Consider the following 60,948-nt stretch of genomic DNA (forward strand, 5'->3'; position numbering starts at 1 on the left):
GTAATTTTCCTCCTTTTTTACCTCCGTTATCTCAGGCAGTGTAACAGGATGAAAAGGCAGGGAGATATTCAGTATTTTTTTGCAAAGAAAAAGCCATGCCAGCCAGTGAGGGAGAGTCAGTCTGATGGTTTACACACAGTGAGTTCAGAGCCTGGCTGCTCAACAGGAGACCTCTTGGTTCAGACAGATGCAAGCATAGGTCAGAACAGCCCTGCACACCCTCGACCAGGTTAGTAGACAAACTAGAAAGTGGACAGTGATATGACTTTGGTATGGTATAATCAGGGCTGCACATTTGCTTAAATCACATAAGTCCCTATATTTATATATTGGTACTTTAGTATATTGGTAATTTCAGTATCATACAGAAAAAGTGCACTCCTGAGAGTTATTCTATGAATGCATAAAGTTATGTGGTTAAAATCCTTGTATTTTACTAATATGCCTTTGTGTTATAGCTGTCTCTAGGGATGAAACAGATGAGAGTGAAAGTGATGTGGAAGAGCTGGATACTTCCCCACCTTCAGAAACGGAATCTGAGCTTCCACTCACTTCTGATACTGCTCCTACTGGACCTGCTGGTATGTCTTTTTTATTTTACATGTGAAATAGCCAATACTTAATTGCATTAAGGAACTTTTGCTAATTGTGTGTCTCATTATGACGTGGGGCCTTTGAAACAGGAAATGCCTCTGAGAACTGATTTCCATTTTCATATGCTTCTTCCCAGACATTTCTCAATCCAGATCTGAGGGACCTATGCAGCCTCATATCAGGTCTTTCCCCAAAACACAAATGGGCAACCGGAAGAGAGCTTTTAAAGATTCCTGGTACAAGGACAATATATGGCTTGAGTACTCATTAAGCAAAGACTCTGCTTTTTGTTATGCTTGCAGACATTTCTCCCTTCCAAATGCACCATCATCTGTTTTCACATCCACAACTGGCTTTTCCAACTGGAAAAAAGCCTTGTGTAAGGAGAGGGGCTTTAAAGCTCACTCTAAATCAGACCACCATCAAAATGCAATGTATGCATGGAAGCAACACCAGCATGTTGTTAAAACTAAATCTTGCCTATTAGATTCCATCAACAAGGAGAGAGAAAAGAAAATCAAAGAAAATCAGTTGTATATCAAAACAATTGCTGATGTTCTTCTACTGACAGCCACACAGAATATTTCTCAGAGAGGCCATAGAGAGTCTGAGAATTCAAACAACAAAGGGAACTTCATTGCCATTTTGGAAGAGGTAGCCAAACATGATCCTCTTATAAAGAAGCAAATGAGTGCTTATGGGAACTCTAAATACACTAGCAGTGGAATTCAAAATGAAATATTGGAATGCTTGGCAGAGATGGTACAGACTGAAATCATCAAAGAAGTTAAAGACAGTGAAGTGTTCAGCATCATCGCTGATGAAACAAAAGATCTAGGGAAAAAGGAGCAGGTGTCTCTGGTTTTAAGGTATTACTACAATGGCACTGTACATGAAAGTTTTTTAAAATTTCAGCAGGCTGAGAGCCTGGATGCAGCAGGGTTAAGCAGCATGATAATCAAGTGCCTTGAAAAGTATGGCCTTGAATATCGGACCAACCTAGTGGGGCAGGGTTATGATGGTGCTGCCGTTATGAGTGGGAGACACTCAGGTGTTTCCAAAAGGATCTAAGATGTGGCAAAATATGCCTTTTACATACACTGCACTGCCCACTGTTTAAATCTAGTACTTGTAGACAGTGTAAAGTCTGTACCTGAAGCAGATACATTCTTTGCAGTTCTTCAGAGGCTTTACACTTTCATATCTGGCTCATATGTACATAAAAGGTGGCTTGAAATTCAGCAGGACATGTACAGTGGCCAACCTCGTGAACTTCAAAAACTGAGCGACACAAGGTGGGCGTGTAGGTATTCAGCCTGTCGCAATTTGAAAGATCGGCTCCCTGCAGTATTTTGTCTTCTTCAGGAGATTGTTTGTGACAATAGTGGGGATCGCTCAGTGGAAGCACGAGGCTTACTAGCACAACTTGATCTAACATTTATTGGGCTTTTGGCAACCTTCAACACAATTCTTGGTCAGTCAAAATTTTTGTCCGATATGCTCCAGTCACCTTCAGTAGACCTGGCAACAGCTGTTAATCTTGTTGAGGCATTGCTTGACACACTGCAGCGGTACAGGGATGAGAACTTTTTTGAGGACATGTGGAAAGAGGTGGAGGAAATGGCTGTAAAGTGCCAAGTCAGTTTAGAAAAACAAGAAAAGAGACCGCAGATCCTGAGCAGCAGGTTGTGTGGATCTGTAGTCACTTCCTCAACTGGTGCGCGTAGAGAGAACTTGGGTAACAAAGAAACCTTTAAAAGCCATATACTCTATCCAGTAATTGATTCATTCATGAGTGAGCTGCAGAGAAGATTCTCTAAGACAAATTGTGAAATTATGCACGGAATCCAAGCACTCCACCCTAAAAGCAGCACTTTCTTGCATGAAGAACCACTTTTTTCATTTGCTGAAATTTTTGAGTCAAATATTGAAGATTTGAAACATGAGCTCTATCAGACCAAAAGGGTTTTGGAAAGGAAAGACAAAAAACAAATGACTTCTCTCATTGAATTTGTGATATTTCTGGAACCCTTTAAGGATGTGTTTCATGAACTTTTCAGGCTGTGTAAGATAGCCATTGTAACACCTGTAAGTAGTGCTGCATGTGAACGTAGCTTTTCGGCACTTAAGTTGATCAAAAACCATCTCAGAACAACAATGGGGGATGAGAGACTGAGCCATCTAGGGGTTTTGAGCATTGAATCAAGACGAGCTAAATCGATAAATATGGATGAATTTTTCAAACGTTTTAGCAGCAACCATAAAAATCGCAGAATTGTACTTTTTTGAAATGAACCAGATACATAAACCCATTATAAGCCACATTTTACATAGAAAACGAACTACTACATCCACTGTATTTAGTCTGCAGGACAGTGGTTTTGTTGTTGTTGTTTATTTGTTTGGTCAGTATTAACAGTTGTTTGGCTAAAATGAATTGTATATAATTTCTATAACTTGATGTTTATTTGCTATACAATATATTGTAGTTTTCTTGAATTTTGTGTCAATCAAAGTAAATAAAATGAGTCTCAAATTCGGCGTGTACTGTGTTTTCACAGAAGTTATTTACAAAACATCATTTGATGACACCCAGAAACATTCTCAAATAAAAAAATCATACATAGATATTTAATGCATTGATTAAATATCAAAATAAATTACAATTAAGCTATTCTAAACTGTTCCTATAGGATCCACATATTTTACATGTTAAACTAAAGCTACCTTTTTGAACAAGTAGCTATCTAACAAAGTATGGATATATGATATTTTTAAATCAATATGCTCAAGATTAATTAGCCTTGACATAAGTAGATTTTGTTTATTCATCCATGCAAATTTACTGCAACTGCTGCTGTGCAAATTGAATGGGATGTGGATAATAAACAAAAACAATTTATTATATTAAATTTATATTAGTTATATTAATTCATTAATTGTGTATTTATTTCTATGAATTATTAATGTTATTCTGCATTTATATAAATAAGGCTATTATATATATATATATATATTTATATATATATATATATATATATATATATATATATATATATATATATATATATATATATAAGGCTATTATAAATAAATTCTATTATTATTATTTTTGAGTTGTACACTATTCATACATTGGATTATTTTATTTATTACAGTTTTTCTTTCACTTTTGTAAAGTGAAAAGTTAATACAAATTGTATTTGATTGTTTTGATTTAGAGCAGTGAATAACTGCTATTAAAATATAATAGGGTATCACTGTTTATTACTGATTTTAAAGGTTACTGAACTCTTGAAATGATTTGGATATACAGTTCAAACAAGACAAGATTGGCCCCTCTGTATAAATCGTGGCCCCTCTTGTGCCCCCCAGTTGAAAAAATCCTAGAATCGCCCCTGTTTAAAAGGTCTTAAATAAGAATGAATTCGCTCGTTGTGAGCTCCGTGGAGACAGCAGCAGTGATTCTTCTCTCATCTTTCTGACTGCTCTCTGCCCAGAAATCAATTATTAATGAGCCCTGACCCCTGTAATAATCAGATATGTTGGTTTAGCTTGTCAGTTTGAGGGAAATTGTATTATTTACTTGGTATTTTTAACCGGTTTAAAAGTGAAACGAAACCCGGCCGACTCCTGCCTTTAATCTCGGTTATTGCAACTAGGGGCGCATTTTTTCTCAGATAATGTAAGTCTATGGGTAATGTATTTTGACATTTAAAAATTAATAAAAAAAAAACTTTAAGTCTGATCAGTCTGAAAAGATATAGCAACCAGCACCGCTCTATCCCGCAGGTGTCTGCCGAGTTTGGGGCTTGTGGCTTTAAAGCCCTAGGAGGAGTAGCGTTTAGAATTTCTGTCAGAAAAATAATAATAAGAAAAAGAGGAAAAAGAAGAAGTTTAAATAGCATAACAGTATGTTGGCTTGATAATTATACAAAAAAGTGTGAAACAACTGAAAATATGTCATATTCTAGGTTCTTCAAAGTAGCCACCTTTTGCTTTGATTACTGCTTTGCACACTCTTGGCATTCTCTTGATGAGCTTCAAGAGGTTGTCACCTGAAATGGTCTTTCAACAGTCTTGAAGGAGTTCCCCGAAAGATGCTTAGCACTTGTTGGCCCGTTTGCCCTCTGTCTGCAGTCCAGTTCACCCCTAAACCATCTGGATTGGGTTCAGGTCCGGTGACTGTGGAGGCCAGGTCATCTGGCGCAGCACCCCATCACTCTCCTTCTTGGTCAAATAGCCCTTGATGCCTTCAGTGTGACTCATGATAATAAAGAAAACTCTTTGAATGAGAAGTTGTGTCCAAACTTTTGCTCTGTACTGTATATATATAAAAAATATATTATAATACAATTTCAAGAAAGATTACATTACATAAGTAATGCTGTCTAAGTATTATTTCAGCTTTAACCAAAAGCAGGCTTATGTTTTGTCATTGAATTCTAGAGGGGATAATGATTTTTAAACCACATATCCATCAAGCAGTTCAGGGGATTATAGATTTATAGTGAACATCACTTCTTATGTGAAGACATAACAAAACTCTTTGTATGTTTTAAATGTAGGCCAAACCACACCAGCCATAATAATATTGTCATGTCAACAGCAATTAATGTTTTAGTTCAATCAAAGTCTACTAGTATGTCACTGAAAGTACATACTCAAATTAAATCCAACTTCTAAGGTGAAATGAAAATTCCTCTCTCATATTTCGTCCTTTTCCCGGCAATCGTTTTTTATCTTACACATTTATCATTACCTTGACATCTATCCAAGTTCAATTTCACATTTTCAGGATTTCTTTTACATGTAACACTTTTTTTTTTTTTTTGCACAAAAAACAGTTTGTTGTCAGTTTGTCTCCTAGATACTTTGAAACAATAACAAGAGTCTTGACTGGGTCCAAGAAACTCTTTCAAGGATGGCCAAAAATCCTCAGAGGAGGGAAGGAAACGTTGTCAATTGCCCCGCTCTCCAGATTGTCAGATAGTCTTCATGCCACTGCGACCCGTTCACACCATATATTACATCATAGCACTCATTATTTACTATCATGCGCTCTTCCTGCTATAGAAATTGAACACGACTTATGACCTTTTTAAGGGGCGAGGCAGGAGCCACTGAGAATCCCATTAAATGCGTTAGTTTGTGTTTCAGGAGATGGGTGTGTGCTGGATTAGACATACAACAATAAAAAAGGGGAGAGTTTCTAATAAAGCAAGTCTGTGAATTAAAAGTCCTCTCACAGCATTAGAGTCAAATTGTGTGGAGCTTACATCATATTATCTTTGTGTATGGTTTGGGTTTTGAAGGCAGAACCTACAGTACTATAATCAGCCCAAAGCTTAGGCATTATGAGATTTTAAATAAATCAGTTCAGTGACTGATTCGATGACTCATACATAAAATCACTTGTTCCTGAATGAATCAACATTTATGAACAAAATGTTTGAATACTTTTAAGTGAAATTTTAAGTCTAAACAATACTTTACTATCCCCTAAGGACATGAGAGAGTATGAAATGATGGAACTGACACAGGTGGATCACTTTCATACTACACACGTTCAAATTATACACTTAATACAAAATAATTGCAGTACACTTATTTACTACTTATGGTTGAAAAAGTGCCTACTCATTTTGGACGCAGCCAGTTTCTTCTTTCATCGCTGAATGAAACATGAATTGTAAGCAAATCAGTTACATGAATGATTCAGTGACTAACTTGATGTTAATGGTTGAATCAGGATTTTTGAACAAATCAGTTATGCAAATTAACTCACTCATGAAACCACTCATAGACCTATTGGATGACTTTTAGTATTTTATTAATAGACGGAATGACTGTAACGGAAAATGACTCGACTGAGAAAGCTGCTCAATGTATCAAACTCAAGGTGACTTCTGAGTGTGCGTGTTTGTGCATATTTAGATATTTACACATACATATTTTCATTCATTTCTCCATAAAAAGGCCAGGTTCAATCTGACACTGCAGCAACATGAGTTTTAACATTACCATGTATGAAGCTAAAGGTTTGAGTTGAGCAAATATCATCACTTTCCTGAGACGCTGTTGAAGTACAATACCTGCACTTCATACGTAAGGTCTTCTAAAGTTTGTTGGCGTCTTAGCAAGGAAAACAGACACCTTTGAACTCCAGTGATTCAGATAGCCCTGCTCCTCAAATCTGTTTTCCTGAAGATCTTTTGCACTCTGTACTCTCCCCTCAAGACAAACACGTGCATACACTGAGCAACTCGACACTGAATTTGACAAGGGCTGGAAAGGAAATATCAAGTGATTGTTGCTGAGACTGGCCATTTTTGGTTTAAAGAGTCGAAAGACGAACGGCCAAAACGTTGCGCAGAGAAAACAAACACAGTATTATCCGAAACACTGACACATACTGTACAACAGTGGGATCTCCAGCAAGAACACACAATAATCTATTCCAAGAAAGGAATTTTGTTGTTTAATTTACAATGGCTTTACCTGCATCCTTGTGTTAAATTGTTAAATGAATCATACAAGTGGAATGTGTTGCACAGAGGCTAAAAATGAGTCGTTTAAACTAACCACAACAGCACATCACACAGAGGACTGAATCTCTATTCTGTCTATCTAGGAAATGGCACGAAGCAGAATTCCTTAAATGCCACAGATGGACATCACCCCAAAATAATGGCAGACATAACAATGAAACGCACTGGGAATTAGAGGAAGAGCGTATGGAGACAAGGCCCGATTCACACAAATAGCATCTGTGGCATTCTGTTTGAAGGACTTCAACACAATGTGCCCCTGCTTACTCAAGTCCCTGTGCTCCGGTGGTGCAGCCTGCCACCTGACTCCAGAACAGCAATGAACTGCCATGGAATCTCTATTAATTCCTGTTTACACAGTCCACTTCCATAAATACATGAATTGTGTTTTTTTTTCTGTCCAAGATGGAAAGAATACGTGTGGTATTATGGGACTGGGGGACCAAGCAAATGCTGAAATGATTAGTGTGTTGAACAAAGTATTTGTTTTCATTTAAGGAAGAGCTCATCAAAAAAGAAAATCAGCTGAAAAATTGCTCAGTCTCAGAGAAATTTAGCATTACATCACTAGCTCACCAATGGATCTTCTGCGGTGAATGGGTGCCAGTAGAATGAGAGCACAAACCGCCGATAAAAACATTACAATAATCCACAACTAAATCCCGTATACCTATTAACATTTTGTGAAACAAACAAACCCATCTACTCCTAAATGGCCTGAGGAAATTTCTCAGCAGTTTTATTTTTGAATGATCTATTCCTTTACTGCCCCAAATGTTTTAGCTGTCATTTAATGAGTGTGGTCTTTAAAAGGCATCATTTTAGCCTATAACTTAAAATAAATAAATAATAAAAATAAAAATAATAAATAACTTATAAATGTTACTGTAGGACATGAAGTTGTCAAAAATAGTCAATGTATATGAAATATGCAAAGCTTAACCCCACTTTTTGATATGCTAAGGCAAATCAACATAAATGTACATCTTAAAGGAAAAGTTATTTAAATTCTATCATCATCAAAAAGGTTAAGGCTGATAATCAAAGTGACTTTCATGCTTCACAATGAAAAAAAAAAGCATCAAAGAATCAGTTCAAACCACTTCTGTGCAATATTTCATGCAATATTTCATGTCTTCTGAAGCCGTTTGATAGTTTTGTGGTAAACAGAGAATCAGATTTTTCAATCTAAAAGAACTGTGATCTTATTTTACTTTAGCTCCTCTCTCTGATCTATCAGTAAAATGCTTTTTTTTTTTTCAAGAGAAAGGGGGAAGTTCCAGCAATGTGGTCATTTGGTTTTATTTTAGAATAAAATCCCTCTTATTCACTACACTCATCTCATTTTAGTATCTTATTTTGTGAAGATGTCCAGAGAGCTCTATTTTGGGCCAAATGGCTCACACAAATGACGGTAAATTTCCTCTTATTATTCACTCCATATGCACAAGCAAAACACCTTGAACTGCTAAAATTACTTATATTATGTATGCTGAGAAATTGAATTATAGGTACACATATTTGGCCTATTTCCTTTTAAACTGCTCTCACTGAATAAGAAACCTTGATCTTTTGTTCTTTTGTGTAATACAATGTTGCCCTCACAGGACTGAGATGGGCAATTGCACAGCGGGTTATTTCCCTCTCTTTTTCTCTTTCTCTTTCTTTCCTATTTGCATATTGAAAGGAGAATATATGGACAGTTTCTGGAGAAAGGATGGCCCTGGTTGTGACTGATACATTTTAGACAATTAAGAAAGCAGAGAATAGCATTTTGGTTCATTTGGGCTGATGAGAGATGTTTTTCCACATTAGCTTTAGTGAGTTCACAAATGAAAATATTATGACGTTTATGCAGTTATGCATAACGTTTTACACCACACCTGCAATTTGTGTGACAACAAGAAGGATATTAACACAGTTCCAAAGAAACTGTATATGTTTCTGGCACATTATCACAATAAATGTATGCTTTGGTGTATTGATTCAGTCATAGTGTGCTTCCAGTTAAAATACTGTAAGGGACATAGTGAAGCGTTCAAGTGCTGCCATCTGGTGACTGAATCTGGAACTGTTTATTAAAAAAAAACTCCCCACAACCACAGTAGTATTATTATTACTCTATGTAATAGTGTAATAATAAATACAATTAAAATTTTACTCTGGCTTTTAACAGCAGATAATCAGGTAAAAAAAAATAAAAAATTTTAAAGTGAACTGTTGGCCTACTGGAAAGTATGTTAATTTACTGAACTCAATACACTGTAAAAAATAATTCAGTGGCTTAGTAAATTTCACAAAAATAAAGAGCTATATTAACTTAATAAAATCTTTTGAAATCATTTAAGTGATATTTTGAGTGGGTCAGATTAAAAATAATAATTAAAAATCCAACAAATAATTTCTCTAAAATTTACATATATTATTTAAGTTTATGTAATGAAAATAAATAAGTATTTAACTAACTAATTATATTTTTAATATACCTTCAATATTTCTGGTGAATTCTAATAGAAATATTTGATAATTATTTACTTGTACTGATCTGTTTTAGAAACTAAAATTATTAAGTATTTCCAACCAATTTTCCTAAATAAAGTTCCAGCTTAATAAATGAAAGTTTAAATAAATTGAGTAAATTTCGCGGCTAAAGTGATCACGTGTGCAGCTCCGCAGGAAAAAAAAAATCTGCTTTCCTCAGCAGCGACGTCGACTAGCCATACACCTCACAACTCCTGGTAAGTAACGTTAGTCAGCTAATCCTACTTACGTTTGTAACACTTTATTAAAAAGTTAATAATTATTAAGCATTTTCTAACAATTGTCTTTGTATTTTACGTCATATTCAACAAGTTTCGTAGCTTAATCGAAGTCACCTGAAGGACGGCTTTCCTCAGCAACGGCAAGGCCCGCACTCCTCTCATATTGTGGTACGTTATGTAATTTATCCAGCTAGTTAATACTAATTATGTTTGTAATGTTTAATTCAGAAGTTAATTATTAAGGATTTCCTAATAATTGTGTTTGTATTTTGCGTCATCTTAAGAAGTTTAACAAGTTTCACCTGTCACTGAAGGACTGCTTTTCTCAGCTACGACGTGAACAGCATCACTCGAATTTCCTGTAAGTAACGTAGTCATTTTATAACTATGTATATTTGCAATAATGTATTCAAAAGTTGATTAAACATTGACCGTGTGTACGTGTACATAACAGTGTAGTTTTCTAAGTTAGTTAGTGGGGCAGCCATATGTATGTTAGTTTTTTTTTTTTTTTTTTGGAGTGGGTTAACGTTCGTACTATTTGGATCACCGTTTATTTCAACCGCCATTTGAAAGTCTAACGATAAGTGTAACCGTGGTCCAGCAACTATACATGCCCAATGGAAAACGATTTTGTACAGGTTCCCCTTTGGGGTCAGTGGCTTGTCAAAAGGGAACACATCATTTATGAACTTTCAAATGACAACATTCTGTCTTGTAAAAAGCTGTCACGTTTTTGTAAAACATCATAATTACTACATGAACTCAGGTATGAGCTCTTAAATCACCACTACAAATACGCCATGCAAAAGTATTTAAAATGGCGTGGACATAACATAGACTGGTGTGTTTTAATCAGCTCCCACTATATGCTCCGTTGTAAAATCATTCTAGGTCACTGAAACTTATGACATACAATATCGGTCAAAAGTTTGAAAACATTAAGCTTTTTAATGTAACAAATCCAGACCTGGTGGGTATTGAAGGACAGCCGAGGCTGGGTGAGGGGTACGTTGTTTTAATTGAGTGAACTTACTAAATTTCTTAAGAGTGTGTTTAAATATATTCATTTTGATTTGAATTAAGTAATATTTTTGTTCCCTGAAACAGATCAGTTTAATTTTCCATCCGTAAATAGTTTGATAGAAATTTCACAAATATATTATGTGTATTATAAATGAACAATTTGTTAGTCAAATACTAAATTGTTTTAGTGGAAAAAATAAAATATAACTGTACATTTTAGATAAAATAAACTGTTGTATTTTTAGTCAGTTAATATGTTTACATTTATGCATTTGGCAGACGCTTTTTTCCAAAGCAACTTACATTATTTCCTCAATAAAAGCCTATAGCATTGATTTACAGCATAGAAGCTCGCAGTTGGTCTCTTTTCATTTTTCTTTTAGGGTTATTGTTAAAAAATAAATGTCCCTATGTAGAAAATTAACCTGTCTTGTTGTTAAGAAGAATGCTGTTAATTTTTGCAACTCCTCCCCCTAGTAAACTTTGTTTGAGATTTTACCTATCATATGGTCCAACAGAATGTTTGCTTCTTCAGGTGCTATTTGTTTTGTGTATTTGTCACTTTCTTGTAACATTCAGGTTTGAGTGTTAGCTCTAACCAGTTATCTTTAAAATTTGCCTGTAGGGTTCAGCTGATCTACCCATCTTCGTACAAGCAGAGTTGGCAGAGGAGGTCATAAAAATCTACATCCTTCGGGACAATGATGGGGCAGTCAGCGATGTAATCTTGGGAATCACAGCAGAGCCTGCTGCCATCTTTCAGGAGTCACATTGGATTTGAGATATCCCAAGACCCACAAATACAGGTCCTTCTCCAAAAATTAGCATATTGTGATAAAGTTCATTATTTTCCTTAATGTAATGATAAAAATTAAACTTTCATATATTTTAGATTCATTACACACCAACTGAAATATTTCAGGTCTTTTATTGTTTAAATACTGATGCTTTTGGCATACAGCTCATGAAAACCCCAAACTCCTATCTCAAAAAAATAGCTTATTTCATCTGACCAATAAAAGAAAAGTGTTTTTAATACAAAAAAAAGTCAACCTTCAAATAATTATGTTCAGTTATGCACTCAATACTTGGTCGGGAATCCTGCAGAAATGACTGCTTCAGTGTGGCGTGGCATGGAGGCAATTAGCCTGTGGCACTGCTGAGGTGTTATGGAGGCCCAGGATGCCTTGATAGCGGCCTTAAGCTCATCCAGAGTGTTGGATCTTGCGTCTCTCAACTTTCTCTTCACAATATCCCACAGATTCACTATGGGGTTCAGGTCAGGAGAGTTGGCAGGCCAATTGAGCACAGTAATACCATGGTCAGTAAACCATTTACCAGTGGTTTTGGCACTGTGAGCAGGTGCCAGGTCGTGCTGAAAAACGAAATCTTCATCTCCATAAAGCTTTTCAGCAGATGGAAGCATGAAGTGGTCCAAAATCTCCTGATAGCTAGCTGCATTGACCCTGCCCTTGATTAAACACAGTGGACCAACACCAGCAGCTGACATGGCACCCCAGACCATCACTGACTGTGGGTACTTGACACTGGATTTCAGGCATTTTGGAATTTCCTTCTCCCCAGTCTTCCTCCAGACTCTGACACCTTGATTTCCTAATGACATGCAAAATTGGCTTTCATCCAAAAAAAGTACTTAGGACCACTGAGCAACAGTCCAGTGCTGCTTCTCTGTAGCCCATTTCCTGCACACGCCTGTGCACGGTGGCTCTGGATGTTTCTACTCCAGACTCAGTCCACTGCTTCTGCAGGTCCCCCAAGGTCTGGAATCGGTCCTTCTCCACAATCTTCCTCAGGGTCCGGTCACTTCTTCTCGTTGTGCAGCGTTTTCTTGCCACACTTTTTCCTTCCCACAGACTTCCCACTGAGGTGCCTTGATACAGCACTCTGAGAACAGCCTATTCGTTCAGAAATTTCTTTCTGTGTCCTCTCGCTTGAGGGTATCAATGATGGCCTTCTGGACAGCAGTCAGGTCGGCAGTCTTACCCATGATTGCCGTTTTGAGTAATGAACCAGGCTGGGAGTTTTTAAAAGCCTCAGGAATCTTTTGCAGGTGTTTAGAGTTAATTAGCTGATTCAGATGATTAGGTTAATAGCTTGTTTAGAGAACCTTTTCATGATATGCTCATTTTTTGAGATAGGAATTTTGGGTTTTCATGAGCTGTATGCCAAAATCATCAGTTTTCAAACAATAATAGACCTGAAATATTTCAGTTGGTGTGCAATGAATCTAAAATATATGAAAGTTTAATTTTTATCTTTACATTACGGAAAATAATGAACTTCATCACAATATGCTAATTTTTTGAGAAGGACCTGTACTCACTTAAGTTGTTCCAAAAACTGTTTCTTGAGCTGGATCCTCCAAAACTCTGTTAATGTTCAGAGGTTAAAAAATTATCTTCTTGCATAGTAGTGGTTCATGATCATCCCACAGAATGGGTATTCCTGATGGAAGTGTTTCTGTTATCGGATTAATTCTGTTGAAGGGATAGTTCACCCAAAAAGATGATTTTGTCATAATTTACTCTCCCTCAATTTGTCCCAAACCTGTACGAGTTTCTTTCTTCTGTTGAACACAAAAGATATTTTAAGTGAAGTGACGTGACATTCAGCCAAGTATTAAAGAGTGTTGGTTAACGCAGTTAAAGGTTGCCATTGACTTTGCATAGTATACTTTTTTTTTTTCCTACCATGGAAGTCAATGGCAACTTTCATCTGTTAACCAACATTCATTAAAATATATTTTGTGTTTAACACAAGAAAGAAATTCGTACAGATTTGGGACAACCCGGGGGGGGGGGGGGGGGGGGCGAGTACATTATGACAACATCATCTTTTTGGGTGAACTATCCCTTTAATATTGATGTAAGTGTTGCTTTTATTTTTTTTATGGTTTAATGCTGAGTGTGACTGCAAATGGCTGGTATGCACCAGGAACAAAGTAAGATGTCATTTCTCTTATGGCTATCGTATTTTACATGTAATCTACTTGAATACTAAGATGGATGAAATGTTTCATAAGTTTTAATCATTTCCCTTATGGCTACTTTACAGTTTTAATTTTTGCAATTTACTGGAATATTAAAATGGATAAGATGTTTCAAAGGTTGATTTTAGACTTTGTCTTATGTTTAATTGACAAATAAATTTTCAATAAAAAAATGTGTTTCTTTCTTTATTTGGTTTTATTATATTAATTATAAAGGGTAAATAGTGTAAAAAAAAAAAGTGAATGCAACATTTTGATAATTTATAGTCCAATATTAAGTTAAATTCACTTTTACATGTAGTAAACGTAGCACATTTTTTTGGTTAAATTTCATCCAATATTTCAATTATATCTACTCAATATTTTTTGTTTATTTTACATAGAATTACAGTTGTGGTGTTTTATAATTTTGATTATATCTAATTAATTTTATTTTTCATATAAAGTAATTCAGTTATTCAGATTTACTTATTTTTTTTACTGATAATTACTCAATTTAAACAGTATATTTCATTGATTTCACAGCTTTAAAATTTACTCAATTTTTTTGAGTGTAAAAATGTTTCACCAAAAAAATTGAGTAAATAATAGTTAAACTTTTTACAGTGTACTTGGTAGGGGCTTCTTTTGCTTTAATTACTGCTTCAATTCAGCGTGGCATGGAGGTGATCAGTTTGTGGCACTGCTGAGGTGGTATGGAAGCCCAGGTTGCTTTGACAGTGGCCTTCAGCTCATCTGCATTTTTTGGTCTCTTGTTTCTCATTTTCCTCTTGACAATAGCCCATAGATTCTCTGTGGGGTTCAGGTCTGGTGAGTTTGCTGGCCAGTCAAGCACACCAACATCATGGTCATTTATCCAGCTTTTGGTGCTTTTGGCAGTGTGGGCAGGTGCCAAAATCCTGCTGGAAAATGAAATCAGCATCTCCAAAAAGCTGGTCAGCAGAAGGAAGCATGAAGTGCTCCAAGATTTCTTGGTAAACGGGTACAGTGACTTTGGTTTTCAAAAAACACAATGGACCAACACCAGCAGATGACATTGATGATGACAAATGTTCAAGCTACTCCACCCTTCCTCCAGACTCTAGGACCTTGGTTTCCAAATGAAATCCAAAACTTGCTCTCTTCTGAAAAGTAGACTTTGGACCACTAGGCAACGGATTTCTTCCACAAATAGGCTATATATCATTACCATTGTAAAAAATATAAACGGTAACAGATTCTTTTCTCCGATTATGGCATCCTCCATTCACCGTTTGTTGACATGTGTTAATGCCACGTATAAAGACTTTGCTGTTGGCCACTTCAAAGTTCCTGCTGCCGTTGTGTGAATGCAACCAAGAAAACATCCACAGGGAGAAACTGGTTCTCTAGGAACCACACTGCTGGCTAGTTCCTAGAACTAGCTGGTGCGAAAGCCCCTAATAACAGGGTCTTCAGTAATGAAGGGAGTACAATCACACTCATATAGACACTCTTATAGAGTGAAGATGAAAAAAAAAATGACGTATTCTCTCTGTGCCCTTTTATACTAAAGTCGTGCTGATTGTGATGTCCAATGTTGTTGTCGTGTTTACACATGTGCTTCAGACACAGCTGAAGGTGTTCCCCATAGTGACCGCTCGAGGATGCATTTTAAAATCCCTCAGAAGGGAGGTGATTTCATCAACATAAATGCAGGTTCAGAAAAGCACAGAAACACATATTCACTCAGCAGGAATCACACACTAACCTTACTGTCTATATGAGGATTTATTACACACTTTAATTCTGTGTTAAAATGTTTTTTCACTGACAGAAGTTCAGCTGCAGTATTAATGTTTAGAAGAGACCTAACAACATCTCACTGTAACTGACTTATCAAGCAGCTCAATGGATTATGGGTAGAATCTCGTCCATCTATTCTGATTCATCAACACAGTTTCACTGACGATCCAGGACAAACATAAATCCCAGGATAGAGCGGCTGAGTGAATGTGGTCTGGACTGTGTGGATGAGGCTCATTGTGTCCGAGATGCTGTAGTATGACAGTATTCCTGCACTGTGATCCACATAAACTCCTATTCTACTGCTGATGGGTCTCACAGGGAGACCAGTTTCTATCTTATTGTGACAGAATGAGTATTTAGAGGGAAAACATGACAAACTCCACGACTGATCATTACGTCCAAACAAACACTCATCACCCGATCGCTCCCTTTCGATGCTCTTATATGACACTGATATAAATACACTAAATCCACTCCACTGCAGCTCCCAGTAACTGCGTCCACACATACTCTCTCTGCACAACACCTGGCACAAAATCTCAAATCTGTCTGGATGCTCAGGATACAGCTGGACTGTGCAAGTATGAGTAATCACTCTGTTGCTCTCAGACAGACGAAGGTTTTTATTCACGGTGTTCAGATCCAGAGTGAGATGATGGGAATCTGAAGGAGATAAAACACATCAGAATCAGGAATTATGAATCTGTTTGATCTTTTCATGTGGTAGACCTCAGTTCAGTATATCATCAATGTCTCAGTACAGATAAACAGATATATCATTTACATCATCAATTACAAAAAGTCTTCTTTATCTTTCTACAGGAAGAGCATGGACATGCAGTGAGATTTTCTGCTTGTGGTTCTTACATTGTAGGAAGTCGTTCCTGGTCCTGGGAACAATGCTGATGAATGTGACTGTGTAAATGAACAGACATTATGAGTGTGATTCTCATATCAAGAGAAAATAATCCTGCATCAATTCCTAAGACATTTCTAGTTTAATGATCTCCATTATGTGAGAATGTACTGGTTTCTGAGAGCAGATTAATCTTCAGGACTTTACCTCTGTCTGAGATCTTTTTGAGCTGCTCCATGCAGAAATTTGCCAAGACAAAATTCAAAGGCATATATTTTGAAAAATGTCTGCTTTTTACAGAGCCCAAATCATTATAACACAAGAATACTTTAATTTAGTTATCAGTGTGATCTGGAGTCTGTATGCATAGGCTGATCAATGGTTGCTCTGTTCATCATACATTGATATCACTTCAGTAGACTGGATTACTTTGCGTAAACAATTGTATTATATGTCAGTCTAATTATGTTTTTTAAACCACTTCTTATATAATGTCAAAATTACCTCCTATATAATTTTATAATGTCCTATATGTGGCCCTGGACCACAAAACCAGTCATAAGTAGGGAATGAGGATATATTTGTAGCACTAGACAAAAATACCTTGTATAGGTATATATATATATTGATTAGTAATATGCACTGCTAAGGACTTACTTTGGACAACTTTATAAGTGGTTTTCTCATTACTTAGAGTCTTTTGCACCCTCATATTCCCGATTTTCTAATCAAATATTGTCCTATCCTAACAAACCACATATCAGTGGAAAGCTTATTTATTTTCCAAATTTAAAATAAAAATGTACCCTTTGACTGGTTTTGTGTTTTGTCCTGCAATTGTTGCTTGCATTTTTACTTTCTCTGCAAAATACCCAAGGAGTCCATATGACTACAATAAGAAGAAAACCAGACAGAGATCAGTATTTACCTTTGATCGGTTTTAATTTGGCTCCAACAGGGGCAGGATCCTCAATACTGATATCAGCCTGAGCTGTGAGAGAGAGAACCATTTCAGAATTAAAGTATAGTGACATTAAACCACACAAGCACATCAAAAGCTTCAGCTCATAGCCAACATTACATTTATTCTCGAAACGTTCATTCTGTCAAACACCAATTATAGAAAGGATTATATTTGATAAATTAAAAGGACCTTGTTATAATTTGAAAAATCTATTCTTTAGTTTAAATTTATTTGTATTTTCATGGCACAGTTAAATTTCAGTTTCACTGTAACATGTTACCTTGCTTGAGATTCTTCTCTAACTCTTCAGCCACATGGTTCTGGTTCATCTTCCTCAGGATGTCCACCGAGATCTTCACAGCTTCTTCTGGTCCAAAACGCTTTGTCATCAGATCCACTGTGTCAGGTGCATCTGCCTTCTCCAGATCAGTGGCTGAAAAACTGTAATGATTCTTTAAGCGCCATTTAAACCTCTTCAGTTGATCTGTGCCTAGATCATCCACCGCAGCCAGAAGCTGCTCTGAAATAGATGCCATCACCCTTTGGCTCTGATTCACAGATGCCATCACTTTTCATTGATTCATCCCTACAGGACAAACTGCTGAAAAAAAGAAGAAAAAAAAATCCTTCAGGAGGGTTCGTTCAACCAAACATGAAAATTCTGTCAATAATTACTTACCTGGATGTCATTCCAGATGCCAGATGCCATTCCAAGGCCCAGAAAGGACATCAATGAAATAGTCCATCCATGTGATATCAGTGGTTCAACCATAACTTTATGACTCTACAAGGATACTTTTTGAACGCAAAGAAAACCATTTATTTTTTATTTTTAATGTGGCACTAATATGCCATTGTATAAAACCACTGATTGTATTTCACAGGCTCGCCTGCCCATCCAGTTCTGATGGTTAATGGTAAACGAACTTGACTTGCTCTCTTTAATGGAGGCTCAAACACGAGGCTCGACTTGAGCAACAAGTTCAACCCCCCATTACGGTACTACACAGAGGGAGAAAAACTGAAATACAGGAGGAAATGGGAAGGTGGAAGGATGCCTGAACAACTGACCCTGGAACGGTGCTATGAGAGCTGCTTATGTTGGCTCGTAATGATGACAGACAGGAATGATTGATCAGGCTCCTCCCAAACTTACGTTTGGAACTTAATATTCTGTCTAGATAAGAAGTCACTAGCATCCCTTTTAAACAGCTTGTCAAAATGTGGTGGGTGTGGTTTTACTATGGTGGGCATAACTCCATTCAGACTTTTGTCACCACTGAGTGAGGACCCTGCTTATTGCAGGCACTGCTTAATATACTCAGCTCTTTTACTTCTCTTACCAAACAAAACTTGTTTCAGCAACAAACTTTATTTTTTTATTGAAATGTTACAAGATGTTAACAACTGCCTTATGCTATTGTTTAGATATTTCACCCATTACTCTCTCACACGCATGCATCGTGGTACTGTCGAGAATGCCTATAGAAGACGGACACAGAAGAAATTAAATTTTTGAAGAAAGTCATTCTTTTTGTTTTCTTTGCACACAAAAGGTATTCTTATATTTTAATAAAATTAAGGTTCAACCACTGATGTCACATGGATTATTTTTTACTAATGTTCTTACAACCTTCCTGGGCCTTGAACGTGGTATAGTTGCTATCTATGCAAGGTCAGAAAGCTCTCAAAGTTCATCAAAAATATCTAGTGTTCCAAAGATGAACAAAGCTCTTTCGGGTTTAGAATGTCACAAGGGTGAGAAATTAACAACAGAATTATAATTTTTTTTAGGTGAACTATCCCTTTAATGAGCACGGACACTATTTTGATGCACAACGTCTCAAAACTGACTGATAATGAAACTCTAAAAACAATTTGTTAGTAATAGGTCAGTATTTTACAACTTACCATGAAAAATGAGAACATTTGTTGCCGTCTTGTTCCACCTCTGAACTGGCACGGTGAGAAAAACTCAAACTCATCTCTTTATCAATCAGTGAAACTGGTTTTTCAAGAGACACAAGAGAAGATCCGGGCCAAAATGAAGTCTATTGTCAAACTCACGTACATTATTATCTGACGTATGCAGTTGTCTGGTTGAAATAGATTGAGCGATTATGGCAGTAAAAAGACACACTACTAACCTAGAAATTAACAGTTGTCAAAAAGTGACTTACTCATAAAAAAAAAAAAAAAGTAGTAGTTTCTCATGACTCTAATCCATTAAAAAATTTAAATATGTCGTCCTTTTCGGTGTAAAAAGTGCCAGCCCCCCCCCCCCAAAATATTATTTAATTTTACAAGAAAATAGTACTAATTTAACAATTATGAAAAAATAAAGGTCTAATTGCACCTACAGGTTTCATTTAATATCAATCCATTGGGTATACAATATCGTAACGTATATAATAATAATAATAATGCATTTTAATTAATAGCACCTTTTTAATTGTACTGCATCGGGAGAAGTGCCCATACAAGGAATTCTGCACTGAGAATAAGAATAACTACTCATTTTCTGAGAAACTACATATATAAGTAACTATACTGTGTTTGTATATTTTACAAACAATTTTATAATAATTGTATATTGTTACTGTAAAAATAAAATGTAATTTACCGTGAAACAGAATTTTGGTCATACCGCCCACCCCTAGTTGTAATTATTTTCATAACCCCCTTAAACAAGTCACTCCTTAAAACAATTTGTCAACTTTTATTAAAACCCATACAGAGCACAACATTTACAAATATGGTTTGGGATGGACTGGAAGAGTTCAGTAGCTCTTTGTGGTTTCATATGTTTCAGGGAAGGTGAGACTCTTGTGTCCTGATCCCATGACCAATGGCAGGATTCCAGCATTTGGTACCACATTCCATGAGAGAGTAAGAGTGATGTTCTTATTCGCCCTGTATTAGGGAAAAATCAATAAAGGACAGATAGGTTTAAGTCTATTCTTTTAAAGGGTAGAATGGCAGTAGGTGGGTGTTTTATCAACGGTCCAAAAATAGTCAAATAAAGCGCATCCATCCATAATAATCCATCGGGGGCTTATATATATATATATATATATATATATATATATATATATATATATATAATTTAATATAACTCTTCCGCCAGCTAACAATCGCAGGCGGAAGCTGTTTCGGTGGATGACGCAGGATCCATGTTCCGGTGCGAAGGACAGACAGCAAAACAAAACTCAAGAAACTATACTAAGGAAAGTTTGCTTCTTTTGCTCCTGTAAACAAACTCATGAAACTAGCATATCTCACTGGCGCCTGCACGATACGTCCTACATCCTCCGCCAGAACAGCTTGCATGTATGACAATCAGCGAAAAAAAAAAAAGTAAAATAATAAATAATAAAGTTTATAAATGTTTTAAATATGGATATTTTTCTTACAAAAACACATGGATTCGCTACAGGAAGTCTTTATTCACCCCCCAGAGGCACGTTTTATTATGGATGGATGCGCTTTATTTGACTTTTTTTTTTTTTACTTTTGGGCTGTTGAAAAAAACACCCACCTACAGCCATTATAGAGCTTGGAAGAGCAAGGATCATTTTTTATATAACTCTAATTGGATTTGTCTAAAAGAAGAAAATCTTATACATCTAGGATGCTTTGAGGGCAGAGTAAATCATGTAAATCATCATCAAGGTTGACACATTTTCAATATTCATTCAGCTCAAATCAGTTGTGGATTTTTGTCAGGAGTATTACAAATGGAAATATACATATTTAAACATATATGATTCATTTATATAATTACAAATTAAATGCACATCAATTTTTTACTGCTCAGTCTAGTAAGAACACATGGCTGTCAAAAAGTTTTAACAATTGTTTTTTAAACAAGTTTATATTAAAAAAAAATATGAAAGAAAAAGGTACTAACCTTAGACCATTCCCATCATCAAAGAAGAAGTATTTGGATTTAACATCCTTCATGTTTAGTTTGGTGTTGTCACCTCTCAAGACAATCTTGTCCCATAGCACCACCTGGTTCAGTGCCTAATATGGGATAAAGACTCTTTACTGATTTGAAAAATCACAAACAGGTCTGAAATATTACAATCTAGATAACAAATACTGAGTTCTCAACAGATTTTCATAAACAAAACTGTTCATTATATTTGCCAGGCCCTCTCATTTATGGACAGACTGACGTGGTCAAGACTTACATTGCTTTTGGTTGAATATTCAGCAGTAAGGTAAAGAAAGAGCTCCTTTACATTCCAGTCAAATATTGGCTGCAGATGTTAAAAAGTGGTTAAGGAAAATAATGTAAATCTAGTTCTAGGTGTAAAGTGCACTGCAAAACTGACATCTGAAGTGGCACATACCACAATTTACAAAAACTGATGAATGGTGCACTGATGTGGCATAAATACACGTACACAGGAATTACATTTGCAGAAACAATGCTAAACATAAAGCAGTGAACAGAGAAACATGAAATAAATGACATTTGTACATTATAATTACAAATCTGAAACTTTTTTCACCATGAGATACAAAATAAAAAAAAGGTAATTCCTTACATGTCTGAGATATAAACTCAGAATTACAAAACACAAAGACACAATTTTATATTTCATGGATGGATTTAAAGGGTTAGTTCGCCCAAAAAGGAAAATTATGTCATTAATAACTCACCCTTATGCTGTTCCAAACATTTAAGGCCTCCTTTTATCTTCGGAAAACAGTTTAAGATATTTTAGATTTAGTCCGAGAGATTAATATGCATTAATCCAGTCAGTGTACTGTTTGAGTACATGAATTACTCCGGGATATTGGTTTGTTTGAACTCAGAGGGAGTGTCAGCAACATTAAAAAAGTTAACAGCTTAAGTCATTTGTGGATTAATGCGTATTAGAGATGCGAACCGTTTAAAACGATTCAGTTCGATTTGGTGAACTGAAATGATTCGTTCGCGAACCGGAAATCCAGCTGCTTTGATTTGTCTCACACAGACACGGAAGAGAAGACAATGCTGAATAAAGTCGTCGTTTTTGCTATTTTTAGACCAAAATGTATTTTCGATGCTTCAAAAAATTCCAACGGACCCTCTGATGTCACATGGACTACTTTGATGATGATTTCTTACCTTTCTGGACATGGACAGTATACCGTACACACAGCTTCAATGGAGGGACTGAGAGCTCTCGGACTAAATCTAAAATATCTTAAACTCTGTTCCGAAGATAAAAGGAGGTCTTACATGTTTGGAACAGCAAAAGGGTGAGTTATTAATGACATCATTTTCATTTTTGGACGAACTAACCCTTTAAATTCTGAATTTTCTGGATTGCAACATATATATACATTTGCATTTACATGATGGTAATGTGTGGCACAGCAGCACTCTTTTCTATCAAAAGGATATTAGCAGAAATGTCAAATGTCACAAAGCCCAAGTCACTCCTCTCTCGTGGTCCTGTGAAGTCGTCTACATTTTTACTGGAGAAAGAAGAAAACAAAAGGATGAGAAAAACGATGAGTAAAGTGCCTCATTGCTTAGATGTGTGTGATACATTGAACCTACACGCACATTTAAAATGTACAAAAGCAAATAAAGCAATAGTATGAATAAATTAAAGACAAAAAGGGAATCTCAAACAATATTAGTTCGGCCTAGTTTTCACTCTCTTTTACGGTTTCAGATACAGACAGCGTTTCACAATATTGTTGAATAAACCCATAAAACGCTTAACGTTATATATTAGTTTAATTTGCATAGCTGATGTGCTGCACTGCTATTGGTCAGCAGCATCTACAAGTGCCATATGCTGCAAAAACAAAGGAGTCTGAATGTACTTTGGTGCCTCGTGTGTATCAAATATATATTTTAATGAGATTACCACTCATTTCATATGAATCCTGTGGTCGCAGACTCAGAAACGGTGCAGGTAACTTACATCATGACTTTGGACACTTGTATATCCACCGGTACGCTTCTGTCTTTGAAGGCTGTGGTAATAAAGCATCCGAAAGTGAGAGCTGCCATCACACTGAGCGAGAAGGCGAAGAGCGAGTTCGCCCTCGACAGTACCGTATTCATGATTCAATCTAGTTCTGATCAAACGAAAACAATGTTAATGCAAAACAACGATATATTGAAACGCTCTGAGCGGAGGTTCAGAGCAGGAAGTGAGGCAGTTAAAGATGATTCGGAAGCAAGGCCGACTTCCTGTTTCATTTTGGAAAGTACATACTGACATCCAGTGGTCAGGAAGTGGAATTGCACGAACTGTGCAACAGCTTTTTCATCAGAATCAGAATCAGAATGAGCTTTATTGCCAGGTATGTTTACACATACGAGGAATTTGTTTTCGTGACAGAAGCTCCGCAGTACAACAGAATGACAGCGACAGAACATAAAACACATAATAAAATAATAAAAAATACAAATAAGTAGATAGTGAATGACAATATACAAATGACAATTGTACGCAGGTATATTACAAATGCAGTTATGTATGTACATATATATTATGTGCAAAATTTAAGTGTATACTAAGTATGTGTGTTAGATAAATAAAGTGTATGTGTATATAAATATAAAGTGTAGTGTGCTCGCAGTTATTATCAGCTGTTCATAAGATGGATTGCCTGAGGGAAGAAACTGGTCCTGTGTCTGGTTGTTCTAGTGCTCAGTGCTCTGTAGCGTCGACCAGATGGCAACAGTTCAAAGAAGGAGTGTGCTGGATGTGAGGGGTCCAAAGTGATTTTGACAGCCCTTTTTCTTACTCTGGATAAGTACAGTTCTTGAATAGAAGGGAGGGTTGTACCGATGATTCGCTCAGCAGTCCGGACTACCCTCTGTAGTCTTCTGAGGTCAGATTTAGAAGCTGAGCTGAACCAGACAGTTACTGAAGTGCAGAGGATGGATTCAATGATGGTGGAGTAGAACTGATTCAGCAGCTCCTGTGGCAGGTTAAACTTCCTCAGCTGGCGGAGGAAGTACAACCTCTGCTGGGCCTTTTTCACAATGGAGTCAATGTGAATGTCCCACTTCAGGTCCTGAGAGATGGTGGTTCCCAGGAACCTGAATGACTCCACTGCAGTCACAGTGCTGTTCATGATGGTGAGTGGGGGGAGTGCAGGGGGGTTTCTCCTGAAGTTCACCATCATCTCCACTGTTTTGAGCGTGTTAAGCTCCAGGTTGTTGAGAGTGCACCAGACAGCCAGCTCTTTTACCTCCTGTCTGTAAGCAGACTCGTCACCGTCCTGAATGAGGCCGATGAGTGTGGTGTTGTCTGCAAACTTCAGGAGCTTGACAGAGGGGTCCTTAGATGTGCAATCATTAGTGTACAGGGAGAAGAGCAGTGGGGAGAGAACACAGCCCTGGGGAGCTCCGGTGCTGATTGTACGGGTGCTGGATGTGTATTTTCCCAGCCTCACTAGCTGCTGCCTGTCTGTGAGGAAGCTGTTGATCCACTGACAGACGGAGGTGGGCACGGAGAGCTGATTTAGTTTGGGCAGGAGGAGGTTTGGGATGACCGTGTTGAAGGCCGAGCTGAAGTCCACAAACAGGATCCTCACATAAGTCCCCGGTCTGTCTAGGTGTTGCAGAACATAATGCAGTCCAATGTTTACTGGATCGTCCATAGACCTGTTTGCTCTGTAGGCAAACTGAAGAGGCTCCATGTGGGTACAGTTTACAACGGTTGTTGTTTTATCTTACACACCCAGTTACTCCAAAGTTAGGGAGACATATTACAGAATGATGTTTTTTTTTTTTTTACCCTTTATGGATTTACCCTGTTAGCGATATTATACTGAAAAGTGGTTTTTGTTCTTCTTTTCCTGAAACACTTGATCACCTATATTTTACTGTGAGGTTACTTCTAAATTCTGGTTTGATATTCATAGTTGGTTATCGGTAAAATGGAAACAATACCTTCATTTGTTTTGCAAGATATCTTCTTTTTTATGTGTGATGGAAATTCTCTTTTACCGGATGTTGTCAACTTTGTTTTATTGTTGGGTAAATCTCATATTCACGCATGCAAATGGAAAAATGTAAGCCATCCTTTAATATATTTCTTTGTGAGTTTGTAACACTGTTTCAGAGCTTTAGCCTGAGCAAATCTAAATAGAAAGTCTGAAATTCTTTTTATCTATCTCAAACTTTTTGTACTTCTATTGATACACCCCCCCATACCCCCCCCCCATTAAAATGTGAACTATTTTAATTATTTATATTGGATGTGCCTTATGTTGTTGGATGTTTTCAAGAAATAACCCAGACTATTTGTGTATGTGGAATTTTTCCAAAATAACAAACTATTGTACAATAAATGTTCATATCTCCTATGAACATTTCACAGAACCACTTTCATAAAAGAAGTTCATAAAAAATATAAAAGGCAAAAATGTAATGCTTGTAAAATCCTTTATTCAGAAATCTCTGTATTAATACTCATCAAAATATGATAAAGCTCAGATGATCAACCAAATGCATCATCCTGCTGACTCTTCTGTTATTGAATTAATCATGGCTGACTGTGAAGAGGCATTTGTTACATAAACAAACTTACTTTAAAAATACAGTAATCTGAAGACATTGCTCTATAGCAACAATGTGTTACAGTACAAATAGTGTAATGAAAACAAAGCTGTCACTATGTATCATGAGACAAACATCCCATCAAATGACAACACCTATTGTCATGCCTCAGTCAAGTGGCCCATTTTTCCACTAGATAAAAGTACAGCTGCTTTATCTCATCTCTACTCTGTGCCCAGCTGCCTTGGGGAATAAATGGGCTGGCCTGGTATATGATCCCCATAAACACATCCCCAGATCCCATTCCAAAACATTCACTGTCACTGAGCAGCAGCAATGACTGAGATTTTGGAGGAGCGGCCTTTTGGCTCGCAGTACACCAACGTCTATCTCTCGATTTTTGTCCTTTTCTGCTTCAAATTATTTGTCAAGATCAGTTTAAACATACTGACCCACTTCTATGTGGTTAAAGGAAACCGTAAGGAGGCGGCCCGGATCGCAGCTGAGTTCTATGATTTTGGCCAAGGGCACAGTAAGTACGCAATAATGGTACTTATTGAGGCTATATATTCTTGAGCATGTTCTGAGACACTATGGGGTCTTCATGTCTCTTTGTAAGGTACATAAAACGTTAACTTTTTGCACAGGGTGTGAAAGAGAAAGCTTCTGCAGCATGGCCCATCTTTGTAACACTGAGAAAATGGGGTCAGCGTGTTCTTATCTAACAGTTAAGGAAAATTATTTTTAAATGACTGTGTTGACTGGATACAATGTTGAAAAAGCAATAGCCATTTAATCATTCTGGAATGACATTGTTTGGTGCAATGCACTATACAGTAATGCATCTATCATATTTATTAATGAATCTGTGTAATTTTACTGTCTAAAGTCTAAAGAAAAATGTAGAGATTTTGTATGTGGAAATTATTCTCTCTGTATGATTTTAATCCTTTTTTTTTCTTCTCTATTTTGCCCTATGTTATTCCTTACCATGTCCTAATAACATGCACATTTACCTGATGTGAAATGCTAAACAAGTTACTGCGATGAATGCTTGAATTATCAGTTATAAACCGCAACCTGCTTGGCTTCTGACAACAACAGACAAAGCAACAGACAAACTGAAATGTTTGACTATATGACGCAAAAGGACGTGCGACGTAACATTAAAATAATTAAAAACTGTCACAAATTCTACAACAGGCCTACAACGATTTCTGAGAAATGTTAAGGTTGTACAATTGGAAAAGCCATTTGGAATCTGATTCTAGCCTGTTACTAGCTACAGAATAATAGTGACAGCGTTCTAATCTTAACCTGAGATATAAATAGTTTTACTAACACGGATTTGGTATTATGGTGAAGATTTATCTCATGAATATAAAGTACGTTGCGTCACGGGCGCCCAGTTGGCGTAATCGCGGTAAGTGGGCGTTTATTTTCCCCCTAAGCTCTGCTTATGAATATTAATTACGTTACGTGACCAGAAGCTACGTCAATGTAACCTTATTAATATTCATAAGTTAGCCAACACGACTCTACTGAGATCTGAAACAACAACAAGCCGAGCAGCCAATCAAAAAGAGGCGCTAGTCACAGTTGCTCTACCCCATGCAAAAGGAGGACAGAGCTGATGCAAACATGCCTGAAGTTCCCTGCAGAGAAGCCGAGTACTCAGATAATACTCCCAAGAAAAGAAAGCGAGAGGACGTCGACGATTTTTCTGAGAAAAAGAAATCGCGCTGGGGTATTTTGATTAGTCAAGGTGAGTTATCGACACGTGCAAATGAATGTGCCTTCATATTGCGCCCTGCTGTCACCTTGCAGTAATGCATTTGTATAAGGGCGGACCTTTTATGTAAAATGACAAATAACATTTTAAGTAATGTTAGATAAATAATATAAAAATCATTATGATTTATATGACACTCTCAATATTAGGCTATCATAAATATTGTTTAATGTTTAGCCTGTAAATATAAAATATGTTTTAATGATTAAAAAATAAGAAAACGAAATGGAATAATAATAATAAAGAATGGAATAAGGTTGGATATTAACTACATAATTTCCAGTGTCAGTCAGAAGCACACCTGCAAATCATCATTATCAGTAGAGCAGAACGATGAATGAAGTGAATATGATACAGTACTGTGGATAGTCATGCAACGCAAATCTAATCTGCCCTTAAATTTGTTGTAATATTATTGGTCATAGTTTGCCGTGGTGGATGAAAAAAAAGAACATTTTGTTCCAAATCCTTGGTAGTGTTCCCTATATTCCCCACAGCCCAAATACAAAACTGTCTAGCTATTTGCTGACTATGCAACAAGTATAGGAACATAAAAATAGTAGCATACACTATGTAATGTGTTTACCATGTTGTGTGTAAGGCCTAGTAGTTATAAGTTAAGGTAAAAATCAGTCTGAGTGTGAATTTTATTCAGAAAATATTATTTATTTTTTTATTTTTTTGCTGCACACAGCTAAATTTTGTTATTTCTAGTTGGCAGCATTTGAACCCTCTTAGCAAGACCATGAGAGTTCAAGTAAACAGTACAATTGGAGACTATTATGTGTTTGGACTCCTTCTGCATTATGCTTTAGACTTGGTCTTTTACTCTATAATGCGGAGGGGGAGGGTTTGCTTTATATCATTGCAGTGTGCCATAGAATATTTATAGTACTGTCTTTTACTTGTAACTTCCCTGCTTAGTCTCCATGGATCCCAGCTGTAATCACATGAACAGAACAGGATCTGAAATATTCATGAAAGCTTTCACAGAGTCTCAATAAAGACTATTTTCTGTTAAACAGCCTGCATTCATACTGAGCAGTGTAATTTTTTCTGACCTAAGTTGTCACTATTTAAGTAATTTTCACTAATTAATTTTTATATGGCATTATACCTTAGAAAACACAAAACTGCATCATTAAATGATATTAGCATCTAAACTAGTATCATTGTAACTGACTGAAGCACAGCTGTGACCTAATGTTCCACATGTCAGTGTGGAAGCTCGTTGGCAGTAACTCATCTCCTTCGCTCAACTAAGCTAAAAAGAGAAGGCGGCTGCCTTTTTGCGCCTCAAGATGACAGCCGTACTTTCATTTACAGGCTATGGCGTATTCGTATCAATGGATAGATGTGCCGTGGGGAGACGGAGACCTGGGTACGTAACAGAACCTATTGCTCCTAGGCCTCGTTCTGTGCCAGCAATGGCAGTGGCAGAAAGCAGTTGTCGTATGTTGTTTTGGCTAGATTGAGCTCTTGCTAAATATAGATCTCCTCAGTCCACTGTGAATAGATAAATACCTACAGTGCTAGTACTGTGAATTACGGTATATTCTGTTACACATACGATTCTGGTTCTGACTAAATATAAAATGTCTGAAGACATTGACATTGTTGTTGGTAGCTGTTTTGTTGCTTATGTGGTCAGTTGGTTGATGCAGTTGTTTAATTGAGGAAACTTCCAAATACAGACTGCGGGGACCCAAGGAGGTTGCAGGGAAGTGTTTGGGGATCTATGGAACATTTGAGGAATTTCGGAATATTGATGGTAACTTGTAATCACTATGTGATTAGTTTATGCATCTAACATTAAACATTTAGCATTAATGATTGGTTAAAAATGTAGAACCATAATAAAAATTGTCAATCAATTTCCTGGGTAGATTTATTTTTGATCTTTAAACTTTTTTTTAATTCAAAATATTTAACGATTTTCTAGCACACAATTATTGCTCGCTATATATATATATATATATATATATATATATATATATATATATATATATATATATATATATATATATATATATATATATATATATTAAAAAAAGCTTTTTGAAGAGTAAAGCTGGTAATGAAAACTTTGACACTGAAATGGCTTCAGCTCAAACACATAATACAAAAGACATGCTGTCCAAAATGCCCTGTTGCCAGTAATGGAGAGCCCTGGCATTTTCTGCCCAGGAGTAATGAATGCCAAGGATCGTCCACTGAGTTTTTGTAAATGGGCATTTGTTATGTGTGGTGTTTTGTAAATGTGTCCTATATACATGAAATAGCATAGCTGCCTTTATAGGAGAATCATATTGCTTTTATTAATAAATACGGATAACATTACAGCCTGGTTTTTATTGCGCATTTTATGAAGTGACATCATTTCATTTACATTTTGTATCAAAGCAACACAGGGGAATCTGTTCAAATGGCTCAACAGTTTAAATGAGTCGACCTTTATTGTATCTAGAGAGCTGAACTACTCTCATGTTAGTTGATAATGCTGTGCCATTTTCAGCAATTCCTCTCACAAGCTCTCTGCTCAACAGCTGTCAATGGGCAGTGTCAAAATCACCAGTGCCTACACCACTCTCACTTTACAATGTACTGTACTAGAAATGTTATGAAGTCTGGCTGTGGCTGAGTGGATGTGTTTAAAGCTCTTGAATTACATGGTGCTTTTGCTCTGCTTTTAAATACAGCAAATAATGGTTGCTGTAAATTATGTTAATGTAACTTTTTTGAGGTTTGTTTTTCTGAGATGAAAGGGCATTTATTAGTCACGGGAAACAGTTGGGTGTCAGTACATTTATTCAGTATTAAGAATAATCTGATGTGTGTTCACAGGTTCATGGGCGGATCGTTCTCCACTACATGAAGCTGCATGTCAGGGTCGACTTCTGGCGCTCAAGACTCTTCTCTCACAGGTTCACAAACAGAAATACAGAAATGGAGCAGAAATTGCTGAAAAGAGGTCAAAATAATATGTTAGCATTTAAACAAGAAAATACATTGTGTTTGTTTTTCTTTTTTCTTTTTTTTTCTCTCTCTCTCTCTCTTTCTCTCTCTCTCTATCTCTCCATATTACCAGGGTTACAGTGCAAATATCATCACTATTGATCATGTGACTCCACTGCATGAAGCTTGTCTCGGAGATCACGTAGCATGTGCCAGGGCTCTCATAGAAGCTGGTGCCAATGTGAGTTACAGTTATTAAACAACACAACAAAGGTTTTTCAGCAACATATACATATTTCATATGTGGCCCAATAAAAAACACTGCTTACCCTGACTTAACATTTCTGAAATATACTCTTGTCATGAGTATACAGTTCAGTCGTTTGCTTACTCTTTTATATATTTATAGATGAATATTTGCCTGTGTTTTTATTTTTTATTTGCCTATTTATTTTTGCTGGTTTGGAGCTATAGCAAAAATTAAACAGAACTTCTGCCACCCACTGAACTTCTAAAGAACTGAATAAATTACTGTATGTCACATGGATAAATGATAGAATTTTATCTCAAAACCACAGTTACTGAAGTAGCCCCTTCTAATTACCTTTGTGACAGCTAACTCCGCTTTCCTTTAATTGTTTCAGTGAAGACTTGCTCTTTGCATAGTAGAAGACTGAAAAGGCAGCTTGATCTGTTTGTGTGGATTGGGCTGTTAAAATGTTGATGTACATGGCAGGTGAATGCAACTACCATTGATGGCGTGACCCCGCTGTTTAACGCCTGCTCAACAGGAAGTGTCACTTGCACAGAGGTGCTTTTGGAACATGGAGCAAAACCACAGGCAGAAGAGTGCCAGCCTTCACCGATTCATGAGGCCTCCAGCAAAGGTAAGTAATTCTGCCTGCCAAGTAACTGCTCTAATCCAACCACAAAAAAATCAATTTATTTGAATGCATTTGTAGTGAACAGCACATTCCAGAGCCCAGTTTATGGCCGATTTATAGTGGTCAAAGGTTTTCTATTTTGATTGGATATTGGTGGTCTACTGGTGGAAATTATCCAACACCATCAGATAAAGATACTAGGAGAACAGCCAGGCAGCTCTTAGAGGGGAAGAAGAAGATCTCTGGTACCAAGCACAGGAACAAAAGGACTTTCTGCCCTTCAGCCTAGAGACTGATTCTTGACTTTTTGGCCTGTGACCGCCATAAAAAAAGACCTTAGGAACTCCAGAAGCGCAACAGTATGTGAAACAAAGAGAAAGATCACAAAGATCCATCCAAATAAATTCATATCTATGTTTCCAAACATTAAAATTGATTAAACTACAACACATCCATCTTATAGTTATTCAGAGAAATAAGTTTTCGCAGTGACAGCTTTGTGTAGTGCAACATCTAACACAAACTCAGCTGTTAATGGAGAAATGAATGCATGCAAGACAAGTTAAATCTTTTTCCATCATGTTTGCACTTAATGCATTCGTAACATTGCCAGAAGCATGGTTGTGGTTTGGAAAGTAAGAAATGCTTAGGTAAAACTTTAGTGACATTTTTCATTCTTCTAAATTTGTGTTTGAAAGTGGAAAAAGGGAAAGTCGTGGCATTTGCCAAGCATGTAACCCATACTCAGAATTGGTGCTCTGCATTTAACCCATCCAAGTGCACACACACAGCAGTGGGAAGTGAACACACTGTGAACACAGTGGGCAGCTATATCCAGCACCCAAGAGCAACTGGGGGTTCAGTGCCTTGCTCAAGGGCACTTCAGTCATGGGTATTGAGGGTGGAAGAGAGCGCTGTTCATTAACTCCCTCCTCCACCTACAACTCCTGCCAGCACCGAGACTCGAACCTGCAACCTCCTGGTTACAAGTCCAGTTCTCTAACCATTAGGTCACAGCTGCCCCTATGGACTATGCAAATAAGTTCCACAGGAGGAAAGAAGGGTGAGCCACACTATGTTCCCCCACTCTGGTGGAAACAGCCAATCACTGTATGGAAATGGAGAAGTGATAAATTGCAATCTCTTCCTCATCTGAAAGGGATAAAGAGGTACACTTCCAAAAGACACTCCTTATTCTGACTCTGGCACGTCCAGTGAGACACTATCATATACACTTGTTCTGAATCTCTGGCCCATGAGGGAAGAGACAATAACAGCCATAACAACAACTCTACGGGTTGTGAGCCTGCAGTCCACTACAGGGAAGGCAGCAACAGACCCATTTGTCTAGAGTCTCCAGCTTTCGAGGCAGCAACATAGGACCATGTTCTGAGCCTGCAGCATGCAAGGAAAGATATACTGTACATTCAGAGTCTTTGTCCAGCAAGCAACAACAGATGCAGCACGTCCCGAGTCTCCATCCAAGAGAGACAAAGCAGATTTACCAAGTTCTGACTCTAGCCCAGAGAGGCTGAAGACATACAGAAATTTGCAACAAGGCGAAGCTCCAGTGAGCAAACCTATTCTCCTCTGCGTATTCCAGGCAAATTACCTTCTGCACCTACTCCAGGGCCACATTTGCATTCCGGATTTGGTTATTTGGTTCTCCAGGAAATCAGCGTCCTACAGGACTTCATGTTCGAGGTTGTTGAAATAGTTTTCCGCTTCTTTTGCCCACTGCATTGTTACCAGCACAACCAGTGGAAGAAGTCACCACAACTGGACTGTTCACTTGACTGAGAGAACATAAATATCAATTATCCAAACCTTTTCCAGAGACCGTGGAATTATTTTATATTATACTATTATGATTTTCTAATTTACATTAGATATTATAAAGCTGATGTCAGCTGATAAAAAATGATTAACTTATTTGTTTGATACATAATAAAGAGTTCTTCACTTTATTGCCCTGTTGAAAAAAAAAAAAAAAACCTATGCTGGTTAGGTACGATTTTAAGCATGACAACTGGTTTGAGCTGGTTCAAGCTGGTCCTGAGCAGAAGCTAGTTGCTTAGGACCAGCACATGACCAGCTTTAATGAGCTCATAACCAGCTCAAGACCAGCTAAATTCCAGCTCATGACCAACTAAGAACTAGCTTAAACTAGCTTCCATGCTTCAAAACATACCCAACCAGCATTTGCTGCTTTTTATTTTTCAACACTGTAGAAGTCTCAGCATTTCTGCCAATGCAACATCCAAATTAATCACTTGCACTTTTTTCCTTTTTCATTTATGGTATTCATTTAGTAAGTCTTGTCTATCCATTGTTAATAAAATTTATTTTATTACACTTGTGTCTTCCTTGTGTTGATAATACAGAAAGAGGTTCTACAAGTTAGATATCCCACCAATCTTTCTTATCAGATGTACTCATAACTGCACCTTAAGTGACACGTGATCCAAAAATCATAACGTCATTGGTGACGTGAGTATCCATCACTACACTATTTCGCATCCCTGGTTGGCGAAACCAAAATCACTAAACATTTATAGCTGAGGTTACAAAAAAGTAATCATACATGTGTTTGTTTGTCTCAGGCCGAGCAGCATGTATAGAGTCTCTCATCTCGTGGGGAGCAGATGTAGATTATGACATCCCTCATCTAGGAACACCTCTCTACATTGCCTGTGTCTCCCAGCAGCTCCAGTGTACACGGAAACTTCTGGATGGAGGTGAGTTTGATGTGGCTCTGTGTACACTTTTACTGTTCAAACTACCTAAAAGAGAAATTCAGTTACTTGGTGTATTTTGGTGTGTGGTCAGGTCATCTCACCTTAGTTCTTTAAAACATAAATGTGTTTTTCTTAGGAGCAAATGTGCAGAAGGGCCGTTTCCTGGACACACCACTGCATGCTGCCACACAGAAGGACTGTCCAGAAATCATCAGTGTGCTACTAGACTTTGGCGCTAACATCAACGCTCGCAACCTGGAACTACAAAGGCCGATAGAAACAGCGCCACCCAGCAGTGCAGCAGAGGCAGTGCTTCTTCTTTACGAGGGTAATGTTGCTCAGCTGATTTGGACAGGAAAGAGTGGGAATGGGTTCAGGAAATAAGCCAGGGTCTTCTGAGAATTAATTGTCTTTTATGAACTGATGAAGACAATAGATTGTAGAAATCACCCATTCAATGCAAAGTCAGTCTTCACAAAGTTGCACCTTCTGTATATTATAGCCATAATAATGAAAAGAAAAAGAAAAAAAATCAGTGTAGGCTAGGATTTGAACAAGGGTCACTTTGTCTATATACTTACTAAGTTGTAAAAAAAAAAAATATATATATATACCCTATATTTGTATTTTTTAAAAAAGGGGGATATTGCTAACTTCTACTGTTTCTTCCTTGATAGCCATGCCACGGTCTCTCTGTCAGCTGTGTAGACTGAGTATCCGAAACTACATGGGCCGACCCAGACTGCATCTGATTCCACACCTCAAACTGCCTACTCTGCTCAAGGGTTTCCTCCAGTATAGATAGGTTCTGTACCTCAAACTATAAAGCCCCTTCTGCTTTTATTTTCTTATATTAAGTGCATTAATACACAAAAAGGGCACTCAGTCTTGTATGTGACCACAACGCACAAAAAGCATTACTTCTTCTGTTAAAACTTTTTTTTGAATTGATATATTTTTTGTGCAACCAGTATCAGTTATATTTTTTTATAGAATATCTTAACAAGAGTCATGTAAATTAGTCATTTTTAACCTGCACATTCTCAGCTTAGCAGTATAAGCTGCATGCCTAATATTATACACATTTATCACGTCAGGATAAAATTATTGAAGTGCATGTCAGTATAGTGAATTTTATATTTTTATCAAAGTAATCTAAAAACAAACAAAAAGAAGTGTCAAAAGCTCAACTCAACTTTTCACTAAATCCTTAATTTCACAGTTTCCCGAGTTAATTGCATCATGAACTGTTTTGAAAATTAAATGGAAAACCACTGGAAAGATTCAATCTAATACTGTACTTTGGCAAAAAAATTTGTTGCTAAAACAAAGCATGATACACACAGTAACTTGCATAGAAATAAATAATAGGATGTGAAATTTGATGATCTAATTGGTCTCCTTTTTCTGTCATTGCAGTTGGTACTGTAAATGTATAATTATTTCCGTGCTAATCAATGAACTAATTATTTCAGTCGTGTTCAGTGTAGTGCACTACTCATAAGTAAAAATAAAGTCATGAGATTTTTTGTACACTTCATATTTTTAATAGTAATTATCAAATCATAGTCACAAAAAGATGGTACTTTATCATTGACACAGTCTTGCCTGTTCTTCTATCTTGCCCTGCATGTTTAGGATCAGTCATAATAAACAGATGAGACACTTGAAGCATGCAGAATTTGGACCGGTCCTGGCTTAATCCAATGTCTGACTCTACTTCAGGATCAATATATGACATGTAACTGTCCTCTTTGCGTATTAACAATTATCATGTGAATATGCTATGTACACCCATTAGAGCTTAAGAGTTCAGACATTCTAAATTCTATATTAACTATATACAGATAAATACATTTCACAGTGTGATTTGATGAAAATAGTCTTTGTATCTGTATTTTCTAACATAAAACCAAAATTTCAGAAAACAATTCCTCCAAACTTATATATATTATATTATACTCAGCTATGTATGACAACCATTGCAACTGATTTTACCAATACAAATGGCACTGTCTTTTATTTCCTAACTTCAAAAATGCACTCCAAACAAATGTCTTGCTTTCCTCACTTTATATGTGCAGTTGAATTTCTCAAACGTATTGCCTAAGTTCATCTAGACATATTTTGAATATAACAGCAATACGTAATGTCCTATTAGCTCTTTGTAAATAGTGTTGCCATACATTATGATTATAAATATTACACATCTGGCAACATACCTACTCTGTATACCCATTGATAATAGTTCCTGAATGAAATGAAGTAACATTAAATAGTGATTGTTACAATATGAGCTTGAATTTTTTTATTATTTGGTTCTACTAAAATAAGGTGTATATTCACTAGTCAGTACATATTTTCAGTTCATATAAAACAGACAACAGACATAGCAAACTATTTCAAATGTCAAAGCAGCAAAACTAACGTCTCTCATATGAAATGCACAAACAAAAATGTACAGATTAATACCCTTTAAGTCTTGAATTAAAAGATGTCTAGATATTCTAAACATTCAGGCTGCTTGATGGAAATGCTCGTACTCCATAATATCAGTGACAGTACCACCTAGAATTACAATCTTTGGGCTACAGATCTCAACCCTAAGACCTGAACGTGACATCTAAACCCGAATCCCTGAACCCGCTTATGTTTTAAGGTAAGGAAGAAAGGCATTAAATCTCCTGCTTCATATGTAACATTCATTACTGTATCCAACATAAATCTCTCTTTACAAAACAGCAAGTTGTGGTGCTCTAATTTGGTTGGCCTGTATCAAATTAACATGTTCTTGTGTGTGAAGAGAAGATATTTACTGTTCATATCCTTCTTGCCTATGTTAGTGCATCAGTCTCTTGTTGCTTGTCAAAATGCATTGACCTTCTTTTGAAACAAAAGAACTTGCATTACTTTATATTGATTTCTTATTTACTGAACTGTTGTATAAAAGAAATATCATCGCATTTGTGCTGTTCTAATGTACTGCATGTTCCCTACAGCACCACTCTTGCTTTTGCTGATTGTTTGCATATAAGCTGCAATCTTGAATGAAATAAGCACAGCATGGAACGGCAAAGCTTCAAATAATGTTGATTTGAACACAATTTGACTTTTGTTTTATGACATACATCAAGTTTTCTGGAAAAAAAAACTAATAAATTGGATGCCTTGTTGCCTTTCCAGAGCCAGACCAGCAAGAATACCGCTCACATTTGTTGTATTTGTGCTCAGAAGGGGTTGAGGCGTATACCTGTCCCCAACGGAGAGAAAGGGTTAACTTTCGCCCACATCAGGGCATCATTTAGTGAAATGGCTGATTTGCCATCTTCCAGGAAGAATGCTGGACCCTGCCAGGGAAGAAAAAGCATATTTAAGTTCAGTGATATTTGTATAGTGCTAATACAAAACTTTCCACAAGAAACCCACCTGTATCCTGAGGCCAGTGAAGCAGGAAATCTGGACATCAGAGTGGCTGGGCAGGTTGGAGCCAGTGACATAGTCTGGACCCTCTAGGCCCTTGATAGGCTCCTCACTCATCCGACTCAAAAGCTGACTGTACTCCCTTTTCTGGGCCTCCGATGGTGGATTGTACAATGCATTATCTGCAACTCTGTGTATGTGTAGAGAGACAAAATACTCAATCCAGTATATCATGATAAAATAGGATAAGAAATTTACAAGCAATTTAAGATGGCCATATTTGAGATCACCAAATTAGGCAAAGGATCTTCAACATGGAAGAAGTGTTACGGGCAGTGCATACTTGGAAATTATCTAAAATAAGGTAACTGTTAAAAGGTTAGTTCACCCAAAAATGAAAATTTGCCCAAAAATTACCCTCAGTTATATTAAAAATAGTCTTTGATCTTTCAAGCGGTTTAATGGCACTCCGCAGGTGTTGCAGTGCATCAGTCCAAAAGAGTTTAAATAAAAAGCGCCCATCCATAATACAAAGTGTCCCACATGGCTCTGGGGGGTGAACCAAGGCCTCCTGTAGCAAATCAGTGTGTCTTTGTAAGAAAACTATCCATATTCAAAATGTAATAATCACTTGTAATTAGCTTGCGCCGACAATTGTACATGGAAGCAGCTCCGGGATGATGACATATGAGTCTCATAAAAACCAATGTTTTGTACTTCTTTTCAGGACCATTGTTTTGTTTTTGATCTCGCCGCTGCACTTCCACGTTCGTCACTTCTGAGTGTTATATGCACAAAGCCGACCTCAAACGTCATGTGTACAACAGTGAGCAAAAGCTAGATTAAATTGATTATAACATTTTATATATAGTTATTTTTCTTACAAAAACAGAACAAATCGCTTAAGGAGGACTTTGTTCTACACCAGAAGCTACACCAGAATTGACTAAGTAATTTATGGGCTAATTTTCATTTTTGGGTGAACTAACCTTTTAATGCAGCATGATTTTGCATACTGTTCGGAATAGCATACAACGCTTTAAAATACTGACTTTGAAACAAAGCCGTTATGAATTATGAATTGCAGTAATGTATTTTGGTACAGACTTGAGGGAATATGTGCAGGCTCTCCATGCCTCCAACTCTACAGACAGCTGCTCTATCTGCAATGGCACAGCCACCTCTCTCCTCTTCAGCAGCTGACTGAGGGAGAAAGATAGATAGAACGACATTAATAGTGTATTTACACCATTAATTGAGAAACGTAATAAACATCCAACAGTTAACGTACCTTGTGTATTCATACAGTGCTGGCACTATACTTGAATACTGTCTCCCAATGGCTAATAGTGCACCAATATACCCACGGAGAATAAGCAACTCATTGCGTTCTCTAGCCAAAGATAAGATAGAGAGAGAGATAGTGAGATGACCATAGAAACAAAGCTGCTATGAATGACATCATCAACAGGTGTTTTTGAGGGAGGGTCACTGACTTACTCACTACACTTTGGAAGAATAAGACGGTCTGTTCTGATGTAGCTCAGCAGGTCTAGGATGTGGTACACAGAGTCCACTGTCCAGTCAGGAGAGCTCAGCTGCTCTATTGAGGGGAAAGAGTCAATAATCTACTGTTGGCTGGATTAAGACCTTTTCATCAAGGCATCAGTTGTGCCTTCGGATAACACAATCTTGTGTTGTCATAATGAATTGTTTATAGTTGTATGTACTGTAGAAGGTCTACACTGTAAAAAGGCAACCTGCCAACCTTGAGGCAACCAACTTTAGGTCTTTTTAACTATATTCAACTTGTGGAAAAATGTTGCATCAACTTAATTAAACTTTAAATAAGTTTTCTATTTTTTTTTTTTTTTACTTATGAGTCTAAGATTAAAGGGGGGGTGAAATGCTATTTCATGCATACTGAGTTTTTTACACTGTTAAAGAGGTGGATTCCCATGCTAAACATGGAAAAAGTTTCAAAAATTAAGTTGTACGTTTGAAGGAGTATTTTTGTTCCCAAAATACTCCTTCCGGTTTGTCACAAGTTTCGGAAAGTTTTTTTCGAGTATGGTTCTGTGTGACGTTAGATGGAGCGGAATTTCCTTATATGGGTCCTAGGGCACTTCTGCCGGAAGAGCGCGCGCTCCTGTATAGCGAGGCTGAGCAGCACAGACATTTACTGATCAGAGCGAGAGCGTCGCGAAAAGTCACAAAAGGAGTGTGTTTTTGGTTGCCAGGGCAAGACAACCCTGCACAGATTACCAAAAAAAAAAAAAAAAAAAAAACAGCATTAAAGGACCAGTGGATTGAGTTTATTTTTACAGAGCATCAACGGAGTTGTGTTTGTGTTTGTTCCCTGCATTTCGAAGATGCTTGTTCACAAGGCCCAGTTTGAAGACGAATTTGCGTATGGTTTATTTCTTAAGGATGATGCAATCCCAAGGAAAAAGGGTCACGATTGTGTGCTGGAACCACAGGCGGTGAGTAAAACTGCTTCAAATATCTCTGCCTCCTTGTTAGTGTGTCCCCTCCCATCGGCGACCCGGGTTCGAGCCCCGCTCGGAGCGAGTCGTTGCTGCTGCTTTCGTTCAGTTTCAGCCTCTGGATCTGATTCTGGATCATAAATAAACGGTTGAATCTGACTGTAAGTCATGGTTTGTTTTGGATGATGGGTTTTCCCTCACGGTAATGTCACAGCTTCCACATGCTCTCAACACAAAAGCCTATTCGCGCTTGTGATTCTTTAGCTCCGCCCACACGTCACGCCTCCAGCCGGTCGTGTTTTTCCGGGAAAAATCGGTACAGACTATCTTTCTCTTATGAATATAATAAAACTAAAGACTTTTTGGATTTATGAAGGATGCAGTACTACTCTATAGTTACTCAAGATTAACAGGATATTGAGTGAAAACGAGCATTTCACCCCCCCCTTTAAGTTAGGATGACTAACATGACATAATAGTTAAGAGAACTTCCTTAGTCTAATTGTGTTTATGTTTGTGTAACTGAAAAGTAGTATATTTACTTATATAGACCAAAACAAGTTGTATATACTCACACGTCAAATGGAAGAAACTTCACTGAAGAGAAAACTAATCACTCTGATGGTTACATGAGCCTCAACACTAAACTATATCCTGCTTCATATGTTACACTAAACTAAATATAATCAAACATTTCGCTTAAATAGTAACATTGTCATTTTTTGCTGTTTATTTTTTTTTTTTCATACTAAATTGCCTTTATTGCATTGCTTTTTTAAGTAATGTCTAATTTTTCTACATTTGATATTTCACTCAACCTTTAAAATAGAGTTTAACAAAATATAAATATGCAGTATTCTACACTCAGTATGCATAGTCTGTAAAATTAACATGTTCTGGAAATGCACATAGCACTGTGATGAAATATGAAGTTGAATAAGTTAGACACAGATACTTTTTCTCTGACGCTAAGACATTCACCTTTGATATATGTGATCCCAATGGGAAGAGCTTTTTCTGGTTCTGGGCTCAGGAGGTAATACTTTACTGCTGGGAAGATTTCGGCCTCAGCATGTGCACTTTCAGCAAGTTCTTTACATTCCTCTAAACTCGGTAAACCACACTGAAAAAAATAATAATTTTAAAATAATATAGTTAAATAAATGTCTACCTTTGCAGAATATTTAACATTTTCACTTCAAATGATCAACACTATGGATTCTTGTTTGATTTTTCACAATCATTGAGGAGTATGAATGAAGTAGCTACCTTTTCGTGTAGGTCATTGATTTCAGCTGAGCTGCCAGGGTAGAAGGCACACAGTTTGGCTAACAAGATCTCGTTATCAGGGATCATCTGGAGCAATCTGGCTGCAAGATCCCTAGAGAGTAGAAGACCCAATGCAACATGATTTAAGCACAGGGAAAAAGTGGCATCCCATTCATTCTGTGGAATACAAAGTTTTTGAATATTTTAATGTACTATGTTACAAACTAACTGAATATAATAAACTAAATGAGGGCTTTCAAGAAGCATCATATAAATGAATACATACACTAGAATATACTGTATACACTACACATATGCTGAAGTGAATATAATCACTACCTATTGTTAAGGGGCAGAAAGTTTATATTTATTTATTTATTGTCAAGGATGTTAATGTACCAATCAGAAGATGTTACAAAAAATGTTACTTGATAAGAAATGTTGGATGAATGATCTTGGAAGGATTATATGACAATGTAGACTTCTGAAAATTCAGCTTTGCCATGACAAAAAAATAAATAAACAAATAAACAAATAAATAAATACAATAATATATAAATATATACATATTCGTTATTTAAATCATAATAGTATTTTGTTTTTGATTATTTTTTTATTTATTTAATGTTTTAATCAAATAAATACAAACTTGGCCAGCATAGAGACGTAATAAATAAATTCCATCAACCCTAAACTTTAAAATGGTAGTGTATGATAACTGTGAAGAGCTATTTAAGATTTTATTCACTGCTTATCATCAAATACATTATATATTTCATTATGCCTCTCTTATGAAGCCCAAAAGTCCCTGTCCTCTCACACTTTTATTTTAAATTGAAAAATGTAAACAAAATACGCTCATATGCTTTTTGCGTTCCATAAAAGAAAAAAGTCAGAGCGGTTAGGAACAGCATGCTTGTTAATAAATGATGACAGAGAGCTATTTTGTTTTAAAGTGCTACCTATATATGAAGTATGTCAACAATTAGTTGTATTAAAAATGTGTAGTTTCAAGTTGAGTGAAAACCTTATGGGGCATTGCAACTTATTATTAATAAGCCTTTAAGCAGACCTAATGTACATGTAAAAAAATCTAAACTGAGTGACACAAGGGGGCAGAGAAAATACCTGTATGCCACAGATGGGAAGCTAGAGAGAAATGGAAATGAAAAAATGTAACAGGTCTGCAGTAGGGATGACTATCAGAATCATGTCAACACTTCTGTACATGACTGATGATAAGACATGGGTTGCATTTAGAGGAAAGTGTGCAAACTATTTCGGTGAGGGAATATGATTTACTGTGACATTTTTGGTCTTTTAATGTTTTAAAAACCTGGTTGCCTTTTTCAGACTTGACTTTAAGAAAAAGTGCACTAATCTCATGGATCAGTATTATTCTTACCAGGTGGCAGTGGTCATGTACTTCCTCGCCAAGAGCTCCAGAACGTAGTGGGTGGCTTTACTGGCCGATTCTCCCAGGACTGTGCCCACACACACTGCCAGCTCCAGCTCATTACCTCTGATCAGAGATGCCATAGCCAGCTAACACAAGGAGATAAAAACATTATTTTATCCTAACCTAAACACTAATATAACATAGTCAGTCAAAAAAGGTTCCTGTTTCATAACAACAGAAACAGATATATGTCAGTTTAAGGGTAAATTTCAAAAAATCTGTCATCTACCTGAAACATTTCTTTAATTTACTGTTCAAAAGTTTGGGGTAAGTTCTATTTTTATTTCAGTTTATTTAGCCAGTAGGCTTTAAAGTGATCAAAGGTAACAACAATTTTTACTTTCATAATACGAAATTAGGGCTGTCAAAAAAAATAATAATTTGAATTTCGAATATTCGTCGAATTAAAAATAAAAATCCACATTCAAATTTTAGGTGTGCGTTACGGAGGCTGCTTTAATTCCACATACTCCGTTCCGTCTCACACGCAGCCTCGTCTGCACAGCTTTCAAAAGGCTGGCGAGCTTGACGAGCAGTACCACTTCTGTCATCATTCCCCTCATGAATGCACTTTTGAGATGGCACGGACGAATGCGCGGCTTTTCGCGAGCCCTCTTGATGAGGAAAATTACATAATGCGGACGGTCAAATTATACTTTGCCATTTATTAGTGGCGCACGAGATGCGATGAAAATATAAGTGTCATTGCATTATAGATTTTTTAGTTAGCCTATCCAGTTGAAGCAACTAGATGCAGCGCTGCTGCGATGTTCATTCAAAATATTGCGGAAAAAGAGAACATCAATGTGGAGAAGATCTATCACCATTGCACTCGCGTCTCTCAGAACAGAGCCGCATTTTTAGAAAGTCATGTAAAATTAAGGTGACTTTTTAAAAACATATCTTGAGGCAGACTTTATGTTGGGTTTTCCCCATCCCACTGCCTCTCATGTTTAAATGAAAAATGTACTCTGTGATTGGCTTTCCGCCCTTTGCATTAAACTTTGCATGCATACATGATGCTGTTTTGTTTATAGTTCTTTAAGCAACTTAATAATAATTGGTTTATGAAAATTATTTTTTAATCTTATGCACTTTTTTCACAGTCATGTATTCCAGTGCATTAGTAAAATTTTTCTCGATGCGCCCTCTTGTGGCCCCAGAAGAGAAGCCAAAAGCTTTTCTTCACCCTAACTGAAATTATGCATTTTAAAATTTGAATATAATTCGAATTTTGATAATATTTAATTGCAAAATTCAAAATGAGTTTTTCAGCCATTTTGACAGCCCTATTTCAAATAAATGCAGTTATTCTGAACAACAACACAACTGCTTTCAACACTGATAATAATAAGGAATGTTTCTTGAGCAGCAAATCAGCAATTAGAATGATTGCTGAAGGGTCATGTGACACTGGAGACTGGAGCAATGGCTGCATTTCCATTGCAGGAACATTAAAATAGAGAACATTTAGTAAATTTATTTTACATCATTATGGACCCTAACCTTTGTAATGCAATGGAAGTGTCTTTAAAATCATCTAAATTGTCTGAGTAGGCTTTTTAATATTTTTTTTGTTGTTTAATTGTCTTTAATTGTCTTTGATATAATTATAGGTTGTATGATTTTTAATTATTGTAAGATTTCTACAGGTGGTCAAAAGTATCTTTCAGTATTATGAGCTTACTTCTGCGTTGTCTACAGCTAGATGACAGCAAGCTGCCAACACAGCACGGCCATCTTGGAAATACCACTCCGCCAGCTCTTTACACACTCTGTGCAACATCCTGGAAAAAAGGGAGAGAGTGGGTAAGAAAATAAGAGGTGAAATACTTGATTGTGGCTTCAATTAAGTCTAACGTACCCGCAGTATTTTTCTATGTTGTCATTGTCTGAGTTTGCAGCATGGTTTATTGATGTGATCTGAGGACCATGGATATTACCTTCACAAGCACCCTGATGAAACAAAGCATGTTCTGATAAATAGCATAGCCTCAATTGTCATGAAACTCAACACGGGACACTCAATACAGTCTTAAACTGTAAAATGGGTAAAAAGAGAACCGTGCCCTGTACCTGGGCCACCAGCACAGCTTCTTTCAGCTGACCTCTAGAGGTGAAGAAATTCACCAACTTTTTCACCTCACCAGTGGCGATGCAGTACGGGATGACATCATCATTGCCTTCTTGCATAAGCTGGTCTGCTCTCCTGCAATAAGGAATAAATGAATGGTATCTCACTCACAAAAACTGATTTAACTATACAAATGAGTATATGAGATACCTTTGCATGAGCTTTTTCCAGTATTTCATGGAGACACCAGGGGCCACAGAAAGAGCCTTCTCCCACTAAACACATAAAACATCATTCATATCCCAAATCATAAAAAAGGCCATGTATGTTGAACCATTCATTCTCATATATGAGAAAATGGGGCCAGGAAAAAGTTTTTTTTTTTTTTTTTTTTTTTTTTTTAAGAAATGACAATGCTTTTATTTGCACTAAATTGCATAAAATGACAGTAAAGACATTTTCATCTAGCCAGTATAGTAAAAATTAAGCTGAAATAACACATTCAACATAATTAATCCATAATTAAATCCTGACTCATCAACAAATATTGATATGTTATTAAATAGATGACTTAGCAGCATATAGATGTAATGAATAACAATAATAATAATAATAATAATAATAAAAACATGTAACGGCTTTTAAATCTTTACCTCTCCCAGTTCCACCATAAGCTCACAGTATCTCTGGATTTGACCCAGTCTGATATGGATTTCTGCTGCATTCTTGAGCCTTTCTTCTTTACTAGGTGCTCCAATACCACCCCCAAACTTGGACATCTTTACTATAGTCAGCTCTTGTGCTTCAGACTACAGAAAAGACACATACAGTTAAACTGACAAAAACTTAATTTAAAATACCGTCCACCTTATTCTTCACGTAAAACTGTCCGTGGCCCATTATGGTCTCATCCAGCTATTTTCAGCTGTACAAACCCGCTCATTTTGCTGCTTGATACTGCAAATTGGTGTCTTACCATATTCTTTTAGTGTATTGTCTTAATTATGAACACAGTGGTTTGTAATGCCAACTGGTTTACCGTTTTCACCCATACGTATGCTTACTTCCACATTTAGGAATAAGGTGGATAGAAGTATTGGCAACATAATATTCATCAGAAGCTTGCAGGACTTAATTTTACATTTCAGTTGTGACACTATTAGAACATTACATCACTATTCATCCACTCACAGTTTTGAAGCGGACCAGATGTTTCATGTGCATGATGCCTTCTCCATAGTTCTGTGGAAGAAGACTATCATCCTGTCCATTAATTACAGCAACCAGATCCCAAAGGTTATGACTCCCACCTGGCGGCTAAAAAGACAGAACAAATAAATATTTAGACTCCTAACAAAGGTCCATAATAGTTCTGTGTTGAAATTCACTTACTGAGAAACACTCAGAGAACCATCGGAGCTTCTTCATGTGCATGTCACTAGAGAGTTTATCCAGCTCCTGTTTGATATCTTTGGAAATTTTTCCACAGAGGAGAGGAGGAGCTCCAGGGACCATAGCACGATCTACACTCAAGAAATGAATGTGTTTTAATGTCTTTACAAAACTAACCCATACAGACGGCATATAATATGTGCATGTTTTTAACCTGTGTTGCCAATGATGTCATCCCAGCTGTGGTCAGTAAGGATGTTGACCACTAAAGGAGCAATTAGAGGAGTAAGTGACCAAAGTCTGACCGTAGAGTCTCTGGAGCAGGAAGCCATGGTGAACGGACGGCTGGGGTGACATGTCAGACCTGGGGAATTCATACGGTTGACAAGGCTGTATAAATAATATGTTATAACCTTGGAATGACACAAAATAATGTATGAGTGTTCATAAACAGACAGTCCTTGGACAAAAGTTAGTGTTCCTGTCACATATTTAGGTCTGCTAACTATTCACTGGTCTGCTTTTCCTGCCTCCATTAAAATAACTTAAAGCAGTCAGCTGTGTCTAGCTATCACAATGTTGTGTGTGGGTCAATTTCAACCCAGACTTGATTTTCAAACTGCTGGAAATCATGGCTAAACTATTGATACATTTTTTTTTTTACATTTTGGGACATTTTCTCAGTTAGGGTCAAGAATGTGCATGTAAAATTTCGACACATGTATAATATATTCGGAAAGTATAAAAATTGCTACAAGTGCCTCCACCCCCCATTAACCCCTAACTGACCCCCCAATTTTCCAAAAATCCACACTTTGAAATAGTCTATGTGCAAAATTCATCCACATTGCATGAAATAATAATTGTGTCTGCAGCATATACATTTAATACCCTACCATAGACATCAGCTCCATGGTCATATACAGTGTCTAGACAGGTGCCGTCTCTGGTGTCCCAGACACGGATGGTGTAGTCCCAGCTCCCTGAGGTCAAAAGGTACGGCACCTCTGTGTTCCACATGAGACCCCGCACTGGAGCGGTATGGCCACTCAGCACGTTAATGCAGGCATCTTGGGTATAATCCCAGATACGAACAGTCCTAGTCGACATGCACAAATAAGTTTAAGTTGCTCTCAGGAGTTTTTGGTTTATGTTATTTTGAACAATGTCACTGCTGTGAATATAACATCACATACAGATTATCAGTTACCAGTGGAAATGCCCAATCAGCATTGATTTATTTATTCCAAGTTTCTAACAGCTGGATGATAAAAATAGGATGATTTAGGATGATGGCAGTTAATTTAAGGCTTCATAAATTAATTATATGGGGTACCATTTGTTGCACCCCAAAATGAAATTGTGAAATAATAGGTTTTATTGGCATTACAATTTAAAGACAGTAAGTTAATAAATATTTACTTTTTCCACATTTCAGCAAAAACTGTAAATCAAACTGTTTTATTTAACAATCAAAACTGATAAAGAATTAATCTAGTTATATATATTTATTTTTGTATAATATTTTAGTTATACTAATTGTTTTCTATTTTTTCTATTTTTAATGTATTTTATTCATGTGATGTCAAAACTGAATTTTCAGCAGATCATACTCCAGTCGTCACTGACACATGATCCTTCAGAAATCATTGTAACTAATAGGCTGATTTACTGCTAAAAAACAATTACTATTATACTCAGTTGTTGACCTTAATATTTTTTGTGGAAAATGTCAAAAGAATAAATTATTTTTCAAATAATGTAAAAGTGTTTACTGTCACTTTTGATCAGTATGCCCTTGCTTAATAAAAGTAAAAAAAAAAATTTTTTTTAAACATGCATTAGTATGACCCAGTGTGTAGTGTAGCCTATATTAGAGAGGCAAATGAAGATTAAATTCAACTATTACCCATCATCTGAGCCGCTGCACAGAATGCCCTCTCTGAGAGGAGACCAACGCACATGGAATACTTTGGCCGTGTGACCTGTAAAGACTTTTAGTGGCTGGTCTGAACTGGTGGCCAAGTAATAGACTCGAACATTCTTGTCTTCACAGCCCGTGGCAATCATATCTCTGGGTGAGTGAGAGAGAGACAGACACACAATGTATTATAATTGTGATAACAAGAGAAAATAATATTTGTAAAAAGTTCTGAAATCTCTGTATGCATTTGATTAATACACATACTTGTTATTTTGACTCCAGTCACAGCCAAACACTGCTGCTGGATGTTTATATTTGTGCAACACTTTGCCATCAAGGGTTCGAATTATGCTGAAAAAAAAAAAAAAAGTCAAAATGTCATGTCATTGAGGATATTATGACTTCATAGCATTTATGGACTAAGTGGAAACTTGAGAGAATGTTATTCAAAATCATTGTAAACAGACTCACCAAAATCCATCTCCACTGCATGTGGCTATTCTTTTGGAATCTTTATGGCTCCAAGCAACACAAAAAATACCATTCTTCCCATGCTGCAACACAATTGCAGTCAAAATAAAGACCCAATCTAAATCTCATTTAAATAAAGTCTCATAAAATCAAATTAAGAGTTATCCATTCTGAATAATTAGTAACTGTGAGAATTCTCGATAAGACAAAATCCAGTAAAAATGGTTCAGTGCTTGCCTCATTAAATCTTGTGATCATTTTTCCCTTTTTCACATCCCAAATGAAGGCGCCATTCCTTGATGTGGCTCCTGCTATACAGTTCAAATCTCCTTCAGGTTACAAGGAAAAACAGAAATGAAGAAATAAGTTTACTGAATAGCCAAAAAAAAAAAATTATGTCTGAAACGTCGGTGATAACAATGTGTGTTCTAATATTGTGTATCATTCTTACCAGGGGCCCATGACAGAGAATAAACCACTCCCTCATTGCCCGGAGATGTGTACACAGCAGTCAATGTGTTTATATCCCAGACTTTTATCGTCCCATCAAATGAAGCTGTAGCCAGAAGGTTTGGATCATCTGGCTTGAATTTGCAGTCAAAGATAGTTTCAACGTGACCCTGTGACAAAAAGAACATCTTTAAGTCATAAAACCTTACATTTTTGTATTACATTTATATAATCATTATGATGGAATTCTAGCCAGTGTTGTTATTGTTAGCTAAAACTAAAGTCATGCAAAATTGTGTTCATTAACTGAAATAAAGCTGAAATACAATATAAATCTTAGATGAAAAACATGAAATGTTAAAAATGAGAAATGTTGCCTTGGAAACTAACTAAAATAAAATCAAGGAAGTAGTTCTGCACATGTCCCGAAATAAGATCAGTACATGAGATATTAGTGCTATAAACAAAAAAAAACTGAGCTCAGACTGATGACTTACTGAAAATGAATGCAGGTCCATTACAGAAAATTAATGCACACCCAATGCACATTTTGCTTTTTGTTGTGGGCGCATTATCACCTAAGATGTGCATTAATTTATGACAATTCAGTGATTAATTATTCCTTATTAACCATGGGGTGAAAAGGTTTTGTTGTCATTAACTTTGTCATTAATAACAATCAAGGAAACTAAAAGAGCTTTTTGTTGGGATAACATATATTTGCTGAACTAGGACTGAAGGGTATCTTCAACATCAAGATGACTAATATAAAAACATAATTTTAAGCTTTAGATGCTTGCATCAATGCATTCACAGTTTAATTACAATGTAAAATGTTTAAATGTAAGGTACTTTCATGATATTAAATATAAAAACTGCAATAATCATTCCAATAATAGGTTTTTCTATATATGTTAACCCACAGGTAACATGTCACTTTTCCTACCAGATCCCGCAGGAAGTCCCACTTTTTGGTGCCCATATCATACAATCCAACCCCGCCATCCATGAAACAGCAGACAGCGTGGCCGGGTGGGAGGGAGAAGGCCTGGTTCTGTGAAAGAGTAGGTGGAGGCACAGCCTCACTAGTGGAGGAGGTGTAGTGATTCTTGGAAGGGGAATTTGTGCTAAAGGCTAAAAGAGAGATGACAACACTGACTATGCTGACATTTGCACTAATAATCAACTTATTTACAATAATCAGACTATTAAGGAGGTTACATGACAAAAGCAAACATCTTTTACTCCCGTTTACATGCAATTTTCATTATTCTGATGATTTGATTATTCGAATTTTGGTTATTTTGATAAACTCACATACAGTAGGTGTGTTACTGGCCAATGTTTACTTAAGTCAAATGCAAAAACATTTCTATGGATGTACTGAATAGTTATTTGGCGCTGTGATGAAGATTAAATGTGGTAGCAATGCCAATACCAGAGTATGGCGATTCGGAGTGGAGTGAAAACTTCTCAAACTCTAACATGGAGTACATTCATGAAGTTGTGTGAACAAGAATGTGCTCTTTGGTCATAGTGAAAATAAATGTTTAAGTACCCGTTTATTTTGATTAAAATCTGCATTCACCACAGATTTTACTATGATTATGGTTACTATGAGTGTATTTGCGTATTTGTATTGAAGTATTAATTATAATCCATTAAGAAGGTGCATGTAAAGATAGTTATTGTAATGAGGTACTCAAACACAGTATACAGAAGTGATTAATGGTAAACATGAAAACACATACATTTCTTTGCTGGTGGGGAATTTAAAACATGAAGTGCATGGAAGCCGGTTTTCTTCAGTTTGAAGTTATCCAGAGGCGTCGCTCTTGATACGTTCCATATTCTCAGCACACCAACTTGAGAATCTTGAAAGTTCAATGTAATAAAATAAACCTTTTTTAGAGATGCAACTGTGCAAATATATTATAAAGTGTTCCATTTCAAATTACTTGTGTTTTATGTTAATGTAAATGTAATTAATAATTAAATGAGTTCTAAAATCAGATCAAAGCTGGCTTCTTAAACTAAAAACTACCATTTCCCATTGGCCCTTCTGTGCGTATTTATCTTACCCCCTGTGATAAACATGCCAGGGGCACTGGGCACCCAGGCCAGGCATTGCACAGAGGCAGCGGCACTGGGGAAACTAAAGGTTGTGATGCAGGATAGAGATTCAGAGTCCAGCAGTCTGATGCCATTGTGCATGTTGGCCACCAGCAGGTAGTCTGTGCTGAGAGGGTCCCACTCTAGAGCTGTGACAGGGTCTTCTTCATCTGTGCCTTCTAACGACTCCGGACGCAGTACATGCTTCTGATTCTTTGAGCCTAAAATGCAGTTAAAAATAATTATTATTGCATGTTAGTCTTGTGCACATTGCAGTTTGTTGATGTCAGGTTAGATTTTAGTATTTTGAAATAAACAGATAGTTCAGCCAAAAATGAAAATTCTGTCTATTTAATCATCCTCATGTTAGTACAAAGCTGTATTCTTTCTTCCTCTGTGACTGCCTCTAAAATTGCATATTAGATATAACATTTGGTTTAAAACTTTGTGACCACAAAAAAGTATGTTCAATATAGAATGAATGCAATACTACAGTACATCCCCTATGCTGTCCTGTCATGTCATGTAACTTATGCCATGTCGCCTCACAGCCATTCACAAATTGTGGCCTCATGGGAATAGTTAAGTGTCCCCTGGATGCTCACTTTTGAATCTCTATGAATTCAGACATAATATATATAGTATTGAAGTTGGCATATTCAGACACACGGTCAACAACAAAATTATTTGGTTACTAACATTCTTCAAAATACTTTATTTTTTTGTGCTCCACAGAAGAAAGAATCACATAAAGGTTTGGAACAACATGTTTTTGGCATTAATAAACATGAACCAACAAGAGCAGTCATGCTACCTGGTTGAAAGATGGACAGACTGCCATCAGTGTGTCCAAATACCACTTTTCCCTTCTTCACTGGATGCCAGCGGAATAAGCAGATATCCGAGAGGAAACTGTGAGCCTCCTTGTGCACAGTGACTCCTGAGTCTGGCCCAGAGATGGTCCATATATACAGAGGACCCCGGTGGGATACGAATGCAACGCTATCACCTGCATTCCAGCACCAGCTTAGAGAAGCTGGGATACCTGAAAAACACCAATTTCGGCAATTCAAGACATTGCATAAATCAATCACAATCAGAAACAGTAATTGTGAGTGATGTCTTGGAGGACTCATTCTGTCAGGTGGACTATGTGCCGTGAGGTGGTTTGCATTTCTTTGGATACCTCTGTAAGTGTGTCGGTACCTTTGGTGTTGTCAAGCCGTGTAACTGCCTTTTGCTCAGCTACGTTCCAGATGATGAGCAGGTTATCAGCGCTAGCACTGGCAAACACCTCAGGGTTGTGTGGACACCATGATATAGCTGTGATTGTCTTCTTGTGTTCAGACATGATTGCTCGCAGCTTAAACTCATTATATCTGTGATCAAGCTGGAAGAACAGACTTCAATTAATGCCACTCAAAAAAAAATAAAAAAAAATAATAATATAATAAATATTAATAAATAATAATAAATAAATAAATCTTGAATTGTAAAATCTAAATTTAAATTAGACTATAACTGTAGGCTGTTAAAAGGTTCACCCAAAAATGGAAATTCAAATAAGAATATTATTAATGAAACGTGAGAGATTTCTTTCCCTCCATTAAAAGTTAATTCCACCAAAACTTCAATATGCTCAATACCAGACCATGGCGTGTCAAGAAAACATGTTTGAGCTTCCTTATACCAAATTAGGTGTGCTCTATGTATACGCCTTGATCAATGTTTATTATTCTTATTAAAACTCTCAGGTTGCATTAAATATAGTTTAATATGAGTTTTGAAAATGAGCAAAAGCCTTATGGGTTTGCAACGGCATGAAAATGACAAAAAAGTAAATGAAAGAATTTTTGGGTGAAGACAGAGCAATTTTCTTCATTAACATTAACAGTTTACCTATGATTTACCACAGTTCACAATCCAATAGTTTGCACTTACTTGGTACACATATATTGCAAGTGTGGCACAATACGCAAACCGGTCCCCGCTGGCAGCACACACGTCTTTGTTCCAGGGCTGGCATCCAGCGGCCAACAGGCCAACCTGCTTCACCTGAGACATCTTTACCTGGACGAAGAGATGCCAGTAACACCACTGAAGATCTGTGACATGTCCATTGGTCTCAGCAATCAAATAAAAAACACAAGTGTGGGGTTGCGAAAACAGACAATAAAGTTAGGGACTCCAAAATAGTTGAATCCTAGATTCTGAATAGTGGGTGTCAGGGTCAGACTCAACTCCATCACAGGAATCAACCCTTGTTTTTGACTCTTGTGCTCGGTCTGTTAACTCATTACCTAGTTACATAGTGCATGACAGTTGAGTGCACTAGGCTATTTATGCAAAGAGTGAACAAAATGAAGCGAGGAATGTGTACACTGACACATACTTTTATCCTGCTTTGCATTGTAATTATACATACCTCTGAGCCAGCTTTATCATTTCACTGATGTTATAGTAAAGGAATAAATATTAATTTGGGCAGCTCTGACCATTATAATGAGATTCATTCAGCAAAGAATACATCCCTAAGTTCAAATAAGTGGATCCTCTTGTGATGTATGCTGGACTTCTGCAGTCATTAAGCCCTTCCAATCCAAACAAACAACCGATTAATAGAACCAAGTCCTCACCCAACATTTTTTTTTCCTCTTTATAATTCATTACACTCAGATCTATATCACAATAAGGGAGAAAAGATCTGTCACTACTACCATTACATAGCAAAATAACATTAATCTGACTGTAATATTTAAATAGCAGCTCACAATAAGCTACATTTTAAGATCGAAAAAAAAAAAAACTAAATGATTTGTAATTGTGTGAAATCATCAGACCTAATAATACCAGACCTCACTCTCTTGCTCCTAAACTCCATTTGGGCCCATTCGTGTTCAACTTTCACATACATGTCTCAAGACACCTGCAGTCCGTTCCATTCCTTTTGAGCTGCATCTAGCTGTTTTTGAACGCAAGTGCATGTCTTTTGAGAGCGGCCGCTTAGGGTGACACTGGTAAAAACAACCCCTTATCACTGTCTCTGTGTCATTCCCCTTTCTCTTCTTAACATTTGAGAGGATAAAGCTATACCAGAAAAACCGTCACACAGCTCCTACCTTTGGATCATTGTGATATCTGTTGAACCAGCTCAGGCTTTCCATGTCTGCTATCCTCTCGCCTTGACAGAAGCAAAGCTGAATGGGATTCTGCGTTAACGACTACAAGAAAAAGAGCCGCTTCAATAGTCTGTGTGCGACTGTTGCCTACTGCGCGAGTGCATGTGTATGGAGAAATGGGGGTAGAGCAAGAGAGGAAGAGAACATGCTCATTGACTGGTACAGGCTGCTCGTGTGGGAGAGGTGGCTGGAGACGAGAGCGACAGAACAGCTCCCGCCGGTAGCCAGGCAACAGCAAGATCCCTTCATTTAAACTCCCTCACTTACCCCCTCCCAGACATACGAGCAACCACGAACCTCATCTCACCCCTGCGCACCCTTCTTGAAGGTGTTTATTCTTTTGCTCGTCATGATTAACATGCTCCTCTAAACTGTCCAGCATGACACATACATGTGACACAAGCACAAACCCACACAGCCCATAATGCACACACAGCAGGGCATTGTGTTCCAAATGACACAAAAAATAAGCCCAATTTAAACTTTTTTAAAGGGCTTCCATTAAAACCAAAATACAAATGTCAAAATGGCCTCTCTTAAAGGGATACTCCACCCAAAAATGAAAATTATGTCATTAATCACTTACTTCTATGTTGTTCCAAACCCATAAAAGCTTAGTTCGTCTTCGGAACACAATTGAAGATTTTTGGATGAAAACTGGGAGGCTTGAGACTGTCTCATAGACTGCCAAGTAAATAACAGTGTCAAGGTCCAGAAAAGTATGAAAAGTATGGTCAGAATAGTCCATCTGCCACCAGTGGTTCAACTGTAACGTTATGAAGTGACAATAATACTTTTTGTACATGAATAAAACTAAAATAACGACTTTATTCAACAATTCCTTTGGCAACAGTCCCCTCTGTGTCTCTCAGTATCACAGTATGCTGCGTTTGCTCTTCTGTATCAGCCGCGCCACAAGAATGCAGTTTTTTTTTTTTTCAAATCAAAGCATAAATACATGTAGAAATAGTGCAAAATAAATTTTCATTTTGGGGTGGAGTACCCCTTTAAGTGGCTTGTTTTGACAGGGGTTATTTTTTTGAAGTCGTGATTAAAGTTCAAATGCTTTGTTGTTACTGTACATCTTCCTGTCTGTGGTCAAACATACATAAGCCACTCTAGTTTATATATAGATAGGAAGCTTGCTGTTGATACTGGAATCAAATACATGTTATTTATGCTGTGTATAAAACATCCAATATGCATATATTGGTTATTTGTAAGTGTAAATCTGCAAGTTTTTAAAGGAATAGTTCACCCAAAAATGGAAATAACCCCATGTTTTACTCACCCTCAGGCTATCCTAGGTGACTTTCTTCTTTTAGACAAATACAGTCGGAGTTAATTAAAAACCTATATAAAAAAAACTGAGAAAGTGCAGAGGATTGAGCAAAACAAAACACTGGTCACAAATTAAAAGTACCCTACAAATATCCAGAATTGTAAAAATAAATAAAAGTTTGATATAAGCCTAGAGGAGACTGTAAACAAAACTTGGTTCTCACATGACTAGAATATTCTTCGGAGCTTACACTATAGTACATCCTATGCTATAATGCCATTCTGTAGTGAACGTATATGACAGTTAGCATATACTACAGATTACAGTTTATAAAATTGGATTATGGTTTATATGGATATTTTTCAAATGCATCGCTTCACTTTAGAAGGCCTTTATTAACCCCCCGGAACCATGTCGGGCACTTTTTATGATGGAATAATGCACTTTTTTGGGATTCAAAATCAACGTCATTATAAAGCTTGAAAGAGCCAGGACATTTTTTTATATAACACCTTGGATGGATTGAGGATGAGTAAATCATGGGGTAAGTGTAATTTCCGAGTGAACTTTTCCTTTAAGATCAAGACAAGGCAATTTAGCTGTTGTGATAAAAAATAAATAAAAATACCAGTCACTACAGCAATCGTGCTTCACTCTGCCAAGTTTAAAGTTTATAGACTGCCAAAGTTCTCCAAGTTTCCCAGTCATAAATATGACTTTAGAGGCCGTTCATGTCCAATTTCTGACTTGGAAACATTGATAATTCAAACAGCACGTGAAGGCAGCAATAATGAGTTGTCTGAGAGACAGGAGATCGAATAATTGGTGATCTTTGAGAAAGGTGTTTGTGAGTTCGTCTATGACTCCCACCTCAGGCCTCCAAATGCCACAGAGATCGTGATCAGCAGAAGTTTGGCTCTGTTAGAGATGTCACCCCCTCAACACCTCCTACCCCTTCGGCTGGGCTGCGGGGGAGAGCGTGAGTGAAATGCAGACGGAGCAAAGCACGCACAGAGGGAGAGATAGGCCAATCATGAAATCGTTTCCTTGGTGATGAAGACTTTAACTTCAAGAGGCGGCTGAGATGAAGTGGCAGGGGCTCTGCTGGAGAGGGCAAGAGTGCCGGCCAGAATCAAACATCCTACACCTGGGTAACCCATACACCGTATTGACGTACAGCCTACATTTGTTTCTACACCACCTACATAAGCTTGTCGTGTCGACTCGCACGCTTCCAGAGTAACTTTTGTTCCTACACTGAAAAACATTTAAAACATTACAAACATTTTTAAAAATACAAAAAAGATTCTTCTAGATACAATTTCTGACATCATAACACACAATAGTAAAGTACTTGAGAAAATTGCTTCATGGCAATCTCTTTCCCAGACAGTGTATTTCCATACAAATAGCACTGAAATCAGATCTGGAATAAAATTTGCATAATTTAGATAGCTCGGTAAGTACCTTTCTTTCATAATGAACGTAGGAATACCTACATGCTTATCTTTGTTTACTTCTGCCTGAGCACAAATCCAAAGAGATCAGGGCACACGCGACAGCTGGAACTGAACAAACAGACTGCTGCATAAATGAAGCAAACACTTTTTTTTTTCTTTTTTTTTTTTATAAAGCACTGGAGCTTGTTCTCTGAAGAATTTGTTTCTATGATATTGGGACAATACTGTGACCACAGAAATCACATTGCATGCCACGGATAGCCGTTAATTCAATGCAAGACTGACACAGATACGTCCATTATCCTACCCTCCATATAAATCTATGAATAGACCACAATGTCCAGGCTATTGTTGTGTGATAGTAAAACAAAGAACTCAAAAACCATGTCTGCAGGTTAGAGCTTGTCCCTATCGCCCCAGCTACAGATCCATTTGTTAAAATGAAAGGTTTCAGACAGTTACATTTGTATTTAACTTTATGATATAATAAAAAAATATATATACAAAAATATATATATTTTTTACTATGCAGAACAATTTATTTGTAATATTTTAGCATAAAATATTTGTTATATCTTGGGTACATCCTGGGGCTGTTATTATTTATTATTTTTTATTTTTTACCACAAATATTGTTCTTGCAAGTATTTTTCTGTTACTGACATACATGTGCAACAATAACCTTTAACAGTTAAATTGTACATCTCCAAATTTATGTGACAGTTTCATGTATGCACATTAGCACATTATTATTTTATTTTTTTAGTAATTGTGTATGTTCTAGTTCAAAAGGCATTCAAAAGATTTCAGATTTTTGTAGCTAATGAGAGTCTCTGAAATATGTGATTTTCATTTTGAGGCGATTAATTGCACATTTATTTACAACTTGCTCTAAGACATTACCAGCAATGTTCTCATAGATCAGACATAGGAAAGTACTGTGGCTTTTCTTTTTCTTTTTTCTTTTTTTTTCCTTTTTTTTTTTTTTTTTTTGCTATTGAGTGTTTTAGCAGAAAATAACATCAAAAGAGCCTATAGCCCTGCAACCCTAACATGAAAAAGATAGAAGAGAACAGCAGCCATGTCTCTCATTGTCTGCAGCACTAAAACAAAAGCACCAAAGCTTTTCATTTAACAGCACATGCAGCTGAAGCTCATTTCTCACTTGAATAAACTTTATAGAAATTAAAATGTTTACATTTAGAAGGCAAATAAATCAATAAATGCACACTGTTTGAAGAAAGTGATCATATTACATTATGTTTTGTTTAAATTAATGTACATTTTGTAGGTAAAAAACAATTGTTGCTTGGAAACTTCTAGTAAATTACGCAAATAATTGCAAAGAAATGCTAGGTAACATTCAATTGAATGTGAAATATTCAAAATGCAAAGACTGAAATAGAATTTTCTTGTAAAACACTCCAATAATCTTTGTTTTATTTGCAACTTTAAGAAAAAAAAATTATATTAACAATGCAAATGTTACTGTTTTGAGACCCTATACATACAAATATTTTCCCCCAAAACGAAAAATTTCACATAAACTACAAAAGCATGACATTAATGGAGATTTTATTCATTAAACAATTATCTTGATCGCCCTAACTATTTTAAAGTACTTACAAATATTATAGTCATAATTTCTGTTTTACTGGATTTAAAGCAAAAAACCAAAGCAAAACTGAACCAATGTCATGCTATTGCTATGAGAAAGTTACTACATTAAGTACTGGCACAATCCTAATCTCTCTACATGGGGCCTAAAGAGGATAAAAAGATTGACAACCAAAAGAAACACTGGGCATTCTGCATATCTAAGCTTTCCTAGTAATGAGGATCTTTACTCAGCAATATGTACTTTTTTTCCCCAAATAAAATCTGAACAACACAGTCTTTCCCCGTTTTCTATTTATAAACAAATACTCATCATCCTAACCACATGTGCCATGTCTTCAATTACTTAATCTGTAAATCTTTTCCACTAAACACCCCATAGAGACTATGATATAAGATTCCCCAGGGACAGTAAAAACACTATGCTGAATCTGACTGTGATTGTATCAAGCAGTTTTTCTATGATCCAAAAAGATAGCACACTTTCCAACCATAAAATAAAGTGACTCTATGCCAAAAACCACACGTAAATAGACATGCTAACTATTCTAAAATGAATCGTGCATGAGGTCTCATAACTTGTTCCTCAAGTCAACGAGTCAGGTGGTTATCTGTGATGATCTGCATGGCTGCATAACCAATTTTCCCTGTCTCAAGAAGTGCTGGCCATTAGTCCTGCTTGTCTACACATCTTGGCAAGAGAAAGCTGATTATGTATCTCATTTCTCACTGTGTTTAATCTGCCTAGCACTGTCTGCTCAGATGCTCAGAATCATAATGAAAGCTGTGATGAAGCTCTGATATGCATTAGCAGACCTCTATCAGCACTAATAGAGCCTCTAGTGCATTCCCTCAATCACAGTTCATCTGGAGTTCTTCCAAATCACCTTCACAAAAGTTACAGCACAATAAATAATCAGAATATAGCCTAACGTTACTGCCTTTGCAGCTTTGTAACTGAAAAATCTCTGAACTGAAAAAAACTGAAATGTATTTCGACAGGAACCCTCTCAAAAAGGACATGAAACGCAACTGTATGTCATTTACAGTGCTATTGTTTTGCATCTGGCTTTATTTTTGTCTTTCTTTCTCCACAGCAACAATTATGGGCAATGCTGGTCACGGTCCGGCTAATATGAGCAGGGTTGGCAAAGTAGTTTTTTAAAAAAAAGCAGCGCATGTATCCATACGTCTCGTTTTGAGGTAATTAAGCGAATACACTCGAATATTTCGTTGAAAGCCGAAGTCAAACATGTGAACACAAATAATGAAGAGCGCTTACCTCTCTCTGTGTCAGTGGACAGCGACCTGGTGCTGAGATTAGGTGTATCGCTGACGGACAAACACTTGGTTTATGTAGTTTGTTAACGCTGCCTCCGAATCTTTGCGACGATTGGTCAATTCGAAGCATGGCGTCACACGCTGTCCCAGTTTTTGAACGCTGATTGGTCATTTGCCTGTCAATCAACGCAAATCATAGCCCAAATCCATGTAATCTTCGTTCGGGGAGGAGTGCTCAGTCAGGTGCTCGTGCTTTCTTGTATTTGTAGTCCAAACGGCTGGCCATCTTCTGTTAAAAAAATAAAATAAAATTAAAAATAAAACTTTAACATTGTGCACTTTGGCAACCGTTCATTCAGACTGATTGCTTGTCTAACATATCTGACTGTGAATGCTGTGTGTAGAGAGAATGTATTATTTATCCTGCAGGCTTTTTCACACATATTCAGTTTCATTAGCGGACTTTCACCCATCACATGCTAGAAAACACATTGGCAGTTTTAACAGATAACGGTTAACAGATTACGGTTTTTCATAAAGATTATGTCTGCTAGTGGTCGGGTGTAAAATCGTGTCATCATTATTTAGTGTAGATAAAATACAATCTGAAGAGAAGATTATTCGTGTATTCATCAAATTTAAAGTG

The 60,948-nt window shown here is 36.8% G+C and overlaps 5 protein-coding genes across 10 annotated transcripts; 2 read left to right on the forward strand and 3 right to left on the reverse strand.

Moving 5' to 3' along the window:
* The first annotated feature begins 424 nt into the window (after window positions 1-424).
* Window positions 425-1,665, forward strand: LOC113095009 (zinc finger MYM-type protein 1-like). The gene is made up of 2 exons (XM_026260613.1): window positions 425-581; window positions 731-1,665. The coding sequence occupies exon 2, from the start codon at window positions 760-762 to the stop codon at window positions 1,663-1,665; it is 906 nt and encodes a 301-aa protein (XP_026116398.1). The 5' UTR covers window positions 425-581; window positions 731-759.
* Window positions 1,666-15,677: 14,012 nt separating this feature from the next.
* Window positions 15,678-19,795, reverse strand: LOC113094997 (tripartite motif-containing protein 16-like). The gene is made up of 5 exons (XM_026260591.1): window positions 19,442-19,795; window positions 17,811-18,131; window positions 17,495-17,557; window positions 16,578-16,625; window positions 15,678-16,373 (listed from the first exon to the last, which is right to left on the reverse strand). The coding sequence occupies exons 2-5, from the start codon at window positions 18,094-18,096 to the stop codon at window positions 15,853-15,855; spliced, it is 918 nt and encodes a 305-aa protein (XP_026116376.1). The 5' UTR covers window positions 18,097-18,131; window positions 19,442-19,795; the 3' UTR covers window positions 15,678-15,852.
* Window positions 19,796-20,229: 434 nt separating this feature from the next.
* Window positions 20,230-23,736, reverse strand: spcs3 (signal peptidase complex subunit 3). Its single transcript, XM_026260592.1, has 5 exons — window positions 23,464-23,736; window positions 22,932-23,005; window positions 21,727-21,803; window positions 21,441-21,556; window positions 20,230-20,443 (listed from the first exon to the last, which is right to left on the reverse strand). The coding sequence occupies exons 1-5, from the start codon at window positions 23,604-23,606 to the stop codon at window positions 20,311-20,313; spliced, it is 543 nt and encodes a 180-aa protein (XP_026116377.1). The 5' UTR covers window positions 23,607-23,736; the 3' UTR covers window positions 20,230-20,310.
* A 2,599-nt stretch (window positions 23,737-26,335) lies between these two features.
* Window positions 26,336-35,809, forward strand: asb5b (ankyrin repeat and SOCS box containing 5b). Of its 4 annotated transcripts, XM_026260587.1 has the most exons (10): window positions 26,460-26,589; window positions 26,705-27,822; window positions 29,176-29,230; window positions 29,544-29,620; window positions 30,694-30,773; window positions 30,938-31,045; window positions 31,541-31,691; window positions 34,292-34,426; window positions 34,563-34,754; window positions 35,104-35,809. In XM_026260587.1, exons 2-10 carry the CDS (start codon window positions 27,669-27,671, stop codon window positions 35,229-35,231), a joined length of 1,080 nt encoding a protein of 359 aa, XP_026116372.1. In that variant the 5' UTR covers window positions 26,460-26,589; window positions 26,705-27,668; the 3' UTR covers window positions 35,232-35,809. The 4 variants fall into 4 exon arrangements, with proteins under 4 accessions (XP_026116373.1, XP_026116372.1, XP_026116374.1 ...); XM_026260590.1 differs by lacking the exon at window positions 29,544-29,620 and having other exon boundaries at window positions 26,467-26,589; XM_026260589.1 differs by lacking the exons at window positions 29,176-29,230; window positions 29,544-29,620.
* A 1,800-nt stretch (window positions 35,810-37,609) lies between these two features.
* Window positions 37,610-60,526, reverse strand: wdr17 (WD repeat domain 17). Of its 3 annotated transcripts, none has more exons than XM_026260583.1 (30): window positions 60,304-60,526; window positions 53,425-53,553; window positions 52,690-52,873; window positions 52,298-52,528; window positions 51,453-51,704; window positions 51,123-51,245; window positions 50,318-50,505; window positions 49,373-49,541; window positions 49,159-49,250; window positions 48,922-49,004; window positions 48,715-48,801; window positions 48,436-48,600; window positions 47,423-47,625; window positions 46,741-46,890; window positions 46,527-46,657; window positions 46,326-46,451; window positions 45,788-45,943; window positions 45,345-45,409; window positions 45,137-45,269; window positions 44,925-45,016; window positions 44,748-44,847; window positions 43,007-43,146; window positions 42,730-42,750; window positions 41,602-41,713; window positions 41,314-41,455; window positions 39,347-39,449; window positions 39,138-39,239; window positions 38,954-39,049; window positions 37,853-38,036; window positions 37,610-37,773 (listed from the first exon to the last, which is right to left on the reverse strand). In XM_026260583.1, exons 1-30 carry the CDS (start codon window positions 60,472-60,474, stop codon window positions 37,654-37,656), a joined length of 4,050 nt encoding a protein of 1,349 aa, XP_026116368.1. In that variant the 5' UTR covers window positions 60,475-60,526; the 3' UTR covers window positions 37,610-37,653. The 3 variants fall into 3 exon arrangements, with proteins under 3 accessions (XP_026116368.1, XP_026116371.1, XP_026116369.1); XM_026260586.1 differs by lacking the exon at window positions 60,304-60,526 and adding an exon at window positions 54,603-55,095; XM_026260584.1 differs by lacking the exon at window positions 42,730-42,750 and having other exon boundaries at window positions 60,304-60,525.
* Window positions 60,527-60,948: the final 422 nt, after the last annotated feature.

This window comes from Carassius auratus, unplaced genomic scaffold, assembly GCF_003368295.1.
Source record: "Carassius auratus strain Wakin unplaced genomic scaffold, ASM336829v1 scaf_tig00215565, whole genome shotgun sequence".
NCBI classification, from domain to species: domain Eukaryota; kingdom Metazoa; phylum Chordata; class Actinopteri; order Cypriniformes; family Cyprinidae; genus Carassius; species Carassius auratus.

Excerpts from the sequence above, each read along its gene's own strand:
- asb5b (XM_026260587.1), top strand. The coding sequence starts at position 27,669 with ATGCAAAAGGAGGACAGAGCTGATGCAAACATGCCTGAAGTTCCCTGC. Across the intron at positions 27,823-29,175 it reads GGGTATTTTGATTAGTCAAG|GCTATGGCGTATTCGTATCA; the intron begins GTGAGTTATCGA and ends TTTCATTTACAG. Across the intron at positions 30,774-30,937 it reads TCAAGACTCTTCTCTCACAG|GGTTACAGTGCAAATATCAT; the intron begins GTTCACAAACAG and ends CCATATTACCAG.
- LOC113094997 (XM_026260591.1), bottom strand. The coding sequence starts at position 18,096 with ATGGCATCTGTGAATCAGAGCCAAAGGGTGATGGCATCTATTTCAGAG. Across the intron at positions 17,558-17,810 it reads AGAGAAGAATCTCAAGCAAG|CTCAGGCTGATATCAGTATT; the intron begins GTAACATGTTAC and ends TCTCTCTCACAG. Across the intron at positions 16,374-16,577 it reads CAGGAACGACTTCCTACAAT|ATTCCCATCATCTCACTCTG; the intron begins GTAAGAACCACA and ends TATCTCCTTCAG.
- wdr17 (XM_026260583.1), bottom strand. The coding sequence starts at position 60,474 with ATGACCAATCAGCGTTCAAAAACTGGGACAGCGTGTGACGCCATGCTT. Across the intron at positions 49,005-49,158 it reads TGATCACAAGATTTAATGAG|CATGGGAAGAATGGTATTTT; the intron begins GCAAGCACTGAA and ends ATTGTGTTGCAG. Across the intron at positions 45,270-45,344 it reads TGGAAAAAGCTCATGCAAAG|GAGAGCAGACCAGCTTATGC; the intron begins GTATCTCATATA and ends TCCTTATTGCAG.
- LOC113095009 (XM_026260613.1), top strand. The coding sequence starts at position 760 with ATGCAGCCTCATATCAGGTCTTTCCCCAAAACACAAATGGGCAACCGG.
- spcs3 (XM_026260592.1), bottom strand. The coding sequence starts at position 23,606 with ATGAATACGGTACTGTCGAGGGCGAACTCGCTCTTCGCCTTCTCGCTC. Across the intron at positions 23,006-23,463 it reads CAAGTGTCCAAAGTCATGAT|TAAAAATGTAGACGACTTCA; the intron begins GTAAGTTACCTG and ends TTCTTTCTCCAG. Across the intron at positions 21,804-22,931 it reads GACATTTGACATTTCTGCTA|ATCTGCAGCCAATATTTGAC; the intron begins ATATCCTTTTGA and ends CCACTTTTTAAC.